The sequence below is a fragment of the Mustela nivalis genome, assembly GCF_964662115.1.
Source record: "Mustela nivalis genome assembly, chromosome: 6".
In the NCBI taxonomy this organism is placed as follows: Eukaryota; Metazoa; Chordata; class Mammalia; order Carnivora; family Mustelidae; genus Mustela; species Mustela nivalis.
Genome location: NC_139025.1, coordinates 145,271,870 through 145,343,182, shown reverse-complemented (window position 1 = coordinate 145,343,182; position 71,313 = coordinate 145,271,870). Strand labels below are relative to the sequence as shown.

The 71,313-nt window shown below is 50.8% G+C and overlaps 1 protein-coding gene across 1 annotated transcript; it reads right to left on the bottom strand.

The window, feature by feature from the left end:
* Positions 1–24,490: 24,490 nt before the first annotated feature.
* On the bottom strand, positions 24,491–50,765 carry FAM174B (family with sequence similarity 174 member B). The gene is made up of 3 exons (XM_082736719.1): positions 50,275–50,765; positions 33,364–33,495; positions 24,491–25,028 (listed from the first exon to the last, which is right to left on the bottom strand). The coding sequence occupies exons 1-3, from the start codon at positions 50,613–50,615 to the stop codon at positions 25,025–25,027; spliced, it is 477 nt and encodes a 158-aa protein (XP_082592845.1). The 5' UTR covers positions 50,616–50,765; the 3' UTR covers positions 24,491–25,024.
* Positions 50,766–71,313: the final 20,548 nt, after the last annotated feature.

Here is a 71,313-nt window from a genome sequence, read left to right as displayed (position 1 = left end):
GCATCCTGTAGTAACCATACTCGTAGTGTTCAGCAGAAGCATCAGTTGGGCACGGTAGGGGACTATCCTGAAATACAGCCCACGCTGTCCATTGGGCACTCCAGAACACTGTTCAAGCATTTTGTTAACCCCCTCCCCAAAATCACATGCTATCTTTTCAAGTTATTTGACATTTCAAAATAAATTCAATCCCATAACTTTGAAATCCAACCCTCAAAGCAACAGGGCCACACATCAACTTGTTTTCAGACTCTGCAACAGCCACATTACAATGTCTGTGAGAAAGGAGGAAACTGTGTTATCTGCAGACTATAATATAATTATGCATCAAGATACTATAAGAGCATCAATGGGAACATTCTTGGTATCAATAATACATCAAGGAAGTGTGGTAAATTACAAAATAAAACATACCAAAATTTCCCGAATCAATAGCTTTCCTATATTTCAACAATAAGCAGAAGACCTAGGTCAGGGCGTGGGGGACGGTAGTGGGACTGCGTTCATGAGAGGATTGAAAAAAATTGAAAAACAGCACTAATGAGGAATGTCAAAGACCTGTTTTAAAAACACAAACCTTTTAATAGAGATTGATAAAAGAGAAAAGTTAATGGGAAAACATAACCTTGGATGGCAACATTCAATATATTAATGCTATTAATCCTCGCCAAAGTAATTGTTAGGTGAAATGCAAGCCTAACTAAATCCCAGTGTGTTTATGTTTTTTTTAACTTGATGAAAGATTCTAAAGCTGATTTGGAAGGGAAAAAAAGATGAGAACAGCTCTAACAGTTGTTTAAAGAATCTCAAGGAGGTAATTTCTCTAAGAGATCGCTAACTATATTATTGTTGATACAGTAATTAAAATAGTCTGTTGCTGATCCAAGACTCTGCAGACCAGTTGAAGAAGTAAAAGCACACAGTCCTGAAACCTAGTATATGTTTTTTAAAAACTTAAACCTGAGAAAGGAAATGCCAGAAAGTAATGGCTAACTGTTGAATTATCTAAAAGGAAAATTGGAAAATATGGCTCTTTGGGAAGGAGAAGGAATCAGATTTGATCCCTACCTCATAACATACACTCCAAAAAATCCCAGTGTGTCAGATGTTTAAAAAAAAAAAAATGAATCCAAAAATATCTAGAAGGAAATATTAGTGTATATTTAACTAAAGCTTTGATGAGCAAAAGCTTTCTGATCACGAAGTGAAAGGGATGACCACCAATAGAAGAATGAGTGGTTTAAACACACACACCAGAAACAACCTGCACAAAACATGAAGGAAAATAATAAATTGGTTTAAAATGTTTGAAGGAAATGAACAAAGAGCTAAAAAGCTTCCTATAGCAAATGCTTTGATACATCAATAAGGAAAACCATCACAGGCAAAATACAGTTTTTAGGAGAAATGGAAGTGTGTAACTAGGTTCATGATGAATGGTTTGATTTCAAGGTTAATCAGAAAAAGGCACGTTAGTAAAATGAGAACACTTTTGCTGTTAATAATGATGTTTTTAATTACATTCACAGTTGAGCCAGTGAAGGGGGGTGGGTAGGGGTGGGGGAGAGGGGAGCCTGCCTGGGAAGCAGAAAATTGATTGACAGCTCCAGCTGCCCACCCCCTCCTGACCATGGAGGGCCCCAACCAAAGCTTGAGAGAGATGAGGGTCCTCCTACCAGCTCATTCCTGGAAGAAACTTTGGTTTGGGGGTTCCCTAGCTCTGCTCAGAACTTTCTTAGAATCCTCCCATGAGTCTGAGACCCTCCTACCCAGTCCTTTTCTCTCTTGCCTTCTCAAATGTCCACCGGAAGGTCTTCTGCAGGCCCTGCCCTCTTCCCACTCTCCCATTCACACTAGCATTCCCCACATCCAAATCCATCTGGGTGCCCGCTTCTCAGACACCAGAGTGACACAGAAAGTGACGTGGGCACTCTTCTAAGCTGCCAGTGTGTAAATTAGCATAACTTTTTTGGAGACTATAAACAATGGAATTAAGGTGCTCCCTCTTTCAATAGGATATTGTATGGTCAATAAATGTCAGGTTTGGGAAGAGCCCTGATGGGAGAATCCTTGTGTTATCACCTTAACTGGCTGAAGTAAGAGTCGACATTGACAGCATGATGTCAGTGTAATGAACTGTCTCATATAATAGGACACCCAGAAAAAAGACAGACAGAAACGCCTGTGAGTTGTTACAGGATGCGCGTGTCCCAGGATGGAATTTTTCTTTTAAAGATTTTATTTATTTATTTGATACAGAGAGAGTGAAATCACAAGTAGGCAGAGAGGCAGGCAGAGAGAGAGAGGCAGAAGGAGGCTCCCCGCTGAGCAGAGAGCCCGATACGGGGCTCGATCCCAGGACCCTGAGATCATGACCCAGGCTGAAGGCAGAGGCTTAACCCACTGAGCCACCCAGGCGCCCTAGGGTGGAGTTTTGAATGTTTGTTTTTCCTCCTCAACCTTTTCTGTGCATTTTGCATTTTCTCCAGAAAGAAGAGATTACTTCATAATCAGAAATTGTTGCTTTAAAAAACAAGACTGAAACGTAGGCCAGAACAGAAGGCGGCGAGAGACCCGGAGCCCAGCATCCTCGTGACCAGAAACCACTGTGAGGGACAGGGCAGGGCAAGAGGGCCCCTGGCTCAGCTTGATGGAAAGGCTGATGTTCAGAGGACTGGAGGGGCCATAAGCCAGAGGGAGGAACCGGTCGTGCACAAGGCATGACCTGAACAAGCCATGGGAACGAAGGTCTATGAGAAAAGCAACAGAAAATCCTGAGAAGTTAAAGTCTGAACAAAGATTCTTCAGCTGCTAAGGCAGTCGAGAGAAAACTTTGGAAAGTTCTTTGGCCTTGGCCTTGGCCTTTCTTCCGAGGAACAGGAGGGACATGTGAGGGAGAGGGAGATGTGCTGTTCCTCGGAATCTCCAGATTAAACCTAGAGAAAGTACCCAGAGTTATAAGCAGCTGGGAATAGTTGGGGGCTCGGCCACCATGGGCTGAGTTCGGGGAGCCTCGGCAGCCACGGGCCACCCCCCCAAGTCTGGGGAAACAAACGGGACTGTCGCACCGCCCCCAACCGAAGGCTTCCAACCGAAGGTTTCCCTCGAAGAAGTTATTTCTTCTCTTTTGCTTCATCTGCATTTCAGTTTTAAAAAGGAGATGTTTCGAAAAGATTCTTGCTGTCAGTGTAGTTTCTGCGGTGGTCACACATCCCCCAGGACCGGACTCTGAGTAGTCAGTTAAGGATATGACGGGTCGTCACACTCCCGGCTGTGGAGAGAAGCCCTAAGAAGGGCCATCTCGAAGGCATAATACAGAGTCCATATAGACGCACACCTGTGGGGCTGCCCTTTCGGGAGCTTTCTCTGGTTCAAGCACACCTCCCTCTCCCTCACATGGACCAGCGAGGCAGGGACCCGGGCTTCTCAGGCCTCCTTGGTAAAGACCAGGGAGGAAATCTGAGAGGAAGGAGGACTAGGACACTTCCCCACTCTGTCTCCTCACCAACACTGGGTCTGTGGCTACCTCTTCTCGCTCAAAAGTGAGCAAACCAAGAAAAAGAAAAGGAGAAAAAGTAGTTGTCATTTGGGCACATGAGATCTACTGATCTTTTATTTACATTTTTTAAGGTCTATTGATCTTTTAAAGATGCTTCAGTTTGTTAAAATAACAACAGAACCTTGATTCCTGCTAAAATGTCTTTGCTCAGACGCACTCCTGGCTGGGGAGGTGTCCCTCCTGACTCTTTCTCGACCTGTTCACAATCCCACAGAGCCCCCTAGAACCACTTTGCTTTTCACTTTTTGACTCCCGTATCTCAGGGCAAGCCACCCCTGTCGCTATTAGACATGGACTCTTCCGGCCCCATAGGGTCTACCTGGGCGTCTATGGGTCTGATCTACCAGGAGGAGGCCCCCAGCTCCCCAAAGGCTGCCCGTTCCAATCTGCCCATCCCTGCAGAGGGAGGAAGGAGAGAGAGGCGTGAGGGCAGGGGAGGCAGGAGGCAGGTAGGCCAACCCCCTCTTCCTCTTCCTTCCGAGCTACAGTAGGCCCCTCTTCTCCCAGTCTGTGGGTCTCAAAACTCCACAGGGATTCCAGAAATGAAGAAAAGGCCTGGACCTGTCATTGGCATTTTCACAGCTAACCGCTGAATCCCTTCTAATCAAATTCCCATAAGGCAGCCCCTCTTACCCAGGTATATGTGACAGGATCTGCTCCAGGATGGGAGAGGGCACAGGGCTCAGGGCAGTCTCTTGGGTCCAGTAAGCCTGGGTCAGATGCTCCAGGGCTGAGGAGACATAGAGGGCATGCTACACCTGGCCCAGGACGTTGGGGAAAGGCTCACCCCTTTCTCTGGGACCTTTTCCACACCCCATTCCAGGCTTGGCGCTCACTCTGCAAGACTCCAGGGCTAGTCGGGGTCCGCTGGGACACTCTAGGAGGCAGTTCTGATATTTTGCAAACTAGGACCACTGTAAGAAGCTCCCATTAGCTATCAGACACATGAAAAAATGTCCATCATCACTAGCTTAGCAATCAGGGGAGATTCAAAATTAAAACTACATTGAGACACCACCTTACACCAGTTAGAATGGCCAGAATTAGCAAGACAAGAAACAACATGTGTTGGAGAGGATGTGGAGAAAGGGGAACCCTCTTACACTGTTGGTGGGAATGCAAGTTAGTGCAGCCACTTTGGAGAACAGTGTGGAGATTCCTCAAGAAATTAAAAATAGAGCTTCCCTATGACCCTGCAACTGCACTACTGGTAGTAATACAGATACAGATGTAGTGAAAAGAAGATACAGATGTAGTGAAAAGAAGGGCCATCTGTACCCCAATGTTTATAGCAGCAATGGCCACAGTCGCCAAGCTGTGGAAAGAACCAAGATGCCCTTCAACGGACGAATGGATAAGGAAGATGTGGTCCCTATACACTATGGAGTATTATGCCTCCATCAGAAAGGACGAATACCCAACTTTTGTAGCAACATGGACAGGACTGGAAGAGATTATACTGAGTGAAATAAGCCAAGCAGAGAGAGTCAATTATCATATGGTCTCACTTATTTGTGGAGCATAACAAATAGCATGGAGGACAAGGGGAGTTAGAGAGGAGAAGGGAGTTGGGGTAAATTGGAAGGGGAGGTAAACCATGAGAGACTGTGGACTCTGAAAAACAATCTGAGGGTTTTGAAGGGGTGGGGGGTGGGAGGTTGGGGGAACCAGGTGGTGGGTATTAGAGAGGGCACAGATTGCATGGAGCACTGGGTGCGGTGCAAAAACAATGAATACTGTTACGTTGCAAAGAAATAGAAATAAAAAATTTTAAAAATAATAATAATTAATAAATAAATAAAAAGAAGCTCCCATTACTTGGGTACCCATAACATCCACTGGTGTACCCCAAAACGAACCCTAAGTTTCACAAAACAATACTTACCCTACTTTGTACGGTTCACCCTGATACTTGCTACTACCACTTTGGTATTGTTCAAGACCCCCAGAACTATTTCCTGACTCGCTGTTGGGAGGCAGCCGGCAGTGGAAGGAGCACTGCCCTAGGAGACGGACCCACGGGCGCCCTGACAGCCTCCCCTTCGGTGCTGGGGAGGAAGCGTCAGCACTGGGTTTGGTGACGGGCTTCCCATACATCTCTGTTCCTCTGTGCTAGGTCATAGTAAGCACCTGGGACCCCCAGCAGAGCTGCCGGGTGAAGAGGTTTAGATGCTGGAAATTTTGATGATAAAATCTGGACCAGAGGAAAGGCAAGAAATGGGTTGTCTCAGCAGCACACATTCTGTGGATGTCATTCCAAAATCTCGTGTTTCGCCGGCATTCACCCCTGCAGACCTTTCTGTCATGTTGGGGGGCAGTGGGCCAGGGAGGGGGGCCTGGGTGGGGAAGGATGCCTCTAGGAGGGGAAGGGACTCTTTCAGGGCAACTGTGTCGGGGCCTGATGTCCCATATGCAGGTCAGGGGTCAATCTGCATGGCACGGGCACCTGTGTTTTCCAGACCGTTCCCATTCCCAATGCCAGGCACCCCTCCTCCTCCCTGCTGAGGAAAGACTATTTACCCCATGGGATGTCCCTCAGGGAATCCTGGGCTCCCGGGCCCCAAGTCTCAAATTGGGCCACGCTTGTCCCCTGTGCCTAAATGAGTGGAGTTTAGCTGGAGAAGGGCAAGGGTGAGCTCAGTGGAAGCCCTTGCACTAGGGACACAAGAGGTGAGGGACTCCCTCTCCCTGCACCCCTCTCCACTCTCAATGGCACAGAAGCATCATCTGAAAGGCTCCCCAGGGGAACAAAGCAGAGAAGGTGAGCAAAGTGGCCCAAAGCCCTCCCACCAAGGGCCGCAGTCCATTCTCACCATCCTTGCCTTGCCTTGCCTGCCCGTCTCTTTGGGAAGCTGTGGTCCTACCCATGGAGCTAAGTGTTTCCAGTAACGTGGTGGCCAGTCTCCAGCAACATCCCTCAGGCTGCCAGCCCCAGGCCCCAGGGCGCAGCACACCAGGCTCTGACCCTGCAGAGCTGGGCCCACTGCCACGGAGCCCTTTCCTCTGTCGTGCTCTTCCCTTCTGATCTTAGCCACCAGGGGCCAGCCCACTGGAAGGCTGTCGTCAGTTCCTGACATCCAAGAGTCACTTTCATCTGTGGCTCCAGCTCGAGTCAGTGTAGGGTCCCCCAAATTCTAACAAACTCCATCATCTACAAACACCTAAGGAATACACACTATACCACATGCAAACCCAAGGAGACAAGAAGACAGGACAGATTGCAAACACTCAGGGAGCTTACAGGGCCTCTGGGAAGACAGCAATCCAGCCACGGATGAGGGCCTACAAGAGGCCAAGAGAGGGCATCTAGAAGGTGGGAGCTGGGCAGGGGAACTGGGGAGCCCTGCACAGGGGATCGGAGTGGGGGGATCCAGATCTTAGCAGAAGCACGGTAAGGCAGCAATATGCAAGTCCAAGAATGATGAGAGACCCCACAAGGCCAGAACTGAGGGTTTGCCTGAGAATAGCTCATGGGAAGGTATTGCGGGGGGTGGGGGGGGGAGGGTGGCCAGGCCAAAGGGAAAGATTGTTGGTGAGGGAGGTTGTTGTGATGGGGTGGGGGGGAACTCTTCCAAAGTCACCTGTGGGTTGATGGGGGCTTTTCTTCAGAACCACAAAAAGAAGATCTCCTAGAAATGTGACTGTAGCCAGCCGGAAGCAACAGCTGCAAGTAAATCACTGCAGTGGTCAGGGATCCTGACACATCCTCACCGACACAGCACACGTCTGTGAGCCCTTGGATGATGCACGCGTGGGGATGGCACTATCCCAGTGCCCCGAGGCCACAAAGGGTGGGCTCCCCATGCAAGTAGCTTCTCCCTCCTCTGTGTCATTCTTTTTGTCAAATAACAAAGAATGTGTCTGGAAGAAGAGACCCTTCCTGTTTCCGTCCTACAGACTGATGCATAGCGTCCCTCCTGGACCTAGATCACAAAGTCAGCTTCCATGCATAACGGGGGCATGGAGGCCCTGTGAGTAGGGGGAGCGGGGAGTCAGTGCTTGTACTGGGTTGGCCATCAGACAAGAAGATACCTAAGTTAGCTCTTCCAGATCTGAAATTGAGAAGTCTCTCTACTCCCTCCCAAATTCTTCCTGTTTCCAAGGTTGCTAGGGGTCTGGTTGACCAGCTGCTGCCTTGCTTCCCAGCATGCCCAGTTAGGCACAGTTGTGTGGCCACGCTCTTTCCAATGTGAGCAGAAGGGGTGCGTCACTGCAAGTAGCCCCCAAAAGCTCTGTGCTTTCCCACATCCCATGAGCTGGAATGGTGATCAGAAGAGCAACCTTGGAAGCCACTTGTAGAATATGGCAGAGCCACTCTCGGCCTGGGTCCTACGGGAGTCCAGAGAGCAGAACTTCTGCATCTCCAACTCTCCGGGACATGTGCTCTGGACTCTCATGGGAGAAAGAAATAAATGTCTCTTGCCCTTGAGCCATTGCATTTGGGGTCTGTTTGTTACAGCAGTCTGGCCTACCCTAACATAATCTCAAAGACGACCTGAGTTTTCCTTTATCATATACTTTCCTTTATCAAAGTCAAAGAAGTGACTCAGGAATAGTTAATAAAACTCAGTTACTGAGTATTACTTAGGTATTGATAACCTAAGGAAAGAGAAAATGAGGTAATTTTTTTTTGTTGTTGTTGTTTATCTTTTTTTGGTGGTGATTTAAAATGAAGGGTTACACATTCATAAACTCGCTCTAAAATATATCAGAGGTGTCAACCATAGCTTTGTACATCTCCACTTGAATTTGAAGGTAGATTTGGAGGTTGGGTGTAAGGAGGTGTTGAACTTGGGATTGTTTTTCAATTCAACAAACACCTCCTTGGAGAGTCTCCCAGGTAAAGGCAACGCCTAGAAAGGGAGCTGGATACAAAATGGAAGAAGCGGGCCAGTTCTTACCCCAGTGACCTCACTGTATAATAGATAAGTATCAACAGTTTATTGTAGGGCTGTGCCCTTTCTTTCAGTTTGAACCAGCTGCTTCTTGGCTCTGGGCACACCTTGTTTGATTCTGACTAAAAGCCATTTACAGAAGTCTGCTGAGCTTGGGGTGCTGGGGCCCAAGCAGGGCTTCAGGAGACCAGCCTCCCACAAGTCCTTGACATTGGGGTTACCAGAGTACCATATGTATGTTTCAGGTGACTGCCTAGAAACAATGGTACCCTTTACTGGGCTCCAAAAAAAGGCAATCAAATACAGCAACCCAACCGGTTCTCCCCTGACAGGCTCTTTCTCCAGGCCCTGGAGAAGACTGACATCATGCAAGTGTGCTGTAAAAAAGAGAAAAAATCCAAGGGATTCTGGAAGAAGGAAAAGGCTTTTCCTCCCCCCGTAGAATTTTCCTGGGCTGGTGACAGAGACTGGGCTCAGGCAGCTGCTAAGACGTCTTCCTGGTTCTTCAGGATGCATTGAGAGCTTACATTTTAAAGCACGCGTGAAGTGTGTGTTGGCATGTTGTAAGGTAGAACCTGATATATGCCTTCTCCCCGGTTCCCCGTTAAAATGTCCCAAAATGGGCTTGCCCTGGGGGAGACCCTCACTAACCGCTTTATTCATGGTGGCATATGGAGAAGCGTGTCCCTGGAGATGCGCCGATGGCCCTCTTCCCTAGAAGAGGACATCTTGTCTGAAAGAAGGCAGGAAACCTGCCTTGCCTTGCCCATCCACCCCTAACTCTGGGGCACAGGACCTTCCCCAGCCCTGAGGAGACTCCTCCCTACCCTGGGGACTGTCTTCTGTGGGGGAGAGGACAGTGCCCCAGCCCTGACATCATCAGACCTATCTCTCCATATCAGTTCAGAGAGAACCGCTGCCGACGGGCTTGGCTCACGGCCAGCTCTAGCAGGTGACGAGGAACAGGTGTATTGCGTCCTGGGAAAGGGATTCTAGCAGAGCCTCCCTGGCCACCGTTACCCTCCCCCCACCCCCATGTTCCTAATCATCATTTTTATGACCTCCTCAGGGGAGTGGGGCTTGGTGAATGGGAAGGGGAAGCCTTTTACTTTCCTGAGTGCCCGGTAAGGGCTGGGACATGCCAGGGGATACCTAGCTGGGAAGACTGTCCCCTCCCCCACTACAGGAGTGGGCTAGGGGAAGTCATGATGGTGTGGGGGAGGGGACTCTGGTGACATTCCCGGAGCCTGTTCTGCAGCTCAGGGCGACCCCCTCATTGAAGCAGCCGTATACAGAGGAGACCAGGAAATACGTGGGGGTGGGGCGGGGGGTTGGCTTCTCTGGGGAAATTGGGGACGGGGCTGGGTCTCCCACTTGTTGACACGGACAGCAGGAATTCGAGCAGAAGTCTGAGGCCAGGGGACAGGGAGAAGGCCCTTTCCAGAAACTGGCAGAAACACCACAAGGCAGTGCTTCAGCCTTCTGTAGAACTGTGGCCTGGAGCAGGGCTGGTAACGTGGCCCGCAAGCTGCAGGCCGGGTCCCTCCCGGGCTGGGCCACACGGCCCCTCCCGCCTTCCCCCAGCCCCCCCCCCTCCTGCAAGGCAGCCTTGGGCCCTGGTGACAGGCATGTCTTCAGGGTGCTCCGTCACTTACCCGTTTGGAGAAGTGCTAAACTGCAACCCTGCAAATATGTCAGACGTCCCATTTCTTAACCCACGTTACGGAAAGGAAATGCAAATGAAAGTATCCAGAAGATGCAGTGACTGGCTCCAGTGTTCTTCCGACGTCTTCTTCCGACGTCTTCTTCTGACGATAGCCCTCAAAACCCCAGCCCCGGCCGCGACCTCAGGTCCTGGCAGTCCAGCTAAATGCTGCCGTAGCTCTCTCAGCGGACGTCTGAGCCTCGGACAACGTGGCCCACGAGGCAAGGCGTCTGACCAGTGCTCACAGCCCACTCCCCAGCCCGGAAATCCTCCCCTGACGAAGGTCTGCTGGTGCCACACGGAGCTCTGCCCTACCCCACAAAGGGCGCTGCCTGGCCCGGAAAGGCTAGTGATAGAAGCTAAAGAAATTCGTGCCTCTGGCCTGGCGCACATGAGTCCCAGAGGGAACGGGGCTCACCCAGGAACAAGTAAACCTGGGGACCTGGGCTAGGGGTGGAGGTATCGGGAGGAAGGAGGTTCCAGCACAAGGAGAGGGAAATCCTACTCTTGATGATTTAGGAGACTGAAGGATTCCTAAACGCATCCTCAAGCAGGACCCTTCCTACGAAGAGGAAATCGACACAAGCGGGGCTTTTTTGGTAGGCCGGTGCGCCCCCCAGTGCCCAACATTGGACTTGGCACATAGTAGGTGCTCAGTAAATATTTGTGAAATGAATGAATGAATGAATCGATCAAGATGGGTCCCTTATCAACTGAAAGTAGACGTGCGGAATTATGATGTCGAAGAGCGTCCATGCCAGTTAAGCCGCCCAAGGTGGATACCAAAAAGACCAGCTGGCTTACCACCAAAGGGCACACTTCCCCCTAGAGGCCCCAGGAAGGTGAGAGGAAGACAGAGGACCTCCACCCAGCCTCTGCAAGCTCAGACGCCTGGCTTCCTGGGTACCCAAACCTGATAAACTCCCAAGGCCAAGGGTAATCATTAGAAAAAAAGAGAGAAAGGCTTCTGTCCCAGGGAACAGGAGCATGTCCTGCAAGCACACTTCCCTAGTATCTGCCCCCTCCTCTCTGATCCTCTGAGTCTGCAGGCCCCTCCATCACCTCGGACTTCTCCTCCCCTCCTGGGCTGTCTCCAGGACACGTCTAGAATTTACCTTAGGGGTGCTAAGTGCGGAATTGCGACAAGGCACACTAATGGGGGAGCACGTGGGCAGGAATCATATCATCGTATGTGGCTTCTTGGATGCAGAGTGGCAGGAACTCTCTAGAAAAAGCAAAAGCCGTGATGATATGTACCAAGAATCTTTGCCCTCTGTCATCCCGCTTCTAGGAAACTTTGGTTAGAAGTGATGAGCGAAGGCAGACGTGACCACACCTGCCGAAGAATGTATCCCACAGCATTAATTATAATGATGAGAAGCTTGAAGTTACACGAAGGTCCAGGAGAGAAGGGGTAAATCAGAGTATGGTCCTCAGGAAACCCACCCATGCCCAAGGGATGGCAGGGACCTCTGGATATAATGCGGCCGTGCCTGCAAAGGATTTTCTCAGTTTGCAGGAGGTGTAGGGGTTTGCAGAGATGACTTACCTAGCAGCTTGGAGAGCATTTATTTCCCTCCAAACAGGGGGAAACAAACAAACAAAAAAAAATCCGTACTCCACTTTTGTCCACATGGCTCCCTGGGTTCACCCACAGCCTCCCAGGCCCCCAGCTGTGGGCGAGACCCTCTGGCCTCAGCATCCCCGATGGACGGACTCTCTTCTTCCTTATTAGATATTTAGGAAAAGAGAAGTCTACATACGACGCATCCTGTGCCAAATCTGGGGGGAGGGGTCACTGGTACAGGCACCCACAAAATGAGGCAGAGGCCCCAGTCAGAAGGCACAGCACACGTATATATCCTTTTTTATATGAAAAATACGTAAGTCCATGAGAAAAGAATTGAGAGGTGAATTTGAAGAAATGTAATTTGATTTCCACTTGGGCCTCCTTTTCTATACCAATGCCTACGTTCAGAAAAAACCCAGAATACCCTACCTCCAGTCCTAGATAGAAGTCCCCTAGAAATAAGCCGGCTCTTTAGATCTTTATATCATTATATTTGATCCCTCTTCCCTGATCCTCTAAGGTCCACAGGCGCCTCCAGCGCTCCTGACTCCTCCTCTCTCTGCGTGGGCTGTCTCTGTCCCCAAATCCCCGTGGAGAAATACGGACTTGCCGGCTGGGGAGTGAGGAGGCCTGGGGGCTCTCTTGGGTGGCCCAGATACCAGAGCCTCTAAGCCCTCCCTCCTGGGGGGTTTGGACTCGAGGCTGTTGCTCTGAGCTCTCCCTACTCTGAAGGCCCAGATGCCCCAGGTTGGGACCCCGTCCCAGGGCCCAGCCAGCCCTCCTCTGCCCTTCCCCGTCCCTCCCCAGGCTCTGAGGGGCTCCATCTTCCCCAGAAGGGGCTGGGGGGGGCCATCTCTGGAACTGAAGGGAAGAAGCCCATGGCCAGGAGAAACCTAGAAAAGTAACTAAGACCTCAGTTTCTGGAAATGGCCCCCTTGGCCTCTGAAACTATCCCCAGAAAACAATTACTAAAAAACAAAAAGAGCAGATATTATAGAAAGAAGACTCTTTTTAAAGGCATCAAAGAGATGACAAAATAGTGAATGATTGAGCAGAGCCACAGAGAAGAGAACCCAGAACAGTAAACCCAGCTCTCAAAGCTGCTTTTGCCTTGAGGGTGATGCTTAGAAACGGAGCGGAGCAGGGCTTCCAAATAGGCTCAGGGACAAAAGTCACAGCCTGGTACCCACCCCGCAGCGCAGCCTGGGGCCCGGATGAGCCCCCCGCCCCTGACCACCACCTCCTTTACACTGATCCCAAAGGGTTACACCTGCAGAGCAAAGGAAACCCAGAGCTGAGCCAGACCTCTGTGGCCTTAGCAGCTTGACTCCCCGTCCCCTGGCTGACCGGGCGACCTCAGCTCACGAGCTGGCACGACAGTGGGCCCCGCTCTGTCCTGCCAGCGGGTGTTAAGCAGCAGCAGAGCAAAGTCTTCTCTGGAAGAAAGTAACATCATCCTGGGCCTCAAATTGTTCCTATAAAGAAAGAGCCATCCCGGAAGTCCCCCCATCACCAATCAACTCTGGCAGGCCAGCTCCCTAAAAGGACATGGAGGTCACTTCACCAGGACCCTGGAGCATCTGTCCCACGGGGTGGAAACAAACCGGACCCCTCCCCTCCCCCTACAATGAGCCCTCAGTGTGCCCTTTTCTGGGATGAAGCTGGACCACAGATGCAGGCTCTCTGTGAAATCAGCTGTGTGCACGCTGGAGGCCTCTTCTCAACGAGAGGAATTTAAAAACTTAAAACATGAAAATCACAAAACCCCATGACTGTCTTCTCCGGTAGTTGTCTTGGCAAGGAGTCATAAGGATAGCTTAGGAATCGGGGGTCCCTGCCCGGGGAGGGTGCCTGACTCCCGGAAATGGGCTCCAGGCTCTTTGATAAGAAAGTCATCCCACTGATGGACTCAGGACACATGTCACCTCTGGGCCATTTCTCCTGAGCCCCCCTCCTGGGTCTCCTCTCTGGTCCTGTCCCTGCCGATCCCATTCGGGGCGGACCACCGCCTCCATCCCTTAGAGCTCTCACCGCCACGGGGGACTCTTATTCGTTTGATGCCTGTCCTTTGCTTAGTCCAGATCCCAAGGACACCCGAGCCAACTCTGTTTTGTCCCTGAGGGTGTTCCCAGTTCCTAGAACAGTGCCTGGCACAGAGTAGGGCTCAGCGGCTTTTTTTTTTTTCCGAGTGAATGAATGAAATCACAGCATTTCCTATGAAGCCCAGAGACTCCGGGCAGCGAGATACGCTGCCTTTGCTCCAGCGATGGACCGCTCCCTCCTTCAGGAACACTGGGGGTCCTTCTCCTTACCGCCCTTCATTTTCCTCTTCTTTTGTCTCCTCCTTTTGTAAGAGACGTCTCAGGTGTCTGGTTCACCAGGGCTTTTAGAGAACTCTTCAAGTTCTGGTCGGCTTGTTTCCGGGTCAAAAACACTCCCAAATCCATTTACCAGCAGTGTTCTCCTACTACCGTCATTGTCACTATCAAACACGGCCACGGCCTCGCTGTCCACGTGCCAGACCCTAGGCTGCGCACCGAGAGAACCGACCATTCGGGGTCCGAGGGGAAGCTGGGGAAGGCGGGGCCGGCCGCTGCGCTGGTGATGTTTCAGGCGCCTCGACAAGGCCCCTCCTAGAGAAAAGGCAGGCTATTTGCAGGGGTGGGGATGGAGGAGGGAGTGGTCAGTGCTCGTGGCCGCAGGGGAGGTCCCCAGAGCTAGAGAGCACAGGGAAGAGGGTGAGAGCCCACGGCTTCCCAGTGGCAGGGAGGCAGAAAGAATGCTTATGGGCAGGAATGTCCAAGGCCCCCTTGTAAAAGTGTGTGCATGTGTTTGCGGTACACAAAGTCCAGCCCCTCGGGAACATCTTCAGGTCCTCCACAACATGGAAACAGTGTCCCCAAGTCTTCTATGTGATTGACTTTTGACAGCACCTGACACCCAGGATGATCTGGTTAAGAGAGTGCAGATGTACAGAAGGCAGAAAGCAGGAGGCAAAGATGACCCCACAGTCACCAGCCCCCCGGGGGCCACCAAAGCAAGCCCACAGCGGTAACGCTGTGTCTGAGCTCCCCAGATCGCAGATCTCACCGGGGCCCGGCCACCTCAGAGAACAAAGCTCTCAGGAGATAGGGCCACGCGTCAGTGGGCCACAGCACTACATAAGAGTGGGGCTGGCACTGGCACACACCTTGACCAGAAGGGGGCACGTGGGTGTCCAGGAACCGTTGAGGACAAGGGCTGTGGGAAGACTTGAAGGCTTGGGGGGTGGGCGGTAGAAGGCAGAGCAGGCCTCGGATCGCCTCCTAAGCTAAGTTAAAGAGTTTGGACTTTTAATCTGTTGGCAATGGGGAGCCAGTGAAGGTTTATTGGCCACAGAAGCACTCTGGGTCAGCCCAGAGAGCAGTTAAGAGACTCTGCAGGAGCTCAGTCTGGAAGGTAGGAGGGTAGGGAACAAGGCTGACAAGGGCAGGGGAGGCAAGGAAGTGACAAGAACCCACAGCGAGCAGCTGGTTGGAGGCAGGGAGGGGAGATGGGGGAAGAGAGCAGACATTGAATCAAAGATGGTGTGGACAGCATTGACCTTGACGCCTGGGAGAGGTCTGGAAGCTCAGGGGACCCTGGGGAGAGGCAAGTGGGGCTCGGGGAGCACCAGGAGGGACATGTGCTGGGTGAGCCAGCCGGGAGGGTGGGGCTAGGGAGACCTTCTTGACTCACACTGCTTTTCTCAAATGCAAACCCCTCTCCTTCTCATCCTCTGTCTTCTCAAGTGCACAGAGGCTTCGTGCCGTCTGGCCTTGCCCCAGGAAAGGCGTCCACGTCTCTCTGGATAGAGATGCGCGGCACCCCAAAATGCCCACGGGGCGCCACGCACACGCGCCAGCCTACAGCACTAACGGGTGAGCGAGGCAGCCTCCCCTGACCCGCTCAGTCGCTCCCTTCTGCTGGGGATCAGGCGAGGGGCCCAGCACCCTGCTGTCCTCCCAACCCCACTCACTCCCCAGCTGCCCAGTTGCCTTTTCTCTTTTGCTCACGAGCAAGGGAAGCCCTGCATGTATCTGTATCTGGGGCGGCATGGCGGCGGGTGGCGGGGTGGGGGGGGGTGTTACAGATGTCTGAAATTCCCTGCCAAGCTGAAAATGTTGAAAATCTCCCCAACGACAAGGTTACCACCCTCTGGTGCCAGTTTCATGATCCTTTACCTCTACTTGCAAAGTTTGAAGTCGTAGCTTTTTATGGATCGCGGCTGAAGTTTCCGGGGCCCTTTCTCTTTCTCTCCTCTGCAACTATGTCTTCCTTGTGCTACTCAGTGCCACTGCTCAGCCAGCGTCCAGATACTTTGCTCTATTCTTCCTCTCCGTGCCCACCACTTCCCTGGACCGTGGGAAGGGACGCCGCATCCCATCTCTCTCCCTGCAAAGTGAACTCTCACACCTTTTTTTTTTTGAAAAGGTGATCTGTCCTCACCCGGGCGACAACTGCGGGTCCCAGCTGTGGCCCACTTTGCCCAACACCCGCCCGCGTCACGCTCAGAAAGTACTAGGCCCGTGCTGAGATGCCGAGGCGAGATCGCCTCTTTGACGACCCCGACTACGGTGTCCAGTGGCCCCCAGGGGCTGCAGGCTCCTGACTGGGAGAGGTTTTTTTCACTCATGGGTTGCTGAGGAAAAAAAGGAAACGAGTATTTTTTTTTAAGCCTTTTCTTTTCTTTTCACCGGCCATCCCAGACAATCTGTTCCTCCAGATAAGGTGGCCCTCCTGGGCACGGGAAGGAAACGGTCACCCCACTCAGTCCCTGCTGACTGCGCTCCTGCAGGGCACTGGGGACAGCCCACTCTGGCCTTCGGGCCTGGGGTCTCGGGGATGGTCTGTGGGGTCGGCACGTGGGACCCTCTGGCCAGGACCTCGTGTGATTCGAACACAGCAGACTTCATGGTATCTGGGGACAGTTGGGGGGGCGGGGTCAGGAGTGACCTTGGTGACCTTAGAAAGGGGTGACCTTGGAGTGACCATGAGGCGGGGTACAGGAAGAAAGCAACTGAAACCGTGGCTCCTCAGAACATGTCTCCCTGCACCAGCATCACTGGCCTCTCAGGGGAGCTTGCTGGAAATGCAGAGCCTTGGGCCCCAGGCCTGCGGAGCCGACCTGGGCTCCTGCATCTTCAATGCCGTGTGGCCTTGGCCTCAACGGACCCCACTGTGGTCTCCCAAGTGGGCCTCCTGTGCAGCCTGTGAGGCTAGCTGTTGTCAGCCCAGGGCCCGGCTGTCACCTCCCGGCTCCAGGGGCTCCAGCACCCCACACAGAACACCCCACCCTGGCACTGTCTCCTGTGCTGGCGGGGCCTCTAGACAGGGAAACGGGCCGCCGAGCCCCCGCAGCAGCCCCCCGGGCATTGCTACAGCCTGTGAGGCGGGGGCACTGCCCTCCACAGTGCTTCCTGGCCCCCCTCGGGGTGAAGTTCCAGGCTTTCAGACTCCTGGGTCCCTTGGTCGCTGAGCTGCTTTTAGGAAACACCTTCTGGTACTTTCCTTTGGGAGCTCCACGTTGTGAATCTGGGGTTTTTTATAGATGGGTCCAAATCCACTCTCTGCCCCGAGCACCGTCACCCCACCCTTCCCGGTCTGGACTATGCCCACCTGGCTGCCCCCCTGCCAGCACCCTCCCCTGGATGGGGCAGGAAAACCACGAGGCACAGGTGTGCAAGGAAGACCTGGAGAAAGAGGAGGCCAGCGGCCACCTGCTGAGTCTTGCTTTGGGCTCTGCGTGCAGGTGGTCGGCGCCCACAGGGAACTTACCCTCCTGTGGAGGAAACAGTTGGAATTCCCATAAATTCTGTGAGCCCCCATTTCCTGAAGTGTAGCACGAGGACACTGGACACAGTGACCCCCCCAGAGTCCCTCCGGCCTGAATACCCACGTGACCAATCCCCCGTGTTATCCTGTGGGCAGTGCTCACGCCTCTGGTACAGACTTCGGGTTGGACCTTTCCAGGCCCTAGAAACCTAGTCCCACGGATGCAGAGCCGAGATGCAAGAGCTTTAAACAGGAAACTTGGCTGCAGAGCTCAGCATATCACAGAGGGGGCGTCTCGAGTCCCATGGTGTGGGGACAACAGGAGAACCAGTAAGACTGAGTCCAAACCTCACATGATGGCTGTTTCCGAGCCAAGCAGAGGGCTCGGCGGTTCTGAACCCCGTCTGCACATCAGAAGCACTGAGGGCTCTCAGCGGTGCCATCCCTCTGGGGATGGGTCAGAGGGGTGTGGAGCTCCAGGAGCTCATTCTACCCACTGAGCCCTCCCGGGGCAGCCGCGGCCCTTTACGGGCTCAGGTCCATGTTGCACAGGGGGTCATTAAGCAGCTCCATGCCAAGGGAAGGACAGCAGAGGGTCAGGTCAGCACACGGCCCAACGCTGGCCACGCAGAGGTAGTGATGGACCGTGACGGGCCCAGCTCTGCCCTCACACAGGCCTCGCCGTCCTCTAGGTGCCACACTGAAACAATGAGAGGGGCACAAAGGGGAGGGAAGAGGGGAGGAAAGGAAACTGTTATCTGAGCTCTCCTCAGGGGCCACGTCACACCCCGAGACCTCACTCCTTGCCCTTGGCCACGGGGCCCCCTGGCCTCTGTAGCTTCTGCCAATATAGGTTAGAGACCAGGTCACTCGGTGGCAATCCTACAAAATAAAATTCTAAGCCCCTCATTCAAAGAATTGCTTTAAATATTTATGGATGTCAGAAATGCTCATAATAGTAACACTGGAAATGCTCATAGTATTAAGTGAAAAAATCAGCACTGTGACCCACTTTGGTAGAGAAGACCTGTGAAAGTCACCCCCAGAGAAAGCCAGAAATCACTCATCATCCAAGCAGGGCTGATCCCTCCCTGGTCAGGGCTTCTGAACCCCCACCCTAACCCACAGTGCCTGTCCCGGCCCTTTCTCCTCCGTCATCCCTGTCCAGTCTTTCTGGAAGCGCTCAGCTAACACAGGGCCTGGCCTGAGTGGGCATTCAGTAAATGTCTGCAAATGACGGGGGGATAAGTGAGGAAAGGAAGGAGGGAGGGAGAGAGGGATGGGGAAGGGAAAGGGAGGGAAGGGGAAAGGGGAGGGAGGGGGGAGTTCAGAAGGAAACAGACCAAAATGTTGAGGGTTATTATTCTCTGCGGAACTTGTTTTATCTTCTTTATAGTTATCGGTCTTCTAAAATTTCACCAATTAAAAAAGATCCCTTTTATGATCCACTTTTTACCCAAAATTCTATTCAGATCAGTCTGAAATGTTTTCTCGTAACTTCCAAGGCCTGTTCTAGGTGAATCTAGAAAAGACCGAACTAGGGGATGTCTCAGTGGCGGTCGTATCTTCCAGAGCCAGTACTGGGACACAGGATCCCACAAGTTCCCAAACGCTCATAAAAGACATGGAAGTGAGCAGCGGTAATCGGGGTGCCCAGCCAATCTGGGCAGGAAGAGGCAGGAATGCTGAGGGTGTGGGATCCCTTGGGACAGCAGGCTCGGTTCACCCTGAGGTTAGCCCCTCTGGAAGATCCAAGCAAGGATGGGAAGGAGGAGACATAAAGGAGAAACACACCCTACACAGGTCTGACTTGGCTTCACCAACACTACTCCTTCTGCTTTTAAGAAATAAATCTTGTCATCCCAGAGGAGGAGCTGGATAAAGAAAGGTAAAGAAAGGCCCTTCTGCAGCCTCCTGCCCCCACCCCACCCCCTCCTCTCTGCCCAGGGGCTACATCTGTGGACCCCACTCTCCCAAGCACCAAGCACCTGTGGCCCAGACGCCTTGTCCTGGGAAGGAGAGCAGCCTCCGGAGAGCACCCTCTCTGTGCCTCTGACACGAGGTAGCTCCCAGCAGAGCTCCAGGCTGTGGGGGAGGGGGAGGGGGGTGGACCCGGCAGGACCCGGCTTCCTGAGCTCGGACTGAGACCCAGCACCGGGCAGCGACGCAGCACTGGGCACAGCACCCGGGGCTTCGGACCTGGGCAAGTCCATTACCGTAGCCTGTTTTCATAGCTTGTAGAGCAGAAATGGTAACAGAAGTTCCCTGGAGCGGTTCTGAAGAGATCAGACGGAGAATGGGAGCCAAACGCACTATTTTCCCCAATGCACAGCCAAAATTCCTCGACTGCGGCTTGAGCTGAGCCCAGGTTAGGATTCCAGCCTAGGCCCCTGCCAGCAGCCTGTCCCCCTGCTCCTTGTTGTCCCCACCTGGTCTGCACTGCAAGGGGCCCCACACCTGCCTGTGGACACCCCAGCCCGCACACCCCCATCCCAGGCACCCCTGGCCACTCTTTGGCCATGGCGTGGGCATGCAAGTGGCCCTTGGCAGGATGTCCTGGAAGCCAGGGACACTGAGGCAGAGAATTCTAGCGTGAGATCTGGAGAGGGAAGAGCATGGATCCCTTGAGGAGGCCACAGTCAGAATGGGGCCCCCCGGGACACATGACCTGCACTGTCCTTGACCCAGAGCTCAGATGTCTTATGCCATCCCTCGAGTAAGCTGCTATGGTCTCCGAAGAGACGCCCCCTGCCTCCTTCCTTCAGGGGGAAGTGTTGGAGAGGGCAGGATTCTCGAGACCCAAGACCAGCCCCTTTCAACCAGCTGACCCTGCACAGCGACAAAACCATCCCGGTCCCATGCCTCCGAGGAGAGCAAGAAGACCATCACCAGCCTCCCCACGTAGTTGGTGGGACTCGCAGCTGTGAAAGAGCGGGGCCCACAGTCTTCCTATGGGGAGTCAGGGAAGAGGTGCGGCTCTGGATGGGGACATCCAGTTGAGCCCTGGGCCCGTGGAAATGACAGCAGAACCCCGAGGCGGCTCCAGGACTGCCGCCCACAGAAAGGGCTCTCCCAAGGGGCCGAAACAGAGCCTGGATGCAAACACTCTCGGCCCCCAGGAGGGACTGAAGCCTCCCCAGTCATGGGGGTGCAGCGGTGACAATTTCCCAAGTGCCTCTGTGCCAGGCCCATGCAGCGATTATCACAATAATCGAAGATGTCGGCTTGCTCCCATCCGGCCGTGGGAGGAGTGGGGCCAGCCTCACACAGCTTGTCGGCAGCCAGGCCAGGAATCCCACGTGGGTCTGGCTGCCCCCAGATTCTCCTTCCCGCGGGGCTTGGCACCCCGGCTGGTTTTCCCACAGATACGGAGGCAAAGTCCCCACACTTCTACCTGCCTGCAGCTCCCAGGACAGCACAGGTTCACGGTCAGATGTTCCAGCCCAGGCTCTGGGCCCCCTGCTTTGCCAACACGCTGGAGCTCCCTGTGCTCCCATCATGCCAACGGAACTCCTGGAAAACCCCTCCCCAGGAGAACTGAGCTCGCTGATTAGCCAACCCCACACACAGTCTCTCTGGCCTCAGCACATTCTGAGGGCACGTTCCAAGGAGACGCACACCCAGGTGCTTGGTGGACCAAAGAGTCAAGCAGCGATCCAGGGTGTGGCTCATAACCACCTCAGGAACATTCCGTCTGGTTCCCAAAAACAATGCAAATAGGCGTGCCTGTGTGGCTCAGTCGGTTAAATGTCCGACTCTTGATTTCGGCTCAGGTCATGATCTCAGGGTCGTGAGATCAGGACCTGCATCAGGCTCCCCACAGGGCTTAAGATTCTCTCTCTCTCTCTCTGCCCCTCCACCCCCCTCAAAAAAAATAAATAATGCAAAATAAAGCCTTTTCACAGGCTGTGTGCTGTGTGCACTCGAGTCCACATGTTCTGGGTTCCATTCATAAATACAAACCACGAGAATGTTTCAAGACGCCGGCACTGCCAGGACCAAGGCCAGCCCTGGCGCCCACCTGTCTCCATGGGGGCCATCTGGGAGACTTGCTGAGGCAGACCCTTTCTCTACACTGGCAGGTTGCAGCAGACCCCTCCCCGACCCCGGAGCCCATTGGCCCCTCGTCCTCAAAGGATGAAACCACTTAATAGTCGAAGACAAGACCTAACCCCAATATCCTCAGAAGACTCAGGAGACCGTTAATGGTGAACAATGCAAGCAACACCAGGTCCTGCAAACTCTGCTCTGGGAATCAGGGGGCAGGGGGCTGCAGGGGACCCTGTAGGGAGGCAGCATGGAGTCCTCACACCGCCCCCCCCCCCCCCCCGTACTAGCATCTTCCTGTGCTGAGTCCTCGTCCCTCCCCCTCCCTTCCCCCTTCTCTCCTTCCCTCCTATTTTCTAGCAACCCCTCCCCTCCCCTCCCCTCCCTTCTCTTCCCTCTCCAGGCAAGGGCGCCTCTCTAATCAGCTTTTGCCACCGGCCCAGCGTCGCAGCGTCGCAGCCGCGGGCCTGGGCCACTGCTATCCCATCTCTCGGACCTTGTTCCCCTGGGTCATCTCCCTCTGCTTCCACTTAAATGGCATCCAAACACCGCACTCCCACTGAAGGGGGCATAGAGGGAAGGCAATACTTTCAGGGACAGTGACCCATTCCTTATGAAAAGCCCTTTTGCATCAACACAGGAGCCTGTCCCCCACCCCCGCCCTGTGTGGGCCACAGCTGCGGGAAGGGCTTTGATGCCATGAATCGCCCTTCCCCTTCAAGCTCTCCTAGGTCCTACCTGGTCCTACACCAGGAAAGACAGGTTTTCTCTGTGCTGCGGGGGCATAGTGGGGGTTGATCCCCAAAGACATCCCCCCCCAAATAAAAGGCAAGGTGCAGTATGGGCCAACCCCTGCGGACCCCCGCTGACTCCGGAACATGCTGCTTCTCCCCCACCAGGCAGGCCCCTCCCTGGGTGTCTGAAGGACCCTGCCCCACAGGAGACCCTAGCTGATGGGACCTTCCCTTGGGGGCTGGCTTCCTCCCTCCGCCACCCCAACCCTGACATCCCAGCTGCGGGAGAAGTGAGCCGGTGCTGCTGCTCTGGGAAGAGGAAGGCAGAGCATGCCTCCTCCGTAACTTCCAAGGACAGGACGTCAGGATGGAAGCAAACGCGCTTTCCTTCCTGGCACTCCCTCCCCAGCTGGCGAGCCGACCCAGCTCCCTATTCCGCCCGCTCCTGCTCCTCACAAGCTGAAGCCAAGCCAGGGAGGTAGGAGGCAACAAGAAGGCAGCTTTAGGACATCACTGGTTCTCTCTCCTCTGGAGACACCCCAAGATGTTCCAAGCATGATGAAGGCTCTGTACTTCCTGGCCCAAGCGGCAGCCTCCAGGAAACGGCCAGGTGCACCCACACAAGCCTAGGGAAACAGCCATTCCTTGCCCCCCTCTCTGCCGGCCCCACCGCGTTCCTAAACTGTCCTCTGAACCACCAGGGCCAAGCCCTGCCCCCAGGCCCCCACGCTGGCACTCCTCCCAGCCGTGCACCCGCACCCCTGACCACGGAAAGGCGCCTTGCTGGTGCCTCCTCAGGACAACCCAACCCAGGCACACATGGGTCATGCCCAAAGGGTTTGATTTAAGAGCCCGTGGGCTGAATCCCCGGGATTTGGAAGGTCACTCTTGGTGGCAGCCACATCTGCCAGGCCCAGAGGAAAGCACACGGCAGGTGCGTCGGGTGCTGCTGTGTAAGGAGGAAGCACCTGGCTTTTCCACACAGAATTCCTGTTCCAAGGTTCGGGGGGCACCCAGCCCCTAGGCGGCCGGTCCCGCTGAGTCACTGCTCTGGCCCATGAGCACCCTGTGGAGGGGAGAGGTAAAGCAGGCCTGCCCCTCGGGCAAACAGGGCAGAGGAGGGCAGAAGGAGAAATGACCCAACCTGTGAGCCAGGAGGGAGCAGAGGGACAGGGGCTCATACAGGCCAGCTCGGCACTGCACCCCTCTCAGAGCCGTCTCCCAAGGGAACACCCCGCTTTCCGGCAGAGGCCAGCGTGTCTTCCCAACAGGCAGGGCCTTAGGCACCCGGGGACCCCGCGGGCCCTGCACCACTGATTGCCCTTCTAGGAAACTGACCAGTCTGAGAACAGATGAGTCAGAAAAGGCTGTGGAGTTTTCATCCAAAGCCCACGGTGCAGGTATCCGCAGGCAAACGCAGAAACCGTGCAGAAAGTCAGAAAAGAGGGGATTAAAAAAGAAAGAAAAAAGAAAGAAAAGAAAAGCAAAACCCGTCTCCAGAAAGAACAGAGCCCCAGGGCTTGAAGGTCACTGCCAACAGGTTTAGCAGAAGCTGCCTGATTGTAGCAGATCATCTCCACTACCAGCCCAAGAAGTCAGTCCCGCTTCTGGAAGCCAGCAGACAGCTGGGCACGCAAACTCAGAAACAAGCCACCCCCCCCCCACCACCACCACCCCCCCCACCACCCCCGGCACTGCAATGTCCCACCCCCTGCCCCGCACAACTCCCAACCCACACCTTCGGCAGGTCCCCTGCTGAGGCAACCTGCTGGGTCCCGCAGGCTTCCCACTCCATCTGGGCCGGACCCCAAACCCATCCCGGATGCTGTGCCTTTTCGAGCCAACCCGATCCCCGTTCATCTGAATCAGCACAGTGATTTTTTAAAATTCCATTTCCAAGAGCAACAGTGTAGAACAGGGCAGAGAAACACACAGAGGACATTCCTAACCGAAGGCTGCCTTGTACTGTGTCTTCCCCCACCACCGCCAGAAAAGGAGAAATGATTCTACGTGCACACACACACACGCACACACACCTGTATACACGCATATGGGCAGGTTTTTCCCGATACTCAAAATTCTTTGCGAATTAGGTATGCCTGATTCCGCTGAACCCCTTTAAAAAACAAACAAAAAGAAAAAAAAAAAAAAAAAAAAAAACGGAAGAAAAGGAGCCAGAAACACCAGTTGTACTTCTGCTAGGGCTGCCTAGCTCTCAACATTTCAACTCTGAATTTTCGCACAGCCATCACCAAAAGCAGGCCAGAATCTGACCAAGCCCAAAAGACCACCAAAAGGGCAGACGTCTAGAATGTTGTAGATCCAGGAGAGCAGAATGTCAGAGATTATAAGCTGAATATCCTTCAGGCTTTTGTGTTTTTGGGTTCCTGTTAACTTCTGATCTTTACTCTTTACTTTTGTCAACAGTTACCTTAAAATTATTTTTTTAAAGTCAAAATGTTTCTACGCCTGCCCCTTAGCAAGGCAAAAGCCCTCTTGAGGAGGAAAGGGTGACATTTTAAAGGGGCGTCCAGAGGGTGGTAGAGGCAACTCTCCTGTGGTGACATTCTGAACTGACGCTGGACACACGCAGGGGTGCCAGAGTTTCATCAACAATGTTTGTTTCGGTCTCAACACCTCAGAAGAGACAGTTCCCAGATCCTTCATACCCCAGGCCGCAGCTGACTGTTCCACAGGATGCCAACATGCTGCAAACAGATTTTACCTGAAAGAAAAGGAAGAACCAGTCAGTGCCCTCAGCAGAACCCTGCATCGATTCTGATCCTAACAGCCTCCATCCTGTAGGCCACATTCGCCAACCACAGGACCTTTGAACATACTGTCTGGAAAGTAACTCCTCCTTTCCTTTCAGGTCCCAGGATCTCAGGATCTCAGGATCTCAGGTCCCCAGGCAGACTCCCTAGTACACAGCTTCAAAATTTTGGCCAACTTGTATCCTGCTTCCCACACCAGGGCAACCACTAAAAATGTGAAAATCATTCTTGGCCATACAAAAGCAGGCCGACAGCCAGATTTGACCCACGGACCAGAGTCTGCAGATCCCTGGTTTATGTCATCATCTGATTCACGTCTGGCTCTTGCTTAGTCTGGGAGCTCCTTGAAGGCAAAACCCTTGTCTGTGCTCACTCATCTTTAAATCCCCAGCACCAAGCACATGCTACCGGGCTACGTAGGGGGTACAAGGAACATTTGTGCAGTGAGTGCAAGAAAGTATGAAAACTAAATCCATTCAAGACATCATCCAAAGAGACTCAGGAAAGGAGAGAAAATCTGCGAGGTCAGAGACACCACTGCCCTCTCTTCATCTTTGATCACGGGCATCACAAAATCACACGTGCAAAAACAGTGGGGATTTAACAGAGTCATAAAATAATGAACTTCTTTTCAACATGTTACATGATCCCCAAATACAAATATTATCATTATTGGGCAACTACTTTCTAAAAGACACGAACATTCTATTTTTAGGAAATATACACCAAAGTATTTACTGGAAAGGGACATGATATATGTAGCTTACCCTCAAAGAGTTCAGAAAACAAAAACAAAAAAAAAAAAAAAAAAAAAAACAATCCGTAGGCACAAACACAGGGCCATCAGGCAAATGAGACAAAATGTTAAACCAGGAAAATCTGGGGGAAGAGTATACTATTTTTGTTTTTGCCACTTTTTTTAAAGTTTGAAATGACATCCAAATACAAATTCCTTTCAAGGAAAAAACCCAAATAGATAGGGGCGTCCTCCTACTGGCCGCTAGGGTGTCCTCCTCAAAAGACTAGAGGATGAGAAAGACAACCACCCCAGCTGTGTGTCCTGTGTGGGGTAGCTTTCCCATGTGTCCCTTCCCCCGGGCCGGGGAGGGGGGGGCTCACCGCTGCCGACTGACATCCACGGAGCCCGGGGAACTCCCCCCACTCTACAGATGCAGACTGCTAGACCTCAAGTGTTCAGACCTGGCCTGCCCTCCCCAACCCCCCACCGGTCCGGCTGCATCCACCGCAGGACATCACTGGTTCTCTCTCCTTGGGAGAGAGAGGACGGTGACTAGGGGACCTGGGGACAGGAAGCTTTCAAAGCTCTCAAAGACCAAACCAAAAATGGGCATGTTGACGTTGCTGATCTGGTGGCAACACCACTTGGCGATGCTACAGGAACACGTCCCAGGGTCCTCCGCCAGGACCCCAATGGCGCCCATCCCCCTGGGCAGCTGTGCTTCTACAGAACAAACACAAAGGGTGGCGTGGAACAGGGCGGACTCAGCGGACCCCCATGAATCCCCATGCTCTGCACAATTCCTCAGTTCCTCCAGAGAAGAGCTAAACCTGCAGGGCAGCTGCCAGAACAGGGAAAACAGAGCTTCCGCACAATCTGGGCTCGTGCAGTCGCCCCCAGGGGGCACCAGCTCCTTCCGCCTCTCTAGAGGAGGGGAGCCCCATGGCAAGTCTGCGCAGTGGGGCTGGCTTCAGACCCTGTGATGACACTACGACTCAGGAAGTTTCAGGGGACCACGGACATGGACCCTAGGTCTCCTTGTTTCCTCTTGCTGCCTCCCCAAGCTCATGCAGCTTTGGGGTTCTCCTCAGAAGGGCTCTGGGGGGTGGGCAGAGGCTCACAGACACAGCCCACTTGGTTCTCCCTCTAATCACTCAAACTCGCACAAGCCATCAACTCCCCCTACAACGCCCTCCCCCTCCCCGCTCCTTTACCGGCTTTTGGGGCGCTTCCTTTCAAACCAGTCATGGGCTTCACCTCCTTTGGGAAGAGCTTCCTGCCCAGGAGAGGCACCCCTCCTGGCTGTCCACAGCACCCCACTTTCCTCCCCTGCGGTTCTCAGGCTGCCGGGTAGGTGTCCGTGCTCCTGGCTGTCTCCCCGTCTCCGCACGAGCTCCGGGAGGCGGGTCAGGCTCAGCCTTCCGCCCTCGGTGAGAGCTGGCCACAGAGCGGAGCATGGGCAGCGATTTCTGAAAGGACTCTCGAGCCTCGTTCTCCCAACCCCACCCCACCCCCCCCAGAATAGCCAAACTGCTAAGGACACTCCTGTTGTCATGAAGATAAACCTAAAACTGTCTCCATGTTGAGCCTTCCCCGTCTCCCCCGCTGGAAGTTCCCTGAGAGGAGACGACACATTTAGGTGCCATGCTCCGTGCTTATTCCTTTCAAATCTCCAAATGTCCTGTCCAGCGACACTGAGTCATAACCATCGCAGAGAAGAAGAGGGTCGTGTCCCACCCTGTCGCGGCCCCATGCTTTGTCTGTCAGCACAAAGCCAGAGAAGCACCTGTCTCTGCGCCTGTCCAGCGCCCTGGCAGCTGACCTCTCCGTGCAGTGGTGAAGGACGGCTGGGGAAAAGGGCGCGCGGGCCCCAGGAATAAAGAACACAGAAGCCGAGGGAGGGAGGGAGGAAGCGAGGCCCCGTCTGGGAGTGCGTGTGAGACAGACAGACGTGAGGATCGCCACCGCCTGTGGCCTTCATCCCAGGACGCAGAACACAAAGGACGCACGGGATGACATGGCTAGCTTTTACAAAAGCGTTGCTATGATTATGTGTGCTGGGTTTTGTTTTTTGGGTTTTCTTTCCTTTTTGCCTGATTCTTCTGTAGCTCTATAAACTCTGTGTGTGTGTGTGTGTGTAGGTGGGAAACTGAGTAAGTCGCATTCACTCAGTGGTAAATTTTCATTCCCACGCAAATTCCCGTCTGTGTAGGTTCTCCCCTCATGGACATGAAACTCAGAGAGTTTTAAGGTGCACGATACCTTGCCAAGAATGGACCCTGCATGGCCCATACTTCTCAGCGAAATAAAAAGGTCTCACGACATGCCTATTTCATATGCCATTTCACACACACAAGCTCAGCACCCTGTAAGGAGGAGGGTGGGCAGAGCTTCATCTCCAGGGCTCCGGGGAGGAACCTGCTGCTGTTTCAGGGGCACGTGGGCTACTTGAGCATCTCCAGTGAGAGGGGCCCTGCAGGTCAAGAATTCCTTCCAGGCCTCAGAAGCTCATAATACCCATCACCTCCACAGCCGTCCATGGGTTGGTGCTTCATTCCTCACTCTAGAACCTTCGTTCCAGAAGACAAGGAAGCAAGGGACAGGCAGAAGGGCCGTCTGAGCCCAGCCTCTCAGAAGTCGCTGTGCCCAGTGCACTCAGCAGCCGCCACAGGGTGTCCCTGGGGACTCTGAGCCCCGGAGCCACATCTAGGACAAGCGTGTCAATCTGTTTCCTCACCTCCTGCTGCAAACAGCCACCCAACGCCCTTGTTCCAAAGACGAGAGGCCAGGCATCTCTCATGAGAGTCCCACAGGAAGCTCTACCCCGGAGAGGGTGGGAGGCAGGCATTTCTAGAATGCGTGACACAGGCCACACCCTGTCTGAACCTGAGAGTCAGAGGGACAGGGCCCGGACGCACGGTGGAGAGGAGCACCGTGGCTCCCGGGCTCCCAGCAGCCTACCTTCAGGCTGCAGGTGTGGCGGCCCCAGTACTGCCCACGGACGGACACGGGCCTCATGCTGGGGGAAACGCCTAGAGGGATCGCGGAAGTCTCCCGTAATAAAGTGGGTGTGCAAAGAGACCCAAGCACCAGCCACAGCCACACCCTGCGCCAGCCGAGCTCAAAGCACAAACACCCAGGACTCAAAAAGCTTTGTGAAATACGGAATTGTTCCGAGACCCCGGGGTTCCCTGTAATCTGCGAAGCCATCATTGCTTTTCTCTAATTAGCCTTTTTAAGGACAGAGCTAGAAATTCATTTCTATAGACTCTGTCGCCCTTCCCCCTCCCCAGCCCCCAGCACACCGGGCCCTAAAGCACAGAGGTCTTCTCTCACAGATTAGAGCACCTCAGCTGCATCAGAGCCCTAAAAAGGGGACTCTGCACAGACGCCTCGCCCTGCCCACCTTCCCCCCATCTCCTGCCTGGCTGATGCGTCCAGGCTCTAAGTCACAACGTGTTATCAAAGAAATGCCCCCGCGACAGTAGGAACCGAGCGAGTTACCGCCTCGCCTCGCTGCCCTGGCGCCCAAAACACAGCTTTCCTCTCTGCGTTCACTCAAAACGCAACCTAAGGTCCCAATTCAGCTGCATCGTTCCCCAGAGGGAACCCCGATATTTAGCTGAGCGACGTCTAAAGAGGAAAGACAAGTGCCCAGGAGCGGATTGTCAGGTGCGGACAAGGAAGTTCCTCAAAACACTAAACCGAACATAAAACGGGTCTTAAGACTCTCGTTCTTTCAAACTTCTTGACCTACAAAGTTCGTACTGCGTCGTTCAGGTGCAAAACTATTCCAAAACAGCATGTGTTACACAGTCCTACTTCTATTGAGAAAAAAAAAAGCAAGAAAGAAAAGAATATTCACAGATTTGTACTCATACACACTCTAGTGGTTGCCGTTAAGCAGTGAGATTACAGGCAATTTTATTTTTCCTTTCTCTTAGCTGTACTGTCCACAGCATATATTACACTTGTACTCAAGAGAGCTGTTGCTCCGTCTTCCTAAATAGTCCGTTGCCTTTGGGCCTGAGGACTGGAGCAATCTCGTATCTCGTGATCCGACTCCAAATTCATTCACATCCTGATAGCCTTTCAACCCACAATGGAAAAGTCCGCCAGGAGCTCCGTGAAGTTGGACAGGGAGGCCGGGGGCGCCCGGCGGTGAGGAGAGCCTGTGGCAGGCAGCCGAAAGGCTGATACCGGAAAAGTATGCTGAAAATAAGAGCTAAATACTCGATTTTCTAAAATACTCCATGGAAGACACTGGAAACACACCCAAAGGAAGCTTAAGGAAGGGAGGCAGAGCCCCCAGGCCCCGCTGCCTTCTCTGCACGGGGAGCAGCTCTCCTGCCTTCCCTCAGCCCTGGAAAGGGACACGTCGCCAAGTTCGTCTCCCACCACCCTTCCTGGTTCGCGAACAGTTCTCAGCTGTTGAGCCCACCGCTGTTTGCACTGCTGCTAAAACCTCTGGAGACATCAGCGTGCCTGAGGGGCCTAAGGTAATGCCTGTATGAAAAACTACCATGTGGGGTCCCTGGGTGGCTCAGCCGGTTAAGCATCTGTCTTCCGCTCGGGTCATGATCCTGGGGTCCTGAGATGGAGCCCCGTGTTGGGCTCCCTGCTCGGTGGGGCATCTGCTTCTCCCTCTGCCTCTGCCCCTGCTCATGCTCCCTCTCTCAAATGGATAAATAAAATCTTTACAATAAATAAACAAATAAATAAAAATAAAAACTACCGTGCATTGAGGGGCTCCGTGCTACTGCTGTGCGAGACAGAGGAGGAGCGCCCACTCACCTGGGGAACTCTGACAGGTGGTTCAATGTAATCATTTGCTTCTAGAAACAAAATCACTAGGTTGAAGAGATCACCGCCTCCCTGCCTTCACCACGGCATTACGGCTCGACCGTGGCCAAGACGTGGCAACCACCAAAGTGTCCGTCGGCAGATGAACAGAGCAAGAAAATGTGGTATACACACACAATGGAATATTATTGGGCATAAAACAGAAGGAAATCCTGACGTTTTCAACAATAGGGATGGACCCTGAGGCCATTACACTAAGTGAAATAAGCCGGACAGTGAGAGACTAAGTACCACATGACCTTACTCATGTGTGGAATCTCAAAAACAAAACAAAACAAAACTCACAGAAAAAGGTCAGATTGGTAGCCACCCAAGGCAGAGAGCTGGGGGTGGGAGACTTGGGTGAAGACGGCCCAAAGGTACAAACTTCCAGTTAAGAAATAAATTTGTACTGGAGACCGAATGATGGTGAGACAGCTTCCGCCGCCTTAAACAGTGTAGCTGAAAATGTCTACCAGAGTACCAGCGTCCATACAGCACAAACTGTCTGCCCAGGAAAGGCACCTGCTCCAGTGTCTGAAGAACTAAGACGAGCTGTGGAATTTTCTTAATCTGACGGTGGTTTCAATATGTACCTTCTTTCCAACAACACCAGACACTATGGTAACCCAGCAGTCTTCGGACCACAATACCACAATACCGCGTACCCCGAAAGCGTCCCTTCTCCACCTCACTCCAAAGTACAAGTCTAAAGATAGGACATCTGGACAGGCTGACTGTAGTATTTCTCTGGTACAGTCTTTTCCTGTCTCGCGAGGTCTGTGGGTTCAATCACTAAATACGGATGGGATTTTATTTAGTGTCTCGGAATCAAAACAGTACATTGACCCATGTAAGATTCTCGAGGGCTCCCCATGGTATAACCCTCCCCAGCCTGTAGGACGCAGCAGACACTTTTCATGGTGACTCAAAATGAGGACATAGTTTTCTTCACATTGTTTTATTTCTGTGCATTTGATGTGAGACATAAAATGGCTAAGCAATAAAACCAGCACAATCACTTTCTCGTGTGTGTGTTATGCCGTCATATGGATGAATATTACCGATTGTTCTGATTCTACTCCAAGGGGACTACCTACCTAACATGCAAATTATAGCTAATGGTTTGCTCAGCTATCTACAATAAGCAATCTATGTTTTAACACTTACGTGTTCTTAATAAGATTGAGGTGTGATTCATTAACAAACTCTAATAGTAATATGTGTATAAACATAATCACGCAGCCATTTTTTCAGACATGATGCTAAAACAGTATTTTTAGGTTAAAAATATACACATATAAATTTACACTTGCAGACGCAAGTGTAAAGTGTATACATATTGGGGGATATATCTAATATATCTGGGAATATAACAAAAATTTACAGAACATCTATGGAGGAAATTTTTGAAAGTACTGAAAGACATGTTTTTAAATAGCTAAATAAATGGAAAGTTGACCCACATTCATAGATTGGAAGGGTTCTCATAAAGGGGTTGATTCCCCTTAAGCTGATACACGGAGTCAAAACCCCAAACTTGGTTTTGTTGATTCTGACAACTGATTTATACAGACAGGCCAAGAATGGCCAGGGCTGTGCTGATAAAGAACTAGTCAGGAGAGGCGGGGGAGACTTGCCTTCTCAAGGATGGAGAAGCTTATGCGTCACCTTGACCGAGTCACAGCGTGCCCAGATATTTGGTCAAACGCTGCCCTGGGTGTGTCTGGGAAGGCGTTTCTGGGGGAAGGTGACAATTTTAGCAGGAGGCCGAGTGAAGCAGATTGCCCTCTCTGATGGGGGTGGGGTAGGAGGGAATTCACTCTCCTCACTGACTTTTCAAGCTGGGACGCTGGTCTTCTCCTACACCTGGACCAGGACGTACACCATTGACTCTCCTGGTTCTTAGACCATCAGACTTAGACCTTGAAAATAAATCTTTCTGTTGGTTCTGTTACTCTGGAGAACTCTGGCAGGGAGGGCTCGGGGTAGGGTCCAGCCCAGACCTGTGGTTCCCTTTTGCTGGTAATAACTGGAACTTTGGGCAAACAGCTTTCTCTTCTCTGGGGCTTTGAGTCCTCATCTCTAAACTACGCTCCCCACAGCCTTACAGTGATCCGAAGGACCCTCCAAAAGGATCCAAAAACCAGACTAAAGCCCTGAAGTCACGAAGGCCTTCTGAGTTTCCAACGGGGCCGCCTTCAGGTCACACCCCAGCCTCTCGAGCTCATAGGCAAATTCCACCCAAGGAGTGACCCCCACCCCACCCCATGCTCTCAGTCAGGAGTGTTGGTGAGGCTGAAAGAGAAATGTCCTTTTGTGTGCACCCTGTGCGGCGTCTGCGGCTGCTCGGACCCGCCCCCCCCCCGCCCCCCCGCCCCCCCGCCCCGGCAGTGCGGGACAATCCCGCTGTCTGACGTTCAGCCCTTCACGCAGACCACACTTCTCCTGCGCCCGCATCGGGGGAATGCGGGAGTAACCGCTGCTCCAGAGTCCTCTCTGTGCTGGCTTTCTGGGGGCCGTGCGTTCTCGGAAGGGATCCAAGCAGTTCCCTCCGTAAGCAGAACGTCCCGAAGTCAAGACACGCCACCAAAGAACAAGGACACATGGACGCCACACCTGGCCTCGCATTGTTTTCCAAGGTGAACTGCTCTGCCACCCCGACCCCCGAGAGCCCCGGAGGGAGCTGTGTCCCCACCCCATACCTGTATTTGATGTCGAATACTGTGGAATCCTCGTCCTCGTCGTCCTCCTCGTTCAGCGGGGCCATCTCCACGCGCTCAGCGGGAGTAGTGATGATGTCATACTTGCGGGTCTTCTTCAACCTCTTTCCCGACCTGGAAGAAGACAGGCATGTTGCTGAGAACGCTAGGACCCCCACAGGTAAGTCACGCTGCCACCTCCCGCCCGGCTCCCAGAAGCCCCGGCGAACATCCCCGCCCCGTCCCTTTCAGCCATGGGGCCTCTACGGACTCCTGACAACGCTAGCCCTCCAGGTCCTCAGCCACAAAAGGGGGAGAATCGTGCCTGCCCTGAGCACTGCAAAGCCCCGTCATCGAGATAAATAAGACCCCAGTGCAGTATTTTTTTTAAAGGGTAAAACTAATGCAAAGAACATTTGCGATAAGCAGAAGATCGAAACGCTCACGGAAGACAGGATCCAGTGCAGCATCTGCACGGGCGTGACACACCTGTCCCCTCGCCCCCTTGCTCCCTCACCCCCAACCTGCCCCCACTGTATCTGCGCATCACTGCTCCCAGCACAGGTGGCATCGAGAGCAGCACCCATGGGCCACCAACTTGGATTGGGGTGGGGCTCGGGCACCCTCAATCTGTGTGATCACAGGCAAGCCAGCGATCCCAAAGCCTCCACGTCCTCCTAAATACAACAGTCTAAGGACCGTATTTGTCCCTCCCAGGCAAGAGAGGATTAAATGAGACAAGTGTGTATAAGGAACCTACACACAGGAGGCTCTCAGCAGAAATTACTGTTAGTGATAATAATAAAGAGAAGTGCCACAGCCTCTCTCAGATGACAAGGACTTGTAAAAACAAGTCGATACTGTTTCCACCATGAGGATTTATGAGGACAGTGAGTTATAACGCTAAGCATCTACCTCCGGGATGGTAAAGGGTCACTGTGGGCCACAGGGAAAGTGCTAAGACAAGGCCTTCAGTCTCCAGCATTAGTCACACTGCACGAAGGATACAATATTCATCTGGGCCTGGCTGAAAGTTTATGACGCCGCTGGGAATAATACCATTATCGTGACTACCGACGCTCTTTGCATTTATTTCTCCACGATCTTGAACGTTTTCCCAGATGCCTCGTAGTCTATGCTGTCCCTCCTCCTTTTTGAGTAGAGCTGATACTATGAGAAACCAAGCCCCTCAACACCCCCCACAAAAAAATCATCAATGGGGCCCTGAAGGATCTTATGCTCCTGCAGACGGTAAGCTGCTCCCAGGTGGGGACCACGTCCGAGACACACACAGGATCTCTCGGTCCCCAGCGCACAGAAACTCTTCAGTCAGTTTGTACAATGATGAAAGGAGCGGCTCACTTTCAGGTTTCTCGTAATTTCTCTGCTACAGCAAATTGTTGTTGTCTTACCTAGTGTGCTCTACCAAAAGCATGAAAAGTGTCATTTACACGAGAAAATACATATATTTATCTGCATGTGTATCTGTATCTTCGGCACAAAGCACCTTCAGTAATCCATAACACCTGCTCCTCGGGGTTCTCTGGTAGAAAAGGACCGTCCCGTGACCTGAGGGCTTGAGGAAGCCCCATGTGGATGCTCAAAAAGACACCCCGAAATGGTTTCAGGCTAAGGAGTCGCTGGGCTGCTGGTAACTGTTTCTCAGGTATCGCGAAGCCTAGAAAATGCAAAATCTGATTTGAAAACCTTGTCATGCCCTTGGAACTTAAAACCCAGGTTAGTCATTGGCCCTGGAGTACAGCCCTGGAAGAAAGTTCTGGAGGCTCTGAATTTAGCTCTCCTTCATGGGAGTGGATCATTATTACCCATAAAATCACCTTCCTTCTTCCTCATTGTTTAGAGTATTGTCATGAGAAAATTAACCTGTTTAATTTAAAATAAGTCCCCTAAACAGTTACCCAAGGGAGAAGCTGGGAGACCCCGCCAGCCTCTAGAATGTCGTGCCTACTTGCTTTGATGCTAACCATTCCAACCACATGATCTCAGAAAAGAATTTTATACCCCAAGATTACATCAGAGGTATGACGGTCAATTGTATGTATGTAATAATATGTCAACTTGACTGGGCCACGGGGTGTCTAGACATTTTATCAACGTCATTTTTGGGTCTGTCTGTGAGGGTAATTCTGGATGAGACTAACATTCAAATTGGCAGACTAAGTAAAGCAGACTGCCCTCCTCGGTGTAGTGGGCCTCGTCCAATCAGCTGAAGTCCTGCCCAGAAAATAAAGACAGATCCTCCCACAAGGAGAGAATTCCTCCTGCCCGACTGCCTTTGAGCTGGGACGTTGTTCTTTGTTTCTTCCCTACCTTCAGACTTAAACCGAAACATTAGCTGTTCTTGGGTCTCAGGCCTGCCAGCCTTGGGATGGGAACTTATGCCATCGTAAGCTCTTGGGCCTCTTACTTTGCACATTCACCCGGCAGATCCTGGAACCTGTCAGCCTTCATCATCTTGTGAGCCAATTACTCAAAAAATATGCTTTAATCTATCGATTGTATTAAAGGGAAATGATTAATTTAATTAATGTAGTAATAACATAATTCATAGGTTATATATCGACATACATTCCGTGTGTGTGTGTGTGTGTGTGTGTGTGTGTGTGTGTCTCCATCTATCTTTCTATCTTCTTGGTCCTGTTTCACTAGAGAACCCTGACTAGTGGGAAAGGCCATTAGCAAGGTCTCCTACATGCTTTAAATGCCAGTTTTGACCTAATGAGCTGAAGAAATTACATTTCAAATGACCGACTCTCTGAGACACAAAAACTTCCAAACAGGAGCCATGTCCCTGTCCACTGTCGGACGTGTTAACAGGGAAACGGGGACCTGAGAAAAGGTAAAGAGACTCAGACTCCTCGGCAGGGCCTCCCCGGACGAGCACCCTCCCAGGCGGGCAGGAGGGTGGGCGATCACTGCCTGACATGGGACAAGGCGCCGTCCTCAGCAGAGAAGAAGGCGACCCCTCCTTCTGCAGCCGCGTACAGCTCGGCAGTGGGGGAACCTCTGAATAGCCCACGAGCCTTTCCTGCAGACGCGAACGGTCCTGGGGCTGGGGAACAGGGCCGCCCTGCCCCAGAGAACAGAAAATGGACATCTCTCTAGTCTAAATCACTTCACCCAGTCCTGCTCTCTCCTCTCTGCGTGTGGACACTCTAACCTGTCTTTTTAAATTAATACTAGTTCGTAATAGTTGAGCTCTTGCTGGTGCCAACAAAGCTATTTACACAGAGGACACGCAGCTTCTCCGTAGTTGAGAAGGCGAATCTACGGTTCTAGGAGCCCAGGTGTAGAGTCAGACCCGAGTTCATAACCCAGACATATGCAGGGCTGCAAGTGGGGTGAAGTGGGGCAGGGGACTGGGCAGGAGAGCAGCTCCCCAAAACTGTGGGGCACAGAGCTTCCGTCTAAAGAAGGAGATTCAGGAATGAAAGAAGCCTGGCCCCCAGCATGGCCCCTGACATGGTTTCTCCTTCCCGGAACAAGGTCCCTTTAAAGCAGGTGGCCTCAACGAAGGGACAGCAAATGGGGGTTTTAAGTAAAAGTTTGCATTGTGCTTCAGGGGAACAGGCAAGACCAGAGAAGTTCTGAAAGACAAAGGATCCTTCCACGGGAGCCAAAACACACATTTCTAACAGGACAGAGGAGACGTTCAAGATTCTTGTACTCTGAAATGTAATCCTAAAGCCAGAGGATTTGTTTACTCAAAGGCCCTTTCAGCAGCTGGTCAGAAGCGGGTTTCCCAATGAGCTCCGCCCGCCCGTGCAAACACAAGGGACAGGAGCAGAGCTATGGAGCTAAGCAGGCCAGCTTTGCGGGGGGGGGGGGGGGGGGTGAGTGGAAGGGAGGGGCAGGAGCCTTCCGCCCTACGCCTCCCCCACCAAGAGGAACACAACCAAACAAACCCTTAAGGGTCGGGGGGTGCAGCGCTCAGATCCACAAACTGAGGTGGCGTCCAGACGTCCAGACATGGGGTTTGGACCTCAGCTCTGCAATTCCTTCATTACGTGCCTCTAGGCATATCCATTTCTACCACTTGCCTGGTGCAGTTGGGGTGCCAGTGACGGATCCCCAGGGTGCCTCCCTGCCCCAACCACCCCATGGGGCCACAGCTTTCCCATTTCCCCAATGAGCCTTCCTAGGATACCCAAGTCAGGTGTCCCCCTTTCTTCTCCTGCGGTCTCCGTTCATGGGCACTGCCCCCACCATGGGGCACCATCTACATGTGACTCTCAAAGCCGTGTGGCCCTCTTACATCATCGCTCCACTGGGGTGACGGTGATGGCAGCCACCACGATGGGAACGCTCAGTGCCAGGCATCACACCCATGGTCTTACTGGAGCCTCCAGCCAGCAAGGCGTCACGGAGTCAAAGAAACGAAAGCCAGAAGCACTGAGTGACCTGACCCGCAAATCTAGGTCCTGCACATTCCAGAACCTCCAACAAGAGAGCAGGAGACTCGGCTGGGACACCCGGTGTCCCCACACCCGCAGAGTGGGCACTCTCAGGCAGCTAGAAGTCCAACTGCGACGGCTCCTGGTGGCCAGCTGTCTCCTGCCACCACCAAAAGCAACCAACGGAAGACTGTGTCAACGAAAAGAAGGCACGCCCTGCTTCTGACAAGAAAGCTTCAACCTCCATACGGATGTCAAGGCTCCCAAATGAATCTACCAGTTTAATTAAATCCAATAAAATACTGGCAGATTTTGTGGGGGGGAAGCTAGACAAGCTGATCCCAAAGCTCAGAGAAGGAAAAATTTTTTAAAGGGTAAAAAGAAGAGCCAGGAAAATTCTGGAAAAGAGGAGTAGGAAGGGAAATGGATCCCAACTGAGTGTTTACCCAAGCCTGGGGGTCGGGAGGGAAATGGGGTTCTGCTGATGGGCTTCGAGTTTCTTTCTGAGGTGATGAAAACCTTCTAAAATTGACTGGGGAGGGGGTCCCCGAGTGGCTCAGTCAGTCAAGCAGCTACCTTCAGCTCAGGTCAGGATCCCGGGGTCCTGGGATCGAGTTCCGGGTTGGGTTCCTTGCTCAGTGAGGAACCTGCTTCTCCCTTTGCATGCTGCTCCCCCTGCTTGTGTGCTCTCTCCCTCTGTCAAATAAGTAAAAATCTTTTTTAAAAAAATTTCTAAATAATAAAATAAAATAAAATGGAATGAAATGATTGTGCACAACTCCACAAACACTAAAAACCATGAATCAGATACTTTAAATGGGTGAATTGTATGACATGGGAATTCTATCTTACAAAGTTGATATTAAAAAGAGGGAAAGCTGGGTGCCTGGATGACTCGGTGGGTTAGGGCCTCTGCCTTCGGCTCACGTCATGTCCCAGGGTCCTGGGATCGAGCCCCACATCGGGCTCTGCTTAGCGGGGAGCCTGCTTCCTCCTCCTCTCTCTGCCTGCCTCTCCACCTGCTTGTGATCTCTGTCAGATAGGTAAATAAAATCTTTAAAAAAAATAAAATAAAATAAAATAAAAATAGGGAAAGCTATGTATATATTTAAATGTGTATGTGCATATGTTACGTTCATTTCTGCACTGTTAAAATCTCTGCACAGAGTCACAGGAAGCCGACAGCACCCAGAAAAGGAGGCGCGGTGGCCAGGGGGACAAGAGGCAATATTATTCTCAGCATACCCTTTGGTTCCTCAGGAATTCCGAACCATGTGAATATACAACCTATTTTTAAAACGAACAAACAAGGAAGTAAGATTCAAAGTCAGTAATTAAGATAACATTTTTAAATGCAGCAGGCGCGTGTCAGGCCGGCTCTTTCCTGGAGCTGGCCCAGGGGCCCCTCTGCCCGGCCCGGAGCCAGCCCTGTCACCCCCGCAGGCATCCGGTGTCTTTGGGAAGCAGCCGGACTTTCTCCCCAGCTGAGCTGATTTCATTTTTAATCCCTTTAAAGTAGTTCCTTAGGGGGCGCCTGGGTGGCTCATCGGTGAAGCATCTGCCTTCGGCTCAGGTCATGATCCTGGGGTCCTGGAATCAAGCCGTGCGTCCGGCTCCCTGCTCTGTGGGGAGTCTGCGTCTCCCACTCCCTCTGCTTATGCGCTCCTGCTCTCTGTCTCTGTCAAATAGTCTTTAAAAAATAAATAAAAATTTAAAATATGTGTCTATTTGTAAAAAAGTAAAATAATAAAAAAATAAAGTAGTTCCATAGCTCAAGGACCCGCATGCTGCCAAAATCACACTACTTGGCTTTTTTGGGGTTTTTGTTGTTGTTGTTGTTGTTTTCATTTTAATTATTTATCATCACCTTTGACATTTAGAAAAATTCATAAAGCAAATGACCAAATCAAGCAGCTGCCAGCAGGTGGCTGAGACACCTGGCAGCCTCAATGCCTGGTGGGGCTTCTGCTCTGGGGTCAGAGGCCCTTCCCACTCTGACCTTGAACCTGCTGCACCTGCGTTCTCAGAGCATAAAACGTAAGTGAGCCTTCCCTAGAAAACTAAGTAAACTTGGAGAAAGAAGGAAGTCAATCTCAAAACCCACCTCCCGGTGTTTCTGCAGGGGAGCAGGAACGGGAGAGGCAGGGACGACGGGGCGGACTCTGGAGAATGGGCAACGACTTGGACTTAAGCCCGAGCTCGAGCAGCGAGGCCACCACTGCCTCCCACCAGGACAGCCTTCCTTCCTGCCCTGCCTCGGGTCCTGCTGCAGGCTCCACCCAACACCTTCCTTTCACAGCAGTTCAAACAAGCCCCCGAAAGAGGGAAACAACCTTATGAACCTGACCTCGCGCTGCTCCCAACGGGTTCCTGGAGACACAGCTTTTCCTCCCGTGCAGCGTGAGCTTCAAGGTCTCCAGGGACCCCACTCCAACGCAGCTCCCGTCCAGCCCTCCTGAGCACAGCGAGAGCCTTCCAGAAGCACCGGAAGCCCCTCCACACCTCACCCCTGTCCTCGTGCCACACCCTCCCCACCATGTGGGGCTCCTCTGTCATCCCAGCACCCAGCTCCCGGTCAAGCACCGTGACTCAAGGCACCAGGTATTAAACTCCAATGCCCCCGAGCCCCCGGCCCAGGCAGTGGGAACCAGCGAAGCAGGTCTGGGAGGACAGAAACATAAGAACAAACAGGATGGCAGATGGTGAGCAATGCTCTGTCTCCCAGCCAGAGACATGAGGACCGGTGCTCGCCGCCCCGCCCGAGGCAGATGCCGGCCCGTGGGTCTCCAGATAGCCCCATCCCTCCAGAAAAGCAGACCTACATTTTCGATGCGGAGACTTCCGATTTTCAAGTGTTCTCGACCCTCTCCGTTGTTAAAACCACTGAGCACATCCGAGCAACACAAAACAAAACACACATCCAGGGACAACCAGTTTGCAAACCCCTAACCATCTCCTGGCCATGGCCATGAATGTGATGCTTAGCCTGAGGGACAGCAAATGACCCAACCAAAACTCAGGAGCCCAGACGGACGGAGTGATGGACATGTTCCACCAGTACACTTCCTCACACCTGCTCGCCAGCAGCTCATCTGATGGAGGGTACTGGTCACTACTGGACAACCTGGCTGCGTCCCCCCCTTCTTGGGCACTCCCTCCGTGGGGTTAAGAGAGTGCCATCATCTCTGACCAAGCCCAGTGCCCGCATCCAGCACACAACGGGCACACCGTACCCTGGGGGCGCTCACTTCATCTGAACACGCATAACCCCCGGGAGCTCAGTTATAAGCCTTAGGGCTCCGGTGCATGCTGCAGCTTCTGGCCTGCACCTTCTCCCCACACTTGTTTCTCTCCCCCTCTGTCAATCCCTGAGGGTCAGATCTGACTTTCACTCTTCCGAGACAACATAAGCACACCCCGGCTTTAACCTGTCGGAGGAGTGGCATGCAGTATGGCAACGGCAAATACACCAAGACCCGTTCCTCCAGCTCCAGAGCTGTGTTTGCCAAGGGCTGGGTCCTCCTCATTTTCCTATGATGCGCCGGGTGAGGCAAGCGGGGCATAAGGCAAGGGAGGCGGCCTCCAGGGGCTGCTCCTTTGGTTCAAGGGCAGGGGCAAGATGACCAAGATGGACCCAGCAGACCCAACTACAGCTCGGAACCTCTGAGGTCACCGTGCCTTAGGACACATGTCATGAATAGCCTTTTCGGCATCCACCTGTCCCTGCCACATGGTAGAGGAGGCCTGGGAATGTCACTGCTCACTGCCAACATCCCCAACTCAGGGACAGTCACTTCCCACAGAGGCTCCCAACCTCTCCACCCCAATGTCCAGATGTGTGGCTGGAGTTTCTGTGAGCAAGTTTCACTGGACACCACCTTCTTCCTCCCATTCTCCCCTGGCTGACCGCTCCCGTCTCTCTGCCGCCCTTCTCCAGGCCCTTCAGTGCCCCCAGCTCTCTCCTCCTCTTCATCCACTCAGGCCTCCAGGCCTCCCTACCAGTCCTTCCAGCACCTTCCACAGGTCTCCACAACCATCCTGAGTCCCCACGATAACCCCATCATGACTCACCCACTCACTCAGCAAACACTATTAAGCCCCAAGCAGGGCCGGCGGTCCTAAGCAGCACTGTGATTCCCTCCTCCACTCCTCTGACCCATCACAACCCCCCGTGTCCTCCAGCTAGACCCGTGTCTTCCGAAATCCGCCTGCAACAACGGAAGGAAGACTCCAGCCTTTCCCTGGCTGCACGTGCCTTGATTTACTCATCTGTAAAGTGGGGACTCCGGCAGCACACCGATCATAGGAATGAGGAAACACACAGAAAACGTTTAGTACAGCGCATGGCGCACAATAAGGGCTTAATTAGTATCAGTGGCTGCTGTTATCATCATCACGATTTCCAAGCGATCCCTTGCTCCAACCCTCCCCACGGCAAACCCTGCTCGGCCATTTGGTCCTCCCCATTTTCCTTGCCAGACTGTTCTGTCCCCCACCAAAGCCCCCGGGCCATCCTTTTGCAATTTACGCTTTTGTGTGCAAGTGTTCCTTTTGATCCATCATTCCCCAGCTGAGTCTTTCTTCTCTACCCAGGAGAGTCATCCAAGGGCACTATCCCATCTCCCAGACTGATCAGGCTCTGGTGTCTTCCCCACAGCACAGTTTCCCCTAGGCTCACAGTGGGTCTCAGAATATACACTGGGAAGAAAGCTTGATCCTGTCAACCATGTTTTCTCATGGGTCCTTGACCTCTGCTGGGGAGACCCAGCCGGAACAGACCAAAACCCAGACCACTGCTACTTGGAGGCCCAGAAAGGTCCGAGCTGAGCATCAGAACACCTGTGCTTGGGGCACCTGGGTGGCTCAGTCATGATTCCAGGGTCCTGGGATTGAGCCTCACGTGGGTCTCCCTGATGGCAAGGGGCCTGCTTCTCCCTCTCCCACTCCCCCTGCTTATGCTTCCTCTCTCGCTGTCTCTCTGTCAAATAATAAATAAATAAAAATCTTTTTTTTTTTTTTTTTGAAGACAACTGTGCTTAAGTTCTGCTTTTCCTACAAACTCACTGGATGACCTCAATAAACCCTCCCCTGTCCTGGGCCTCGGTTTCTTCATCTGTACAATGGGGTAGAGGGAGGGAGGTCCGGGGAGCTCTCCGTGCCATGGCCTCTCCTCTGCTCCAAACTTGCCAGAGAGCATTATTTCCTCCCCTCCTGCACCCTCTGGGAAAATAAATACCAAATCTGGGTTCCTGGCAGATCACCCTTAGATTAAGCACACATTTTTTTTTAAGTGAAACCATGACAACATGCGTCTAAATTCACAGTCCCAGAAATTCCCTCTGCAAAGAGAACCAAAGCATCAGCCATCAGACTAAAATACCAGCACAACCCCTGAAGCCTTCTATGCTTAAGTCTGGGAGCATGCTGTGTAGACACTAACACTGGGGACCCCCACCCCTTGTGTGCCAAGAAGGATCTGCATTTGTAAAGCCCCCAAAACCGAGGCATTTGCAGGCATGAGAGTTTACAGGTAAAGCCATCTAAGGCAGAGGGCTCAGGGTTCAATTAAAGAAGCATTTTTCTCCCTTCCCAATCTGATAGAAGAAATCAGTGGCAGGTGTGCTGGGTCCTCCCAGGCACGTTAATAAGTGCAGCCATGAGGCACCTCCTCCACTCGGTGTCCTGCGTGTCCAGGGAGGCTCACATAGGTTAAAAAGTCACCAATTACCTTTGAGAGCAGCCCAGAAGCAGATGCACCTGCCTGATTATTTTGGCCATATGGCTATATGCTCATTTACAGGCAGAAGCAAGGCCAAAGCGTTGGGTATAAATTACATCTGTTTTCAGAACCATATTTTGAAATACAGTAAGATGCTTAGCTGCTTAAAGGGGAACCAGGGGCTCAGTTGACTCCATGTCATCCTAAACACCCCCACAGGTGGCGTATATGGCAATTAGTGCTGGACACTGAAGGCCCAGAAAGGCTCAGTAAACTGCTCACTTAGGACGACCAACAGCCTTGCAGCCCAGGCTCCCAGGAGGCACCAGCACTCCTGACGTCTCGGGCTCACTGTTCTGTGCTAAGGGGCTGTCCCTGTACTGTAGGGCGGGCCACAGCATCCTTGGGCTCTAAATTCTGGATGCCAACACCATCCCTCTCCGCAAGTCATGACAATCAAAAATGTCTCTGGGGGTGTCTGGGTGGCATCTGCCTTCCGCTCAGGTCATGATCCCAGGGTCCTGGGATCGAACCCCACATGGGGCTCCCTGCTCAGCGGGGAGCCTGCTTCTCCCTCTCCCTCTGCCCTTCCCCATCCCCACTTGTTCTCGCTCTCCCTCTCTAATAAGAATAAAATCTTTTTTAAAAAAATTATATATCCAGACACTTGCCAAATGACCCCAAGGGAGCAAAACTCCTCCCTGGAGGAGAACAACTTGAGGGAACTTATGTTTCCCATGTGCTGTGACTGTTTTTTTAACTTTATGGAAAACAGAATGAAACATAAATTCTACCCTCGTTAATAAAAAAAAAAAAAAATCTGCGTTTTTACTGTCTTAGATTTATTTAACACTCTTTCTTCAATGTCATATATAAAATTAAAGGCTGGGGGGGGGGGGTTGACCGTATCAAAGTAGCCAAAAGGTACAAACTTGCCCTTGTAAGACAAAGACATATGGGGAGTGTGTCATAAACATGAGGACCACAGCGAACACTGCTGGACGGTGTACCCAGGAGCTGTTTAAACCAGTAGATCCCAAAAGTTCTCATCATAAAGAAAAAAAAAATTTTTTTCCCTTTTTCTGTTGGGTATGTCTGTGAGGTGACAAGTTCGCTAAACTTATGGTGCTCATCATTTCACAACAAAGGTAAGTCGAACCATGAAGCTGTCTACCCTCCACATGCACTGTGCTCTATGCCTGCTTTAACTCAATGAAAGCGAAAAAGAAAAAAAAAGAAAGAAAAAAAAACAAAACAGAAAATCCACTAAAAAATTAAAAATTAGGATAAATATGTTTCACTTCCATACCTTTTCCCCCAATTCAAAACCTTGGTCAGACCATGAAAAAATGACCTGACACTAACAAGCTCCCCAGTCTCTCTCAAACTCATAAAATGGGACTTCCCTTGCTAACCTCGCTCTGCCTAAGGCTCTGGTTTATTACAATAATATTCTCCTACTAACGAGCAATAACTAAAAACCACATCAGAACGGTAAGTCTCCCCCAATCCCGAAAGTATCAAGCTTTTATGTTTTCTCTTAAGTAACATTTGTTCTTATTATAAATGTAAACACACAGACTATGGGAAATTTGGGGAATCCAGGATAAGCAGGAAAGTATGTGTTCCTCTGCCAAGAGCTGGCTTAGGAAGGTGACTGAGCTGCTGGGGTCCCAATGTCCTCAAGTCACCGGGGTGTGCACCTCTGCCGTGGATGCAAGTGTGACGGCTGCGCAGTGTCAGACCACCTAGAGCTCATCTTCCTCCCCATGCCTCAGGAAGCACCAACCCTCCTTCCACATAAGAGGACTGTACAAGCTTTTGAAATAAGAAGTGGCTGAGAAAGCAGCCAGCAGAGACCTGAGAAATGTGGCCTCCGCAGTGGAGAATCCAAGGTGGAAGGAGTGTCATGGTGGAGGGGATGGGTTCCCTGCCTGGTCTCCACCCTGTTCAGAGGACCCTGGAGAGTGAGGTCACTCTCCCAGATCCCGAAGAGCAAGGTGAAACCTCAGAGTCTCTGATGCCACACAACCCACCAGATAGTTCTGAACATCAAAAAATTGGAGGAGTCGCAGTTTTCTGCTTCCTAAACACAGCGTCCTTGTCGATTCCCTTCCAGCTTTCAGAAACATACCAGGTAACAGACCCGGGGGAACAGCCCCACTGTTAGCTGTGCGGGAACGCGCCCAGAATCGCATGCGCGCCCGCGCACATGCACACGCACGAACACGTGCACGCGCGCACAAGCGCATGCGCACCTGGACGGTGCCGGCGCACAAGCCGCCTTTCCCTCCTCCCAAATTTGTCTCCGGTCCCAAAACAGTGTTCCTTAATGATTCAGATACATGAAAAAGGTATCATTGATTCTGCAGATGGAGGGATCTACTTGATTAGTAAGTATTGGGTGGGGGAATGCTCCATCTCAGCAGAAACTGGGAAAATGCCCCCCCCCAAAAAAAAAAAAAAAAAAAAAAACAATGAGTGACCAAGTTACACCAATCTGCCCGAAACAGTGAGAAAGTCAGGTGGTACTAAGGATCCCCCATCTGTGAGGGGGGGATCCTCAGGCACTACAAGCGGGAGGATGAACTGGTACAAACTCAAGAAAATCAAGTATGAGTCGCTCTGGGATCCAAAATTCCCATTTGTAGATGTATGCCCCAGACTCTCAGGCAGGTCCTTAGGAAGACAGAGCCAAAGACACAGCCAGGGGCTGACTGTACAGACAGGGAGAGCAGTCGTGTCCACTGTCAAGAAATTCAGATCATGTAAAAACATCATCTGAAAAATAACCACCCTCACCCACAAACAGGCACACAGCACACAGGCATGGCTTTCTTTGCATATTCGTTATATGTATAATTTGTTATTTAAATGAAATCATACCATGCATGCTGCTGTGTAACCCATTCCACTCAATAATATACAGTATTAGATCAATATCGTCATTGATCTAATTTTTTTTTTTTAAGCCGACTCCACGCTGAGCATGGAGCCCAGGGCAGGGCTTGAATTCCCAACCCTGAGATCAAGACCTGAGCTGGGATCAAGAGGCAGACATCCAACAGACTGAGCCACCCAGGCGCCCCCAGCGTCATCATTTTAACAGTTAAACAGTATTCCATACTTCCCATAAATTATTAACCAAGACCCAATTGTTGGATACTTAGGTTATTTAAATATTTTCACTACCAAACAGAACTGCTCTGAACTTTGCTGCCCACGCACCTTTGCTTCCTCTTCTAATTAATAAAACTGGAAGAAGGAAGATATATCCCAGTGAAAAATGTGTGTACCTTGGGGATGGAATTGCTTCATTAAAGGTACGCATATTTTTCACAACTGCATGTATTCATTGTTTTTAGTTTTCAATTAGCAATGATCACCCTTGGATAACCCTCATTGGCTACGATGCTGCCACTGCACAAAGTTTCCATGTTTTTAGTGTTTTGTGTGTGTGTGTGTTTTTAGTTTTAACAGTTTCCTTGGATCCATACTTTTTCTGTTGTCTGGCGAGGTGGCTCTAGGGAAAATAGACAATTGGGCTAGGGTTGCTGCTTTATAAGCAGTAACCTAAGTTCTTTCTCCCTGGTCTTTGTTGCTAAGGGTCACCACGGAGGGTCACCATCCAAATGAATTCCTACTTCGCAGGCTTCCGGCAACAACCGTGTATCGAGTCACAGAGGGCTTTCTGAGGAATATCAGTAGCATAAAATACTTAGGCATTCCATACTCCTTTGTTAAAAAATATCTTCATTAGATGCCAGCATGGGCTTGGAGGCTAACCGGTGCTAGAGAGTCACACATGACCAAGGTCCAGCTCTGCTCTTGGGAGCCCCCTGGGCTGAAAAGCAGAGGGACACATTCAGTGACTGTCTCCTGTCTCGAGCCCATGCAGGAACTTGAAAGTCCCAGTGTGCTCTGGGAGCCCTGGAGGGCCCACGCTGGGGAGGCTTCTCAGAGGGAGCAGAGAGCAAGGAGGCAGCTGTGGGGTCATGATGGCAGAGGGGACTCCAGGCAGAGGGTCAGACTGGGGCAGAGCATGCAGGTCCCAGGCCCCCAGGACCTGGAGAACCCCCGGGACCCCAGCGAGGAGGGAGCAATAGGCAGAAGCTGACACACGGGTTCAAGAGGGGGGCTGGGCCCCTTTAGGAAGAGCCAGCATCATCCGCACACTGATGAGCTTGTGCATGGGGACACAGGTGGGCAGAGGAAGGACAAGACCAGAGACAGAGGATGGACAGGGGCAGGGACGAGACTGGCAGCAGGAACAGCAGTGGACATGAAGGACATTGCTAAGACTTAGTAGAGAGTCAGCCGAACAGAAGCTCCGGCAGGTGAGGGGGCCTTCCATGGGGGAGGGACGTGGGCACAGGGTGGAATGGCCAGGACTCAGTGACTACACAGAAGCAGGACACCCAGCCAGAGCAGCAGGTGGTTGGGAGGCCTGATGGGCTGAGCCTGCTGAGGACTGTGGAGGAGGGAAAGGCCACGGTACAGACCACCAGCAAGATGGGCCACCCGCCCGCCTCAGCCACGGATTTACAGCATGTTCGAGAATCTGGTGGGTAACTCACTCTGCTCCCTGGAATGTAACTTTCTCCTCTGCAAAGGAGCCCATGGGGACTGCGTACCATCAAGCCCTTCCCAGCTATCAAATGCTTTAAGTTCCCGTCTGCCTCAGAGACCAGGGTGGCCACAGCCCACCTGCAAACTCACCCCAGCGAGAACACCGGCCCTGGAAGAAGCAGCAGATCACACACATGACCAGCTTCTATGAAACCAGAACCTTCTTCCGACACTGCGCAAACCCTCCAACGAGGCCTGAGTATCCGCTCTCCTCCCGCCCCAACACGCAGCTCACATCTGGCCCCATGCTGCTTGCTTTTCTTCCCCACCCCTGGGTAATAAGGAGCAGACCAGCAAAATAGTTCAAATGCCTTCTTAAAAAGTACACTGCCTTGTAGGCTTAGAGGCCTATTTTGAGCAAAATGTTTCAAACCTCCATGCTCAGAGCTGCTCTAGGCATCAAGGCTCACTCCAGCTGAACATCGGGAAGTCAGTAAAGGACGAAGGTGCCTCCACTGAATGCCAGGCCGGCGGGGGACATTGAGACCCTAGGAGGGACTGAACATTCCTGCTGCCAGGCCTGTGCACTGAGTATAGGAGCTTGGCACTAAACCCAGCCACCCAACATGGCGTGAGAAGGGTTGTACAGAAGATGGGCAAGGCTAGGGCTGTGGTGGGCCAGAAAAGGAAGTGAGGGCCTCACTCGGATGTCCAGAAAACCACACAGAGGAGGAAGCCTGGGAGCTGGGCCTTGGGGCCGTCACAGCAGGTGTGCAGCAGAAACTGGCCCAGGGCTGGGAAAGCACAGACCAACACCATGGAGCATAAGGAAACAAGCAAGTGACAGAGAGGAGGCTCAGAATGGCTGGCTGATGGCCACCAAATGGGCTGGGGCCAGTTTGTAAGAGCCTTGAATGCCACACCCAGGTAAGAGCTACACAGGGAACCACTGAACTTTGGAAGCAGAGGAGTGAGGGCAGTGGAAAGGATGGTGGGGGCAGGAAGTCAATGCCCCAGTACATCAAGGGCATCAGCATGGTGAAGAACAATGTGGGCTGTGCCAGGGCAGAGGATGGGGGAGGTGGATGTGAAAACATGCCCCCCTCTACTCCATTTTCTCAGGATCTCTGGCATTTAATCCTACAGAGCCACAAGGAAACACCTTGACTCAGAGTCACACGGCAACAGCAAACCTCAACAGATAACTCCCGACCCTGCCTTTCCAGGTCCAGTTTCCGCTCCTGTGCTGAAAATGCTCCCCCAGGGAGAGCCAGACCCTGGCCCCAAACCTCCAACAGCTGATCAAACAGTAAAGCACACTGTGTACACTTGGAACGGGCCGGTGGGCAGTGAATAACGGACACACACACCCAGATTTCCCAGCGGCCTGCCTGAGCAACAGGACACATTTATTTGGTTCATTTCCTGCAAAAACGGGATTTTCCAGGCATTTGAGGGAAATGACCTCCTTGCATTCCAGGTAGCTTTTTCCATCTCTACTCCAGGGACCCACAACCCCCTTCCTCATTTCCCAGACACTTTCTCCCTGAACTTGAGCAGCCGATAAAAGCCTCTTCAGGAGGCTCTGTCAGCAGGAGCATAAGAGAGACATTTACATGCCCCAACAGAAAGTCCCTGAGACCACCAAGGTCGCCATGCACCCTAGAGTCCAGCTCCAATCCCCGGTGCAAAGCACACCTCCAGCACATGTCCTGGGCACATCCCTGAGCCCTAGACACTGCTTTTTTGGGTAGCACAATGAAGGAAAAGGGAAAAGGCAGGTGAGGCATTACGGATCCGGGGAAGCAAAGGAGGGAAGGATAACGGTGGGTAAGGTTAAAGGCAGACGGGACCTGGGTTCAAATTCTACCGCCACCAGAGTCTACTTGAACAAACCACGCTGCCTCTCTGGAGACTTTTCCCCCATCTGTGAAATGGGTCCAAAACTTAATTCCGTGTAAAAAACAAATGCGAAATTATCAGAATCCTTAGCGCTCCTTTTAGCGTTAAACATTCGCCAAGAGTTCAAAGGCAGCCAGTATCCATGACAGCCGCCGCTGAAGGAGGCGAGCATTTCTGAACCGTGTCCGGGGAGAAACCGGACAGAGCGCGCTCCTGCAGGGCAGGGCCCGCAGCATCTGTGCGCACAGGTGTGGCGGGCGCGCGGCGACAGCAGGCTGGCGGGGCAAGGACGGGGGCGGCCGGACCCACCTGAAGACGCGCAGCAGCAGGCAGGCGATGAGCAGCGCGGTGAAGGCGCACGCCACTATCACGGCCGCCTTCAGGGTGGGCAGGTCGCGGAGCAGGCTGGAGATGCGGGTCACCAGGGCGTCGCCGCTGCTGTTGGAGCCGCCGCCGCCCGCCGGCGCCCCGGACCCCGTCCGGGTGGCGTTCCCGGGCCCGGGGCCGGGCGACGGCCGCGGTCGGCGCTCGGGCTCGGGCGGCGGCGCCGGGGCGGACTCGGCGGTGCGGGCGCGAGCGGCGGGCGCGGCCAGGAGCGCGAGCAGCAGCAGCAGCGGCAGGAGCGGCGCGGGCGGCGGCGCGGCGCGCATCGTGCGGTCGGGCGGCCGGGGCCCCGCGGGGCGCGCGCGGCTGAGCCCGGGTCCCGCACCGGCGCCGAGGCCTGCACCCGGGGCTTCCGCGGCGGAGGCGGCTGCGCGGTGCTCGGCAGGAAGCTGCGGCGCCCGGAAGAGCCGCAGCCGCCGCCGCTGCCACCAACACGTTACACGGAGTCATTCGACGGGCCGCGGCCCCACGTGGGCGGGGCAGGCCACCGGGCCCGGGTGCGGGCAGTGCCCGGCTCCCCGGCTGCCCCAACCCCCCTCCCCTCACCGGGGCCTGGAATCCCTGCGTGGAAGCAGTCACGGTCAGGCTCACTATTGTGCAAGCTCTGTGCTTTGGGGTTGACGTTTTCTTTATTTCGTTTAATCCTAAAACCCCTTTAGGAGACAGGTACGTCTTCATTCTCTCTGAAACATTCTTTTTAGGACCCAGAGAGCCAGCCCACAGCAACCCAGATTATGACAGACTAAGAACCAAAGTCTATAGGACCTGGAGGTCATCCCCCACTTTACAGATAAGGAAACAAGCCTCCAGAGTAAAGAGTCTGCCTCGTGCCTGTGCATTGCATTCTATTTTAGCATCTCCCCAATTCCCCTCTTTCTCTCAAAGGAGCTCTTTATCTCATGAGGTCAATTTCCAGACATTTTGCACCTCTGCTTATGAACTGGATTGGGAAGTGCGTTTCTGCATTCATATCTTTGCCATAGAACGAGTCAATGGAGGGATTAATAAACTCCCTCCCAGGCTGAACTTGCAGACTCCAGAAGTAATTGACCTGCTGCCTCTGGTTTGTAAGCTAAATGATGCTTAAATGGAGAAACACAATTGTGGAGAGTTCCAGTGGGAGGCCCAAAGGTGGAAACTGATGGAGAGCACAGAGGGCTTTCCTGGAGCATTAGGAACTACCCTGAGGACCCTCCTCCTTTCACTTTGAAGAATATCCTGGCAGGAAACTCTCCAGTGGTGGTTGAACAGGTTGAACACATGACAAGAACTCACTGACCTTAAACAGCTCTCTCCTGATTGTGCTAGAGAAAGAGACAGATAAAGATACTAACCGTGTAACCATTCGCTGTTGCTGCCTAACAAATTACCTCAAAACCACACACATATATTATGTCCCAGTTTGTGTGGGTCAGGAATCGGACATAGCTTAGCTGAGTCTGCTGTTTTAGGATCTCTCACACGTGTATACTCAGGTGTTAGCAGGTGCTGGGGGCTTGTCTGAAGGTTCAACTGGGGAAGGACCTGCTTCCAAGTTCAGTCATGGTTGTTGGCCAGATTCAACTCTTCACAGGCTGTTGGACTGACAGCCTCAGTTCCACACTGACTGACGGCCAGAGGCTACCCTCAGTTCCCTACCACAGAGACCCTTCCAGTATGGCAGCTTTCTTCGTTAAAATGTACAAGCGTGGAAACATACAGAGAGTCCGCTAGCAGAACAGAAGTCACTATCTTATGAAACTTATCATAGAAGTGACATCCCAACACCTCTGCTATATTCTATTGGTTAGAGGCAAGTTACAGATCTTGTCCACACTCAGGGGAGGGGGATGGGTGGAGGATTACATACACAAGGGTATGAATATGAGGAAGCAGAGACTATTCAGGCCATCCAAGAAGATGCCTGCCACTGTATGTGATTCATTTTGATTCAGTGGGATGAACAATAATCAGGTTATCACCCAGGGAATGGTATTTTAAAATGTGTGTTGAGTATTCTGGCATGCCCCAGTGGTGATAAATTTGGACAGAGTCTCTTCTGACTCTAAAATGTCACTTATGGTATGTCAGAAATGTTGCTTTGGTAGAAAGCCAGTATTATCATATCACCACGATAGAACTTATAAAAGAAGTTCCCTAAAGAACTACCTAGTACGCCCATGACTTTGCAACACTGCCTTCCAAGGCATAAACCTCAGACGTCACAGGCTCATATTTGCATCCTTATCAGAAATTCCTGTGTGGTGGAGCAAAGAGGTTCTGGGCTTTGGAGTCTCTCAGCCAGGATGAGAGGTTTGACCACTGAGTGGCCTTGGGCAAGGTATTTAACCATTAAATCCCAGTTCTTCTATGTCTAAAATAAGAACAATAATACTTAGCTTAATAAGGTCATTTGAAGCACTCATATGAAAGGAGAGAGTATTAATACCCTTATCCTTCTTCTGCCACAATTCCTGGGCCTACGTAGACTTGATAATTCAACACTGACTCAACACCAAGAATGCAAAAAGCACAAACGCTAGATTTTTTTAGTAAAGTGAAACTTTAGAATCTTTCATTCTTCCTGATTATTTGCTGTGCAATCATAATGAAGGACTTATTTATAAATTGCCCTAAATTAGAGTTCCTTACACATTTAGATTGAACTATCCATAAACAGTGACGCTTTTAACATGGAACACTTGTGACATCAACAGAAACCAAGTCTGGCTGATTTCAGAAAAACAGAGTCTATTGGAAGCATGCTGGGTTGCTTCTTGAATCAACTGTAAGCTACAGAAGTTCTAGAAGTGCGGTCTATGGACTTCTGGTGTCTTTGAGACCCTTCCAAGGAATTTTTTAAATGAAAACTAATGCCATTATAATACTGAAATGTTATTTGACTTTTTCACTGAGTGAACATTTGCACTAATGGTGCAAAGCAATGATGATGGAAACTGATGACATCTTATTTCTCCAAAGAGGACATCCAGATGGCCAACAGACACATGAAAAGATGCTCATCATCACTTATCAGGGAAATGCAGATCAAAACTACAAAAAAGATCACCTCACACCTGTCAGAACACCTAAAATCAACAACACAAAAAATGACAGGTGTCGGTGAGGATGTGGAGAAAAAGGAACCCTCAGGCACCGTTGGTGGGAATCAAACAGGTGCAGCCCGTGGAAAACAGTGTGGAAGTCCCTTAGAAAGTTAACAATAGAACCACCTTATAGTCCAACAGTCATACTGTTGCATATTTACCCAAAGAATACAGAAACACTAATTCAAAGGGATACACGCACCCCAATACTTACAGCAGCATTATCTATAATAGCCAAGACACGGAAGCAATCCAAGTGTCCATCAACTGATGAATGGATAAAAATAATATGGTATATATAGGTAGATAGATAATGGAATATTATTTGGCCATAAAGAAGAGTGAAATCTTGCCATTTTCAGGGACATGGGTGGAGCTAGGGTGTATTGTGCTAACCAAAATAAGCCAGGCAAGAAATACAAATACTATGTGATTTCACTCATATGAAATTGAAGAAACAAAACAAAGGGAAGAGAAAGAGAGAGAAACAAGTCAAGAGACCCTTAACTATAGAGAGTTAAGGGGAGGGGTAGAACAGATGATGGGGATGAAGGAGGGCACTTGTGGTGATGAGCAAAGGTGATGCAGGGAAGTGCTGAAACACTATATTGTACACCTGAACTTCCTATACCACTGTGTCATCTAACTAAAATCAAAATAAATGCTTAAAAGAAAACTGATGGTGTCCCATCGTGTACCATGACAAACTATACTCACAGTAATTGCATTCTTCACAACCTGCCCAAGCACTTAAAAAAAGAGAGAGAGTCAGTTTCACTTTAGAATATCCTTGATTATAGCCATGATGGTATTAAATCTTGACCCTTGAGGACAGAACATTTTAATATTCCATGTGGGGAAATGGGAAGTATGCATAAATCACTTCACACTGAATCATGATGATTGTCTTAAGAAAAAGCACACGTGCAGTTCTGAGAGTTGCAAACTGAAAAAGTCACTTTTTTTTTTTTTTTTTTTTTTTTCACAGAATACCATTTTCAATCAACAGAGGGCTTGACAAACTTCAGACCCGATCTCGGGCAGGTATTTTCTCAAAAAGGAATAAGATGAACCTGTGACTTCAGGGATAACAACCGACAGTATTATAGCCAACAATAAAATTCAAACCTTCCAGTGAAAATTTGAATTCCAAGAAAACTTATCAATTAGGATGCCTTCTGCAGTGAGCTAGACTGCTTCCCAATCCTTCAAGACTTTTCTGATTAGCTTTCTGATTTAGGTATTACATAATGAAATATGTCAGCCTTTAGAAGATCTGCATAAATCAACACACCAATTTTTCTAAATGGCCAATGTGTAAGGGGCGCTTGGGTGGCTCAGTCCTGTTAAGCGTCTGCCTGCGGCTCAGGTCATGATCACAGGGTCCTGGGATCGAGCCCCACGTCAGGCTCCCTGCTCAGCGGGAAGCCAGCTTCTCCCTCTCCCTCTCCCACTGCTTATGTTCCCTCTCTCGTTGTGTCTCTCTGTGTCAAATAAATTTAAAAATCTTTTTAAAAAAATTAAATAAGTAAATAAATAAATGGCCAATGTACGATGTTACAAAATCATGTTGGGGTAACAAATCCATTCAAAGTGCAAGGTAAACAAATGAATTTGGATGAAACAAAGTGAAGTTCATTGTCATGGTTTTAGATTTCACAGTTGCAGCTGAAGAAGCTACTAGTTGTCGGTTGCCTGGGTGACTCAGTCAGTTAAGCATCTGACTCAGGCTGGGCTTAGGTCCTGATCTTAAGGTCACGAGATCAGCCCCATGTTGGGCTCCACGCTCAGCATGGAGCCTGTTTAAAAGTCTCTCCCTCTCCCTCTGCCCCTTCCCCCTGCTCACTTGTTCTCTCTCTGTCTCTCAAAAAAATAAACTACTAGTTGCAAGTTTTGCTGTAGTATCAAAGAATGTCCCTACTCGATGAAAAGGCTGTTAAAATTCTCCACCCTTTTCTGTCCACATATCTGAGTGAGGCTGGATTTTCTTCAGATTCTTCAACCAAAACAACAAATTGCAACATACTGAAAGCAAAAGCAAATATGAAAATCCAGCTATCTTCTATTAAGACAGACATTAAAGAGATTTGCAAATAAAAAGTTAAACTATGCCATATGAAAAAAAGTTATTTTTCATAACAATGTTACTGACATTAACATGTTAATGTATTTGTAATTTTGTTTTTAAATGAATTAATAAGTATTTTTAAGTCTTCTTCATTTAATTTTTGTAAGATTCACTTATTTTAGGAGGGGAGGGACAGAGGGAGAGGGAGAAAATATCAAGCCGACTCCTGGATGAGCCCACAGCCCGGCACGGGGCTCGATATCATGACACTGAGATCATGACCTGAGCCAAAGTCAAGATCAGATGCTTCACTGACTAAGCCACCCAGACACCCCAGTTCTCTCCATTTTAAAGTTCTAATGCAGCACCCGGCTGGCTCAGTCAGTAGAGCAGATGACTCTTGATCTCAGAGTCATGAGTTTGAGCCCCACCTTGGGGGGTAAGACTACTTAACATCAAATAAATTTACAACAATTTTTTTTATTTCCAATGCAGTAAATATCAGTAAGTATAACCTACATAACAAAAGCTCTTTGAGGTCCTTCAATTTTATTAAGGCTGGAAATCAAGAAGAAACCAAAACATTATTACACTAAGAAGTTGTTTGAGAGGGGCGCCTGGGTGGCTCAGTGGGTTAAGCCGCTGCCTTCGGCTCAGGTCATGATCTCAGGGTCCTGGGATCGAGTCCCACATCGGGCTCTCTGCTCAGCAGGGAGCCTGCTTCCTTCTCTCCCTCTGCCTGCCTCTCAGTGTACTTGTAATTTCTCTCTGTCAAATAAATAAATAAAATCTTTAAAAAAAAAAAAAAAAAGAAGTTGTTTGAGAAAGGCTACGCTAGGGAATCACATCTGGAAAAAAAAAGCCAGCCGCACCAAACCAGTTAGGATACTTTCCGCTGGGCGAAACAGAAACCTCCGTGTGAACTGATTTAAATGAAAAGGAAGTCTCTTCTCTCACACAAAGGAAGTCCCAGGAGGGGATGCTCCAGTTCATGGATTCAGCAGCTGCATGACCTCAAGGACCCTGGATCTTCCTATCCCACCTGCTCTGCTGCCCACAGCTTCAGCTTCAACCCCAGGAAGGGGATCTTCTGGTCACAAGATCGCTCCAATGGCGATCCAGGTGGCATTTCACTTGTCCACATCCAGCAGACAAGAAAGAAGAATGAGAAAACCTTCTTGCACCCATGCCATACAAACCATCCTCTCAGTCTGACTAGTCCATCCTGACTTAGCACCCACCGGGGGAATGCCGTGCACTGGCTGGACAAGAGGTCCCTTGGAGCTAAGGATGGGGCGAGCCCCCCAAGAAAAATTAAAGGAGAGGGAAGGTTCTTAAGAAAGGAGCAAGGGACGAAGTGGATGCTGCAGAGGCTGCGACTCTAATTCCAACCAGGCAGGAAAGAGAAGTGAGTCCGGCGGGGCTGCTAATGCAGAAGTCAAAGTCAGACCCCAGGAAGGATCCAGGTAGCAAGCTACCCAGCACCAGACGCTCTGCCAGCCTCACCGCAACTGCTGTCTCCTTTGTCCCTGGACCGGAGATGCCACTGCCATTACCACTGCTGCAAAAGTAACTTCGAAACTGCCCTCGAGTTGTATCACTGTCTTGAACGTTCCAAGCCGTGGGCTGGAACATCTGACTGATTTACCTAAGCCGCACATCATTGTTCTAGCTGTGCCCGGAGCTGGAGAGGGCATAGCCTCACCCCCTTCAGCTTCCAGGGGAGAGGTGGGGTCCTCTCCCACCATGACTCACAAACGCTGGGGGCGCCCTCTCCAAAATAAGGACATCTGGATGCAGGGCAGCCAAAAATGACAAGTGCTCCCTTAGGACGTGGAAATTCTTCAGAAACCACTCAGATCAGGGGCGCCTGGGTGGCTCAGTTTGTTAAGCATCTATCTTTGGCTCAGGTCATGACCCCAGGGTCCTGGGATCGAGTCCCGCATCAGGCTCCCTGCTCATGCGCTCACATTCTTTCTCTCTCAAATAAATAAAATCTTAAAAAAAAAATTCAGATCAAAGATAGATGATAGAGACTTTTATGTACATATAATGTATATATATATGCATGCCTATACTTATTTATTTATTCATAGCAACCCAAGAGAAGTCATTTTATTCCAGTACACCGTTTACTAGCTGTGTGACCTTGCTTAAAACTGCCATGCCTCCGTTTGCTACCTGTACTACAGGGATAATAAGAAAACCTACCTCATGAGCGTATTGCAAGGACTAAAGTATTCATATTTAGCATAGTATCTGAGAAATGTTAATTATTAGTATTACAGCAATGAAGAAGGAACATTGACATGGTAGAAAATATTTAACTGTAAATTTTTTTCCCAACCTTCGAGGCACACCGAAGGCCAAAGGGGAGAGTTTCTGATTCCCTCCTGGGGACACCTCCAGGGGCAGGAGCTGGGAAGTAACAACTAGTTACCTTAGTTAGTAAACGTGTCTACCACCTTTGAATTCAGAGCAGAAACAACCTTTGAACATGTCTCCCCTTTTTACCTGTCAGCCCAGAGCAAGTGGTCTCAGGCAAGTCACCTAGCCCTTCAGAAGCCAGACAGTCTCCGCTCTCTGGCTGCGAATGGCTAACTTCTTCTTCTAAGAGCAGGAGAGAAAAAAGACTGGAAGGAAAATATCCCAACATATTAACAGTAACGACCCCTACGTGTGTGCTCATGGGGCATTTCTGTTTTCTTCTTCTCCTTATCAGAATATTCTGATCTCTAAAAAAAAATGTATTAATTTTGTTCTTTTACATGTAGTAAGATATCATTATAAATATGTATGTGTATATATAATATATGTACATATATACATATGTAAATGTAGATTACTTATCACATATAAAATACATAGTATGTATTTTAACTCATTTGTTGCCTAAAACTGGTAACGACAATCCTTCTTTTCCATGTAACTTTGGGAAACTGCTTACACAGGTGACAAGAGATGGAACCTCAGAGCGTGGGTAAGGAAAATGTGAAAATCGGGCTCCGGAACATCGCAACTGAGCCCCTTCCAGCTCTACCTCACACCCCACCCACCAAGGCTCTTTAGTAAAAATAATTTTTTTTAAAGATTTTATTTATTTATTTGATAGAGATCACAAGTAGGCAGAGAGGCAGGCAGAGAGAGGGGAGGAAGCAAGCTCCCCGCTGAGCAGAGAGCCCAATGCGGGGCTCGATCCCAGGACCCCGAGATCACGACCTGAGCCGAAAGCAGAGGCTTCAAACTACTGAGCTACCCAGGCACCCCTGAAAATAATTTTTAAGGAAAGACTTAACAAGGGGAAAGTAGTTCAAGATGATGGCCACTGTTCATTGAGCTTTACATGCATAACCACTCCTCGCTTTCCCAACCCCCGGGGTAAATAAGCATCCGTTGTCCTGTTTTGTAGATGGTAAAGCTGGGGCTCAGCTCAGTTTCTCAATTTAGGGACTTGAGAGGAACCCGTGTGTCTGGGCAGTGGGAAGAAGGTCTGGCCTGGGGAGGGGTCCCCTGCAGGCCTTGGGGAGAGAGGTCTGCTCCCCTTTGGAGCAGCAGCTGGCCAGCTGTCTTCCCGAAGGGCGCGCACAGCAAAAGACTGCAGGAGGCCCAAGGCAATTCACCAGAAACCCAGAGGAGCCACCCACGCCGGCTCAGCCAGTTTTCCATTTCTCCCCATTCTGTCAGCAGAGCTCATGTCATCTGGAAGGCTTCTTTCCACAGCCACCGACTCCGCATGCGTGCTCCTGCGAGGAGCTGGGCAGTGCAGGGAGGGAGAAAGCCTGTGACTCGTGGCCTTTGGCCTCAATGAAAGCCTTTCTGATTTGCAGACAAGACCTATTGGCCACTAATCTAATCACTAGTGAATAAAGTTTCCAGACCTAAGAGAAAGGGGTCAGGGAAAGAGGATAATGGGCTTCAAGCATACTAGACAATCGTGGCTAGAGAAGCTTGGACAGGAAACTAATATTTATTGAGCGCCCACTGTGTTCCAGACTCGTCTCACACAGTCTCTTTCAGTCTTCCCCCTCTGTGGTCTGCAGTCTCCCTGGGGCGCAAAGCCCTGAGAGGTCTGGACACTGAAGCCACGCCAGCTGGCCCCAAGGGGCAGAGCCCGACCCCCACCCTCGGGCTGTCCCACTCCTAATCACAGCTGAGACTCTCTTCAGGTTGTCTGCTACTTGTTTAGAAATGTCCCGTGAGCGTCCCTGGCACCGTGAATATCTGAGTGTCTAAAGAGAGCAATGCTGGCTTAGTGGGAGAAGCTTCTAGAACCCTGTTCGAAATGCCTTCTACACAGGCCTCAGTCACTGGTATCAAACATGCTCCTGGAAAGCTAGATGTCATGTAGATGTCGTGTAAATGTAGATGTCATGTAGATGTCATGTTCCAATCGTATTTGACAATGGGCTCTTGTATACGCGTTTCTGTCACCCATGTAATCAAAGGAATCGTACTTCTCTCGCTGTGACACCCTTGCCTAGGTTCCTCCCCCTTCTCCTGGGTGGACTGGAAGTTTGCAGTAACCCCGCTGGGGTCGGGGGGGGGAGGGGACTGGCTTCACAGCCACCCTGTCACAGTACCCCACCACCAAGTGGCCATAAGGTGGCACTCCCCTTCCCTTCTGTAGGGCAAGTCAGCTAGTGTCCTCAAAACTGGGAGGGCAGGTCACCAGGAGAACAGATAACGCATGCGTGCTGCAGCTCCGGCCTGGTCACAGTCCCCAGGAGAGAAGACAGGAGAATAAAAGTGGGCACCCAACCTAACTCAGGAGGGCGAGCGGCTCTCCCATGCACCTGCCTCTGAGAGGGCTCCCAGCACGCAGGACTTTGCATTTTAAAGTCCATCTAGGGGTGCCTGGGTGGCTCAGTCCATTGAGTATCCGACTCTTGATTTTGGCTCAAGAGGGCTCAAGGGGCTATGAGACCGAGCCCCTCATTGGGCTCCGTGCTGGGCATGGAATCTGCTCGATTCTCTCCCTTCCTCTCCCTCTGCCCTTCCCCTGCTTCTCTCTCTCACAGAAGGAAGGAGAAAGAAAGAAAGAAAGAAAGAAAGAAAGAAAGAAAGAAAGAAAGAAAGAAAGAAAGAAAGAGTGAAAGAAGGACAAAAGGGAGGGAGATAGGGAGGAAAGGAAGGAAGGAATTAAAATTTTAAAAAATTAAGTCCGGTGAGTCCCAGACAAAGCAAGGAAAGTTGGTCACCTGACCCAACCTCTGCACGCTCAGCTACCGTGCTGCTCCTGTCCTCTGCAGCCACGTGCCCACCTCACTCCGCATGGTCCCCCGCAGGAAGCCTTTGGTAAGAGCTAACACTGTCATCACTGCCTCCTCAGTGTCGGGCACTTACCAGTTGTCTCATCTCACCCCAGCCACAGGCCTAAGGAGGAGCTACCGTGATCGACTCACTACAGTGAGTCCTGATGGAGAGACTGAGGCTTAGTCAGGTAGCCGGCATGTATACAAACAGCTCCATAAAACAGCTTCTGGCCACGTTCAAGTTCAGAAAGGGGCTCCACCCTCTGCTTTCTGAAGTTTGCCAGAGTGACAGAGGGAGGGCGGGAGGAGGTCAAAGAGGAAAGACGGAGGTTAGGACAGAGGAAGGGAAGGAAGGAGAGAGGGAGGGAAGCAGGGAGAAGGGACAGAAGAGGGAGAACGTGCGTGACGGGGGACACCTGACCGGGGGAGAACTGACCGGGGGAGACCTGACCATCGCCCCACAGAACGTGGGACGTCCCTCCCGAGGGCTGCAGCCCCGTCCTTCTCTTGCTGCCCACCCCCTCTCCTGGGAAGCTGACACAGCACCAGCTGCAGCTCGTTGGACTCCCCGCTAGAAATGAGAGTATCATTGCATGATATTCATGCCTATTTTGATAAATAATTCATCTTTTTTTTTTGCATGAAAAGTAAAACAGCCTGAAGCTAGAACATTTAAAAGGAACGTTGGTGCCTTATTCATAAAATAATCATGTGCTAGTTTGCCAGACAGTTTGTGAAAAGTCCTGAAGCTAAAATACACCGAGTTCTGGGTCTATTTTTAGCCTGGAAAAGGCCTTCCGATGCCTTTCTCAGTTCACACTTGATAAGGACAGTGTTACGCTTTCTCTGAATGTGGGCTTTCCCGAATCAGTTACATTCACAGAGGGAAATCTAAAAGATAACTTGGCAAATGGCATATTTATAAAAACCCAAACCCCTAGTACACACATGCTTTTTTTAACTCCACAAAAAAAAACCAAAATTATAAACAAAAGGATAATGGAGTCTAGGTCAACCACAGCTATGGAAAATGGGGCCACAGACAGTTCTGTTTACGTGAGTCTTTTTCCCAAGGCGCACAGGGAGATTTTTTTGCAGAACAGCAATTCCAGAGCTGGAAAACCACTTAGAAACAACTGCTAGACAGTAAGATTCGGTTCTCTAGCTTGTTATGGGTCCTCCCTGCCCCTGGAAGTCATGCGATCGTTTTTTACAAGGTCTTTCTTTTGTCATGTGTGATGATCTTCAAAATACAAATGCAGGATGCCTGTGTGGCTCAGTCGGTTAAGCGTCTGACTCTTGGTTTTAGCTCAGGTCATTATCTTGAGGTTGTGGGATCGAGCCCCACATCAGGCTCTGTGCTCAGTGTGGAGTCTGCTTCGGATTCTTTCTCCCTCTCCCCCCACCCTCTCTCTCACTCTCTCTCCCTCAAATGAATAAATTTTTTAAAATAGAATAAAATACTAAGATCACTCTTGCCCTATTATCTCCAGAAGAACACACAAAGACTCATGATGCTGGCTGCCTGTGACATAGGACGACCAACCAGCTTGCTAGGGACTCTCAGTCCTAAACCAGAAAGCCCCAGGCAAAGCAGAACCACCTTGTCACCCTACCTACACCAAGGGACTCTGGATTACTGGGACAGGGGCGGGGAGAAAATGGTGACTATACCCTTCCACGTGTTTGGAATACCGACCCGTGTGAGTTTATTACCTGTTCAAAAAAGGTAAGTTAAGTTCTCTGTCGAGAATTAATCCACCATGCTGTGTTGTATGACAAGGTCAAGATGATACCTCACCTGGCCACAGGAGTGGAAACCACTGAGCTCCCGACCATGGTACATGCCCATTTGATCAACTTTAATCTACACAGCTAGGTAGGACTAAAACCCAATGCCACAAAAAGCAGCTGAGCTGGGAGATACCTACCAAAGCCATCATTTCTAATCCGACCCCAGGTAAAACATTCACACGTTACATCATTTGACCTCTTGGAATTTGTGATAAGGAAATAAGAACCAGCACAGACATTTAGCAACACAAACATCCAGGGAAATGTTGTTAGTGATTGTGAACAGACAGAAACCTCATAAATATCTGGCAGCAGCAGGTTGCTAAGACAAATAATAGAATACCCAGACAGTAGAATACTATGTAACAATTGTTTTGGTTTTTTTAAGAGCCAGAGAAAGCCTGGTGCATGAGCAGGAGGGGAGGAGGACAGAGTACAAGGGAGAGAGAGAATCTTAAGCAGGCTCCGCTACCAGTGTGGAACCCGACGTGGGGCTCGATCTCAAGACCCGAGATCATGACCTGAGCCAAAATCAAGAGTCTGACACTTGAGCAACTGAGCCAGCCAGGTGCCCCTAATATGTAACAATTTTAAAGATTTTTATATTTTCAGTAATCTCTACCCCAATGTGGGGCTCAAACTCACAACCCCAAGATCAAGAGTCTCATGCTCAACTAACTGGGCCAGCCGGGAGCCTGAGGTGATGCTATAGAAGAATCTTTTATCCTGAAATATGTTCCTGATACATTAAATAATAAATATGCTAAAAGCAGATTATAAAACATGTATGTTTTGACCCCACTTTTGTCAAGAAAACCAGAGAACCTGGATATATTAAATATTATGGAGGGGCGCCTGGGTTGGTTCAGTGGGTTAAAGCTTCTGCCTTTGGCTCAGGTCATGATCTCAGGGTCCTGGGATCGAGCCCCGCATCGGGCTCTCTGCTCAGCAGGGAGCCTGCTCCCCTTCCTCTCTCTCTGCCTGCCTCTCTGCCTGCTTGTGATCTGTCAAATAAATAAATAAAATCTTTAAAAAAATATGTGTATATAAGTAAATAAATAAATATTATGGAAATAAATTAATGAACCAATGGTTATTTTGTGTCCAATTTTCCCACACAGCAGTCTGAACTATCATGACGTGTGATTAAAAAAAAAATGTGTTGTAGTATTTTTTAAAATGTTCTGTTAATAATCAGGTGTGAGGGCTGTTTACTTAAACGAGCAGATCTCCAAGAATGGCAAACGAGAGTGTAAGAGACTCAGGCAAAATTAACATCATTACGTTTGAAGCTCTGCTTTGCTTATGATTTCATCAGTTCCTAAAATATATACGCCAACAGACTTTACTATTATTCACCTTAATATTATTCACCAAATTTTAGGGGCACCTGGGTGGCTCAGTTGGTTAGGCATCTGCCTTCGGCTCAGGTCATGATCTGGGCTCCTCAAGCCTCATGATCAAGCCCTGCATTGGGCTCCCTGCTCAGCAGAGAGCCTGCCTCTCCCTCTCCTCCCTGTGCTCTTTCTCTCAGATAAATAAATAAAATCTTAAAAAAAAAAAACCTCAAAATTTTGCAAAGTTCTATAAATATTCATTCTCACAACACCGGAAGGTAAGTGGGGCTCACAGGGTTATTCCATTTCAAAGATTAGAGAACAGAGGCCTAGCGAGGCCATCTAACTTGCCCAGGTTGGACACAAGTATGTGCGGGCCTTCTCTCCCTGGGGCAGGCCTGTCCTTTGCCGGCCGACATCTGGTTAGTATTGTCAAACCGTGGAAACAGAGGTCCGCTGCCAGAGAGAAATAGTTCATCGAAGTTTCTCGAGTGTCCCCTAGGAGAGCCCGCCAACACCAGTGATGACAGAATATTGGCTGAGGGAGCCCTCCCGGCCCATCGAGCGGCCCCAGGAAGTGCCACCCACCGAGAAACTTTATATGGGACTTCAGGAGGACAGAGTCTTGAGGTACATGATGTGGGGAGGCCCCAACCTCCAAGCCGGCGCCGGACCATCTGTCCCCAGCTCCTCTCGCAGTACGGTATTTGTCTCATACACGTCAAGGTCACATTCATGCATTTTCTTCTCAAAATGAAGATTTTAAGAGGCGAAGACCAGCTGGGCAGAACAAAACCAGCTACAGATTTCTTTCTGCAGCAAAGCAGAGGGTGAGGAGAAGGGCAGCTCACCCTCCCGGTGGCTGTTTGTAAAATAAATAGCGACTGTGGGGCAGACTCCGGCGTGCTTGATGAAACAAACCAGCCATTGTCTCTGTGTGTTTCAGGGTCTGAAAACGGGGGGGTCACCCTCCATTTCCCCAGAGACGCCCCTCCATGCCTGCCCTGCTGGGATTCCCACAACTGGCATCAGCGACCTCACAGTGAAGACCTGAATTAGGTTTCATGTTTGCAAAAGTTCATGTTTTAATTCCCAGGCAGAGTTCTTTGAAAGACTGGGAGAGGGAAATGATACGTTTTGAGATGGTCCCCCGTGAAATCCCTCCCGTCCCCCACATGGCGGCAAATGCCAAACCTTCGGTCTTCTGTGGATGCCTCCTAGCCCCACCCTGGACCCTTCTATCTCCAAAACCACCTTGCCACGTGCTTCCCAGGAAACGCTACTCTGCATCCCTACCCACCTTTCCTGGCTCCCCCTGGGGCTCAGGGCTGTGCCCTCCCATTCAAGGCTCCTCCTCCTTAGCTCTGGATCCAGTCTCCCCCATGTCCTCAAAAGCTTTGTTCCCCCAACTGCCTCCACTTTCTCCAGGATCGTCAGTCCCCTGCTAGAGACCCCTGCTTCCAAATATAAAAATAAAATAAAATAAATCCCTGAATTCTGGATGACTCCCTCCTTTCTCTTCCGTATCTCTTTCTGCTCCTTTCCTGAACCTCTAGGTGGCACATGAAGATACTGGAGCTTCCTATCTTGGAACCCCCCCCCCCCCCCGAGGGCTGGACCTCTTTCTCCAGTTTTCCCATCTTCCTTGTGACCTTCCTCTCCCTCTCTGGAGCCAGCTCCCCTGACTGCAGTTCAGTCTGCAGGTGTCCACCCCAGACCTCCTCCCACTCTCCACCCTCTCCCTGAGTCCTCAACCATGGCCCCACGGTTAAAGACTCTCTCAGTTTGCCCTATGACTGCTCTTAAGAACTTCTGAATCCAAAGACCTCAAACATGTCCAAAACTGGACTCTCCCCTCCCCCCCACACCTGTCCCTGAGCTCCCTGTCTCTGCAGATTCCCTGGAGCCAGAAACCTGCGGGTCTCCCAGGCTCTCCCCCCTCGTCACTGCCACATCGCCACGGCCTTTCTCTTCTCCTTCAAAATGACTTCCAAAGCCGCTCAGTCATCTGTTTACCTGCCTCCCTAACACACGCGTGCACACACGCGAGTGCAATATCCATTAAATCAGGAATTGTGTCTGTTTTGTTTATAGCTGTATCCCGCCCGCCAGAACTATGCCTGGCACATAGTGAGGGCTCAGTAAATGTCACTCAACTGAATGAGCAAATACGCACAGACTTTGTTTCTGTCCGGGAACATCACCGTTAAGCAGACCTATCTAGGGATGCCTGGGTGGCTCAAGTTGGCTGGCTAAGCCTCTGCCTTCTGCTTGGTTCAGGATTCCAGGGTCCTGGAAGGATCGAGCCCCACATCTGGCTCCCTGCTCAGGAGGGAGCCTACTTCACCCTCTCCCTCTGCCTGCCATTTCCCCTGCTTGTGCTCTCTCTGTCAAATGAATTAAAAAAAAAAAAAAATCCTTTAAAAATATATATTTTTTTAAAACTTACCTATTTAAAGTCAGAAGGCAAGAGTTTCAACCTGGGTTCTGCCTTTATTCTTTGTGTGACTTTTTATACTCAATTAACTTAACCGGAGTCTGAACTTCCTGATCTATTATATGGGCATAAAAATAGCAGATGACAAGAGCTCACTGTCAGGGCTAAACGAGCGAACACATGTAAAGAGTTCCTCGCAGTGCCTGGTCCATGCCGAGGCATCCGTAGGCGTTTAGATACGACTGCTGTCCTCGTCCTTCCTGTCTCCGGATCCCACCTGTCGGAACTTCCTCCCAACGGGTCCCTCACACTCCAGACTCCTCCCCTCTGGTGAATCCCCATTCTACTCTCGGAACCAGAGTGATCCTTACAAATGTGAAATTGAGCATAATTCTCCCTTTGCTGAGTAATCTGGTAAATGAACTCCGCCTCTGAAGCCCAAATTCCTTAGTCTGGCTTCAGCTTCCCCACCTCCAGCTTCATCTACTCCCAACCCCATGCACCCCAATCTCTACTAATCTGCTTGCTGTCCCTTCCCCTCCAAGCTATTGCTTCAGCCATTCCCTGGTCCTACCAGGATGCTCTTCTCTGCTATGCTCCCCTCCTAATCATGCTACAAAGAAGACACAAACTCTTGTAAAGCTTTTCCTGATCTCTCATCCACACCCCCCACCATCCCCGTGCAAACTCACTACAGCCCATTTACATCCCTCTATGACAGCTACGGGGACCAGCTGTCCTAGTCCGCTCAGGACCGACGAATTGCCAGGAATGCAGGACTTCCAGTGCTGAAACCAGAGTGTCCCGGGCCAGCAGGGGCCTTTGGCCACTCTCTCAGCATCAGTCACCTTGTTTGGGAATTAGCGGTCTTTCTGATAAGATTGCAGAGCACAAATTTTGTCTTGCTTATCTCCTTATCCCCAGCATCTAACCCAGTGTCAGGCACGTTATATGGTTCATATTCAATAAATATTTGCTGAATGTGTTCACTGAGATAACAGTCAACTGGAACAGCAGAAGAGCCACGGGCCGTAGCTCAAATCATGTCCCCTTTTCTGCATGACCTTGGGCAAGTTATTACTTCTACTTATGTACTTATTTGTTTGTCCTTGGATGATTTAGGGCAACTTCCTTGGTCTCGCTGAGCCTCATTTGCTCATTTGTACCATGAAGATAAGATCCATTTCATAGAGAAGCTGAAAAGATGAAATGGATATAAAGCAGTTAGCATCGCTCCTGGCACACACGCAGCTTTCAGGAAAACCTAGCTGCTCTATTATTCTATTTATTATCATGTGAAGAGTTAACACAGTGCATTCAACAAAGGTTGACCCCTTCCCCTTCCCTAGTCCCCATTAAATAAATTAATACAGGTGGCCTTAAATGTAATTATAACACGGAAAAAGCAGCCCTTAAAACAGAGGTCAGCCACCTGGGCTGCACATTAGAACTCCCTAGGGAACTTTTATGGAGACCGATGCCCAACCCTTGACCAGTTAATTCAAATCTCCAGTGATGACTCCACACATCAGCCCCTCTGGAGGTCCCCCCTGGAGAATCTAATAGGCAGCCAGGTCGGAGATCCTCTGCCTTAGGGCACTGAGTTCATCACTCTTTCAAACTTAATTGCAGTGCTAGGTCTTTCCAAATAGTTATCCCTAACACAGCTGTGGTCTGCAGTCAAAAGCTCTCCCATTCCCTTTGTCCCCCTCTGTTGTCCTCAGGGCAAGACCTGGAGAATTCTGGGCTGACCTGAAGGGAGCAGACAATCGCTTCTCCTGTTACCCAGCCCAGGCTGGTACCCTAGTTCTTAAAGCCCCGCACCACCTCTCAATCTCTCAGGAATTTAGAGAAGTGAAAAAGAGGTCGCTTTATCTGTGTCTACCCTGAGGGTACAGATGGTTTTATTTTCTAGCTGGTGTTTCTCAAACTGGGCTCCACAGATGTCTTGTCAGGGACCAGCCAGTTCTGCATGAGAAGAGTTTTGTTTGCTTTATCCATCTGTAGATAATATAAAATGTAACTATCGTATATTCTCTGGTTGCCCCTTTATAAGAGACCTCCTGCAAGAACTGAATGCCTGGGGGGTTTGGGGGAACACAAAGGCAGTGCACAGACAGATTTGGAAGTAGTCCCAACAGGGGGACCAAGGTGGGAAACTGAGACACCAGGCAGTAGAAGGGACCAGCAAGTAGCCCTAGTGTAGAACCAGCTGTAGAAACATGAGCAGTTTGTGTTTGTTACTGTCTATAGCAACTAATTAGCACTAAACATACAGTTGGGATTTTTTTTTTCCCATTCCAAAAACAATAGGCAGAAAAATCCCATTTAAAGTAGATTTTAAGGGGCACCTGGGTGGCTCAGTGGGTTAAGCCTCTGCCTTCAGCTCAGGTCATGATCTCAGGGTCCTGGGATCGAGCCCCGCATCAGGCTCTCTGCTCAGCAGGGAGCCTGCTTCAATCTCTCTCTCTCTCTCTCTCTCTCTCTCTCTCTCTGCCTGCCTGTATGCCTACTTGTGATCTTTGTCTGTGAAATAAATTTTAAAAAATTAAAGTAGATTTTATTAAGGCTGGCCATACCTTTTAGTAAATGTGAGGGATCTATAGATTGACCAAGTAACACCTCATTAAAATCAGCAACTGGGAATTGCTCATGGGCTCATGGGTGGTTATATAGTATCTGATGGTCCAGCATCAGCAAATACAGCCTCAATTTGGTTGATACCATCTGTAACTTACTTTTATGAGACAAGAGTCTTTGCATTGGTACTATTAAAGCAAAAATACAGAAACAGATTACAGAACTAGACCCAAGGCTGCATCTTTCTATTATTAAGCAGCAACCGTGATTTGTTTTTCGTAGAGCCTTATCCCATCAAAATAATGCTGTTTATTTAGATGTTGTGCCTAAGCTTTTTCTTTTGCTTTTAATTTACATATTTTTTGGTTTTATAGGTGCCTAAGAGCTATAAACAGAAACAGTTTATATCTGGTTTTATTTTATGCCTAATTAAGAGTTGACAAAAATAATTCTAGTCTTTGTTGTCAGTCCTCAACAATCTTTAGTCTTCTGGTTTTGACACCTGTCCTGGCTATAGATTGGAATTATCTGGGGCATGGTCAGGTCCTGCCCTAGTCAAGCAGAGGTCCGAAACAGCAGTTTGCAGTGCAGGACAGCTCCCTGGGCACCCGGACTGCTTTGTCACTTAATGGAAGTTACTTTGTCACTTAATGGCCAAGTCATTTCACCACCACCCACACCCTTCCCTCCCACCCTCACCCCACCCCAGCCCACCCCACCCCCATCAAACCTCAGTCTCCCCATCTCCCTAAGGTCTACCATCCTTCTAACTCCACCTTTCAGTGGCTCTGTGATTCTCTCACTTCATGGGACAGCAACTCTAGGGCCCTGGGTGAGAATTCTGATCCAGACATTGTCCAACGTGGAACACAACCACTCTGAGGCTCAGGTTCCTTCATTTAAAACAGAGTGAAGAATGCTATTGTCGTAAGGTGGTGTGTAGATTGAATGAGATGAGTAATATCTGGGATGCACAAAGAATCCCCTTCCCGAGGGGTGCTCAGGAACTTTCCATGCTGCCAGTAGGGCTCCCACCAATCTCCAGGGGGCTCTAGGCCTGCCAGGAAGAAGAATGTTTTTTTGGTTTTTAACCTCAGCTCATAACCTCCTTTCATCCAAATGAGGTCGTCCTGAAACTTCTCTAGATTTCTGAGTATTTAGCCACAGGACGCACAAAGGGAGATGGGAAATCTTGGGGAATGGGAGGAGAGTGGTCAGACTGAAGGTGGGGAGTGATAGAGCCCAGGGCTGGCCCTGTAATTGCTGCACAGAGTGGGAGACCACAAGCCCCCTTCAAGAATAGGGAAGGTTTGGACTTGTCCCATCACAAGGCCAATGGAAGGGAGGCCCTTCTTTCCTGTGTACTTTTCAGCCACTTGTTTTTTTGGTGTTTTTTTTTTTTAAGATTCATTTATTTATTTTTTTGAGAGAGGGCATGAGTAGGAAGAGGGATAGATAGAGAAAGAGAGAATCTCAAGCGGACTCCACATAGAGCGTGGAGCCCAATGCAGGACTACATCTCACACCCTGAGATCATGACCCGAGCCAAAATCAAGAGCCAGACGCTTCACCGACTGAGCCACCCTGGTGACCCCTTTCAGCTACTTGTAACTAAGCAAACCAGATTTGCATTTTAAGATGTAAATGGATGATCAAATACACACACCTGCCATGCTTGTTCACCCGTATGAAACTGATTCACTGACCTCAAGGCCTCCCAGGAAACATGGGCAGGGAGAGCACTATTTACTAGGTCCCTCCCCAAATAAGGTCAGCCTTGAGATGGGGAGAAGCACCTTGCTCCTACTCTCTCAAGGAAGAGAGGCAAAACCTACTATTCTGAAGAGCCAGAGGCTGCCCCAGCCCTAAGCCCAGAAATCCCAGATTTTTCTGAGCCCAGGTTCCCAGCACCTGGTGATTGGGTAAGAAGGGATTTCCCATTCAGCCAGGGTTGACAGAACCCCCACAATGTGAGCCCTCCTCCCTGGCAGAGAGCTCCTGCCACCTGGACTCCTGACAGGACCCAGTGGGTCTGAAATACCCAAATCCCATTTCCTGTTCTTCCCACCTTTACCTGGCTGTTCCCAGAAATCCTACATAAAAGATCAGTTCTGTCCCATTCTATAAGCTATTATATTCATTCACCAGCACTGCCGTAACCCAGTACCATGGAGCAGTGGCTTAAACAACAGAATTTTTTTTTTTTTAAGATTTTATTTATTTATTTGACAGACAGAGATCACAAGTAGGCAGAGAGGCAGGCAGAGAGAGAGAGAGAGAGAGAGGGAAGCAGGCTTCCTGCGGAGCTGGGAGCCTGATGCGGGGCTCGATCCCAGGACCCTGAGATCATGACCCGAGACGAAGGCAGCAGCCCAAACCACTGAGCCACCCAAGCGCCCCCCCCTTTTTT

Bases quoted from the DNA above. Each gene is read 5' to 3' on its own strand.
- FAM174B (XM_082736719.1), bottom strand. From the start codon at position 50,615: ATGCGCGCCGCGCCGCCGCCCGCGCCGCTCCTGCCGCTGCTGCTGCTG. The intron at 33,496-50,274 runs GTGGGTCCGGCC...GTCTTCTTCCAG, and splicing joins CTGCTGCTGCGCGTCTTCAG to GTCGGGAAAGAGGTTGAAGA.